Source organism: Castanea sativa, chromosome 4, assembly GCF_040712315.1.
Source record: "Castanea sativa cultivar Marrone di Chiusa Pesio chromosome 4, ASM4071231v1".
In the NCBI taxonomy this organism is placed as follows: Eukaryota; Viridiplantae; Streptophyta; class Magnoliopsida; order Fagales; family Fagaceae; genus Castanea; species Castanea sativa.
The window spans coordinates 22137-94225 of NC_134016.1; the positions used below are offsets into that span (position 1 = coordinate 22137).

A 72089-nucleotide genomic window follows, 5' to 3' on the forward strand; every position below is an offset into this window, starting at 1 on the left:
TGAGCCACAGGCCTGAGGCCTGAGGCCTAGGCCCTGAGCCTGAGCCTAGGCCTAGGCCTGAGCCTAGGCCTGAGCCCTAGGCCTAGGCCTAGGCCACAGGCCTAGGCCTAGGCCTGAGCCACTGAGCCTGAGCCTGAGCCTAGGCCTGAGCCTGAGCCCTGAGCCTGAGCCACTAGGCCTAGGCCTGAGCCCTGAGCCTAGGCCTGAGCCCTGAGCCTAGGCCTAGGCCTGAGCCTAGGCCTGAGCCTGAGCCTAGGCCACAGGCCTAGGCCTAGGCCCTGAGCCTAGGCCTGAGCCCTAGGCCTAGGCCACAGGCCTGAGCCCTGAGCCACAGGCCTAGGCCACAGGCCTAGGCCTGAGCCTGAGCCTAGGCCTGAGCCTGAGCCTAGGCCTAGGCCTGAGCCCTGAGCCTAGGCCTAGGCCTAGGCCTAGGCCTGAGCCCTGAGCCTAGGCCTAGGCCTGAGGCCTGAGCCCTGAGCCTAGGCCTAGGCCCTAGGCCTGAGCCCTGAGCCTAGGCCTAGGCCACTGAGCCTAGGCCTAGGCCTAGGCCTGAGCCTAGGCCCTGAGCCCTGAGCCTAGGCCTAGGCCTGAGCCCTGAGCCTAGGCCACAGGCCCTGAGCCTAGGCCTAGGCCTGAGCCCTGAGCCTGAGCCTAGGCCTAGGCCACTGAGGCCTAGGCCTAGGCCTGAGGCCTAGGCCTGAGGCCTAGGCCTAGGCCTAGGCCTGAGCCCTGAGCCTAGGCCACTGAGCCCTGAGGCCTGAGGCCTAGGCCTGAGCCTAGGCCACAGGCCTAGGCCTGAGCCCTGAGCCTAGGCCTGAGCCTAGGCCTAGGCCTGAGCCTGAGCCTAGGCCTGAGCCTGAGCCCTGGGCCTAGGCCTAGGCCTGAGCCACAGGCCTAGGCCTGAGGCCTGAGCCCTGAGCCTAGGCCTGAGCCTAGGCCTGAGCCTGAGCCTAGGCCTAGGCCTGGGCCTAGGCCTGAGCCTAGGCCTGAGCCTAGGCCTGAGCCCTGAGCCTGAGCCTAGGCCTAGGCCTGAGCCTAGGCCTAGGCCACTGAGCCTGAGGCCTGAGCCTAGGCCTGAGCCCTGAGCCTAGGCCTGAGCCCTGAGCCTAGGCCTGAGCCTAGGCCACAGGCCTAGGCCTGAGCCTGAGCCCTGAGCCCTAGGCCTAGGCCTGAGCCTGAGCCTGAGCCTAGGCCTAGGCCACAGGCCTAGGCCTAGGCCTGAGCCACTGAGCCTGAGCCCTGAGCCTAGGCCTGAGGCCTGAGCCTGAGCCCTGAGCCTAGGCCTAGGCCTAGGCCTGAGCCTAGGCCTGAGCCCTGAGCCACAGGCCTAGGCCTAGGCCTGAGCCTAGGCCACTGAGCCTGAGCCTAGGCCTAGGCCTGAGCCACTGAGCCTGAGCCACAGGCCTGAGCCTGAGCCTAGGCCTAGGCCTGAGCCTAGGCCTGAGCCCTGAGGCCTAGGCCTAGGCCTAGGCCTGAGCCACTGAGCCTAGGCCTAGGCCTGAGGCCTAGGCCTAGGCCTGAGCCACTGAGCCCTGAGCCTAGGCCTAGGCCTAGGCCCTGAGCCTAGGCCTAGGCCACAGGCCTAGGCCTAGGCCTAGGCCTAGGCCTGAGCCCTAGGCCTAGGCCACAGGCCTGAGCCTGAGCCTGAGCCACTGAGCCTAGGCCACTGAGCCCTGAGCCTAGGCCTAGGCCTGAGCCCTGAGGCCTAGGCCTGAGCCTAGGCCTAGGCCTGAGCCTGAGCCCTGAGCCTAGGCCTGAGGCCTAGGCCCTGAGCCACAGGCCTGAGCCCTGGGCCTAGGCCTGAGCCCTGAGCCTAGGCCACTGAGCCCTGGGCCTGAGCCTGGGCCTGAGCCTAGGCCACAGGCCTAGGCCCTGAGCCTGAGGCCTGGGCCTGAGCCTGAGCCCTGGGCCTAGGCCTAGGCCTGAGCCCTAGGCCTGAGGCCTAGGCCACAGGCCTAGGCCTAGGCCCTGAGCCCTGAGCCCTGAGCCTAGGCCACAGGCCTGAGCCTGAGCCCTGAGCCTAGGCCACTGAGCCTAGGCCTGGGCCTGAGCCTAGGCCTGAGGCCTGAGCCCTGAGCCTAGGCCTGAGCCTAGGCCACAGGCCTGAGCCTGAGGCCTAGGCCTGAGCCTGAGCCCTGAGCCCTGAGCCTGAGCCTAGGCCTGAGCCTGAGGCCTAGGCCTAGGCCTAGGCCTAGGCCTGAGCCCTGAGGCCTGAGCCTAGGCCTGAGCCTGAGGCCTAGGCCTAGGCCTGAGCCTGAGGCCTGAGCCCTGAGCCTAGGCCTAGGCCTGAGCCTGAGCCACAGGCCTAGGCCTAGGCCACTGAGCCCTGAGCCCTGAGCCTAGGCCTAGGCCTGAGCCCTGAGCCTAGGCCTGAGCCTAGGCCTGAGCCCTGAGCCCTGAGCCTGAGCCTAGGCCACTGAGCCTGAGCCCTGAGCCTGAGCCTAGGCCTGAGCCTAGGCCTGAGCCTAGGCCACAGGCCTGAGGCCTAGGCCTGAGCCACTGAGCCCTGAGCCTGAGCCTAGGCCTAGGCCTAGGCCTGAGCCTAGGCCTGAGCCTGAGCCCTGAGCCTAGGCCTGAGCCTGAGCCTAGGCCTAGGCCTGAGCCTGAGGCCTAGGCCTGAGCCTAGGCCTAGGCCTAGGCCTGAGCCCTGAGCCTAGGCCTAGGCCACAGGCCTGAGCCTAGGCCTAGGCCACTGAGCCTGAGCCTAGGCCTGAGGCCTAGGCCTGAGCCTAGGCCTGAGCCCTGAGCCTAGGCCACAGGCCTGAGCCTGAGCCACTGAGCCTAGGCCTAGGCCTGAGCCTGAGCCTGAGCCCTGAGCCTAGGCCTAGGCCTGAGGCCTGGGCCTAGGCCTGAGCCTGGGCCTGGGCCTAGGCCACAGGCCTAGGCCTGAGCCCTGGGCCTAGGCCTAGGCCTGAGCCCTGAGCCTGGGCCTGAGCCTAGGCCTGAGCCTAGGCCTGAGCCTGAGCCTAGGCCACAGGCCTGAGCCCTGAGGCCTGAGGCCTAGGCCTGAGCCTAGGCCACTGAGCCTGAGCCTGAGCCCTGAGCCTAGGCCACTGAGCCCTGGGCCTGAGCCTGAGCCTGAGCCTAGGCCTGAGCCTAGGCCTAGGCCACTGAGCCTAGGCCTGAGGCCTGAGCCCTGAGCCCTGAGCCTAGGCCTGAGCCACAGGCCTAGGCCTAGGCCTGAGCCTGAGCCCTAGGCCTGAGCCTGAGGCCTAGGCCTAGGCCTGAGGCCACAGGCCTGAGCCCTGAGCCTAGGCCTGAGCCCTGAGCCTGAGCCCTGAGCCTAGGCCACAGGCCTAGGCCTAGGCCACAGGCCTGAGCCTGAGCCTAGGCCTAGGCCTAGGCCTGAGCCCTAGGCCTAGGCCTGAGCCCTGAGCCCTGAGCCTAGGCCACAGGCCTAGGCCTAGGCCTGAGCCTGAGGCCTAGGCCTAGGCCTGAGCCTAGGCCTAGGCCTGAGCCCTGAGCCTGAGCCCTAGGCCTAGGCCTAGGCCTAGGCCTAGGCCTGAGCCTAGGCCTGAGCCTGAGCCTAGGCCACTGAGCCCTGAGCCTAGGCCTAGGCCTGAGCCTAGGCCTGAGCCTAGGCCTGAGCCCTAGGCCTAGGCCTGAGCCCTGAGCCTAGGCCTAGGCCTAGGCCACTGAGCCTGAGCCCTGAGCCTAGGCCTAGGCCTGAGCCTGAGCCACAGGCCTGAGCCCTGAGCCTAGGCCTGGGCCTAGGCCTAGGCCTAGGCCTGAGCCTGAGCCTAGGCCTGGGCCTAGGCCTGAGCCTGGGCCTAGGCCACACAGGCCTGAGCCCTGAGCCTAGGCCTAGGCCTAGGCCACTGAGCCCTAGGCCTGAGGCCTGAGGCCTGAGCCTAGGCCTAGGCCTGAGCCTGAGCCTGAGCCTAGGCCTGAGCCTGAGCCTGAGCCTGAGCCTAGGCCTGAGCCACAGGCCTGAGCCCTGAGCCTAGGCCTAGGCCTGAGGCCTGAGCCTGAGCCACAGGCCTAGGCCACAGGCCTGAGCCCTGAGCCCTGAGCCTGAGCCACAGGCCTGAGCCTAGGCCTAGGCCTGAGCCCTAGGCCTGAGCCCTGAGCCTAGGCCTAGGCCTAGGCCTGAGCCCTGAGCCCTGAGCCCTGAGCCTAGGCCTGAGGCCTGAGCCCTAGGCCTAGGCCTGAGCCTAGGCCTGAGGCCTAGGCCACTGAGCCTGAGCCTGAGCCACAGGCCTAGGCCTGAGCCACTAGGCCTGAGCCTGAGCCTGAGCCTGAGCCTGAGCCACAGGCCTAGGCCTAGGCCACAGGCCTAGGCCTGAGCCCTAGGCCTAGGCCCTGAGCCCTGAGCCTAGGCCTAGGCCTGAGCCTAGGCCTGAGCCTAGGCCTAGGCCTGAGGCCTGAGCCCTGAGCCTAGGCCACAGGCCTAGGCCTAGGCCTGAGGCCTGAGCCTAGGCCTAGGCCTAGGCCTAGGCCTGAGCCTAGGCCTAGGCCCTGAGCCTGAGCCTAGGCCTAGGCCTAGGCCTAGGCCTAGGCCTGAGCCTAGGCCTAGGCCTAGGCCTAGGCCTAGGCCACAGGCCTAGGCCTAGGCCTGAGCCTAGGCCTAGGCCTGAGGCCTAGGCCACAGGCCTAGGCCTAGGCCTAGGCCTGAGCCCTGAGCCTAGGCCTGAGCCTGAGCCCTGAGCCTAGGCCACAGGCCTAGGCCTGAGGCCTGAGCCTAGGCCTGAGCCTGAGCCTAGGCCTAGGCCTGAGCCTAGGCCTGAGCCTGAGCCTAGGCCTGAGCCCTGAGCCTAGGCCTAGGCCACACAGGCCTGAGCCCTGAGCCTAGGCCTGAGCCTGAGCCTGAGGCCTGAGCCACAGGCCTGAGCCCTAGGCCTGAGCCTGAGCCTAGGCCACTGAGCCTAGGCCTAGGCCTAGGCCTGAGCCTGAGGCCTGAGCCTAGGCCTAGGCCTGAGCCCTGAGCCTGAGCCACAGGCCTGAGCCACAGGCCTGAGCCTGAGCCCTGAGCCTGAGGCCTGAGCCTAGGCCACAGGCCTGAGCCCTGAGCCTGAGCCTAGGCCTGAGCCCTGAGCCTAGGCCACTGAGCCTGAGCCTAGGCCTGAGCCTAGGCCTAGGCCTGAGCCCTGAGGCCTGAGCCCTGAGCCTAGGCCTAGGCCTAGGCCTGAGCCACAGGCCACAGGCCTAGGCCTGAGCCCTGAGCCTAGGCCTAGGCCTAGGCCACTGAGCCCTGAGCCTGAGCCTAGGCCTAGGCCTGAGCCTGAGCCCTGAGCCTAGGCCACTGAGGCCTGAGCCTGAGGCCTAGGCCTAGGCCTGAGCCCTGAGCCACAGGCCTAGGCCACAGGCCTGAGCCTAGGCCTGAGGCCTGAGGCCTGAGCCTAGGCCTAGGCCCTGAGCCTAGGCCTAGGCCTAGGCCACTGAGCCCTGAGCCTAGGCCTAGGCCTGAGCCTAGGCCTGAGCCACAGGCCTAGGCCTGAGGCCTGAGCCCTGAGCCTAGGCCCTAGGCCTGAGCCTGAGCCTAGGCCTGAGGCCTGAGCCCTGAGGCCTGAGCCTAGGCCCTAGGCCTGAGCCTAGGCCCTGAGCCTGAGCCTAGGCCTAGGCCACAGGCCCTGAGCCTAGGCCTGAGGCCTAGGCCTAGGCCACTGAGCCTAGGCCTGAGCCCTGAGCCTAGGCCTAGGCCTGAGGCCTGAGCCTAGGCCTGAGCCTGAGCCCTGAGCCTAGGCCACTGAGCCCTAGGCCTAGGCCTGAGGCCTGAGCCTGAGCCCTGAGCCTAGGCCACAGGCCTAGGCCTGAGCCTAGGCCTAGGCCTAGGCCACAGGCCTGAGCCCTGAGCCTAGGCCTGAGGCCACTGAGCCTAGGCCTAGGCCCTGAGCCCTGAGGCCTGAGGCCTAGGCCTGAGCCTAGGCCACAGGCCTGAGCCCTGAGCCTAGGCCTGAGCCTAGGCCACTGAGCCTAGGCCTGAGGCCTGAGCCTGAGCCTAGGCCTGAGCCTAGGCCTAGGCCTGAGCCCTGAGCCCTAGGCCTAGGCCACAGGCCTGAGCCTGAGCCCTGAGCCTAGGCCTGAGCCTGAGCCTAGGCCTGAGCCTAGGCCTAGGCCACTGAGCCCTGAGCCCTGAGCCACAGGCCTGAGCCTAGGCCACTGAGCCCTGAGCCCTGAGGCCTGAGCCTAGGCCACTGAGCCCTGAGCCTAGGCCACTGAGCCTAGGCCTAGGCCTGAGCCTGAGCCTAGGCCTAGGCCTGAGCCCTGAGCCCTGAGCCTAGGCCTGAGGCCTGAGGCCTGAGCCCTGAGCCTAGGCCTGAGCCCTGAGCCACAGGCCTAGGCCTGAGCCACAGGCCTGAGCCTGAGCCTAGGCCACTGAGCCCTGAGCCTAGGCCACTGAGCCCTGAGCCCTGAGGCCTGAGCCCTGAGCCCTGAGCCTGAGCCCTAGGCCTAGGCCTGAGGCCTGAGCCACTGAGCCTGAGGCCTAGGCCTGGGCCTGAGCCTAGGCCTGAGCCTAGGCCTAGGCCTGAGGCCTGAGCCTGAGCCTGAGCCCTGAGCCTAGGCCACAGGCCTGAGCCTGAGCCCTGGGCCTAGGCCACAGGCCTGGGCCTGAGGCCTGAGGCCTGGGCCTAGGCCTGAGCCACCAGGCCACTGAGCCCTGAGCCCTGGGCCTGAGGCCTGAGGCCTAGGCCTGAGCCTAGGCCTAGGCCTGAGCCTAGGCCACAGGCCTGAGCCCTGAGGCCTAGGCCTGAGCCCTGAGCCCTGAGCCTAGGCCCTGAGCCTGAGCCTGAGCCTGAGCCACAGGCCCTGAGCCTGAGCCTGAGCCTGAGGCCTGAGCCACTGAGCCCTGAGCCACAGGCCTGAGCCCTGAGCCTGAGCCTAGGCCACAGGCCTGAGCCCTGAGCCCTGAGCCTAGGCCTGAGCCACAGGCCTGAGCCCTGAGCCTAGGCCACAGGCCTAGGCCTGAGGCCTGAGCCTAGGCCTGAGCCACTGAGCCTAGGCCTGAGCCTAGGCCTAGGCCCTGAGCCCTGAGCCTAGGCCCTGAGCCTAGGCCTAGGCCTGAGCCCTGGGCCTAGGCCTGAGCCTGAGCCTAGGCCTGAGCCCTGAGCCTGAGCCTAGGCCTAGGCCTGAGCCTGAGCCCTGAGCCTAGGCCTAGGCCTAGGCCTAGGCCTGAGCCTGAGGCCTGAGCCCTGAGCCTGAGCCACAGGCCCTGAGCCCTGAGCCTAGGCCCTGAGCCACAGGCCACTGAGCCCTGAGCCTAGGCCTGAGCCACTGAGCCTAGGCCTGAGGCCTGAGCCACTGAGCCTAGGCCTAGGCCTAGGCCTGAGCCCTGAGGCCTGAGCCCTGAGGCCTGAGCCCTAGGCCTGAGCCTAGGCCTAGGCCTGAGCCTGAGGCCTGAGGCCTGGGCCTAGGCCTGAGCCTGAGCCCTGAGCCCTGAGCCTAGGCCACTGAGCCCTGAGCCCTGAGCCTAGGCCTGAGCCTGAGCCTGAGCCTAGGCCTAGGCCTGAGCCTAGGCCTGAGCCCTGAGCCTGAGCCCTGAGCCTAGGCCTGAGCCTGAGCCCTGAGCCTAGGCCTGAGGCCTAGGCCTAGGCCCTGAGCCCTGAGCCTAGGCCTGAGCCACTGAGCCCTGAGGCCTGAGGCCTGAGCCCTGAGGCCTGAGCCCTGGGCCTGAGCCTAGGCCTAGGCCTGAGCCTGAGCCACTGAGGCCTGAGCCCTGAGCCCTGAGCCTAGGCCTGGGCCACAGGCCTGGGCCTGAGCCCTGGGCCTGAGCCTGAGCCACAGGCCTGAGCCTGAGGCCTAGGCCTGAGCCACAGGCCTGAGCCCTGAGCCTAGGCCTGAGGCCTGAGCCCTGAGCCCTGGGCCTGAGCCACTGAGCCTAGGCCTGAGCCTAGGCCTGAGCCCTGAGCCCTGAGCCCTAGGCCCACAGGCCTAGGCCTGAGCCCTGAGCCTAGGCCTAGGCCTGAGCCCTAGGCCTGAGGCCTGAGGCCTGAGCCCTAGGCCTAGGCCTGAGCCCTGAGCCCTGAGGCCTAGGCCTGAGCCTGAGCCCTGAGCCCTGAGCCTAGGCCTAGGCCTGAGCCCTGAGCCTAGGCCTAGGCCTGAGCCCTGAGCCTAGGCCACTGAGCCTGAGGCCTGAGCCCTGGGCCTGGGCCTGAGCCCTGGGCCTAGGCCTGAGCCACAGGCCTGGGCCTGAGCCTAGGCCTAGGCCTAGGCCTAGGCCTAGGCCACAGGCCTGAGCCTAGGCCCTGAGCCTAGGCCTGAGCCACTGGGCCTGAGCCTAGGCCTGGGCCTGAGCCCTGAGCCTGAGCCTGGGCCTAGGCCTAGGCCTAGGCCCTGGGCCTAGGCCTAGGCCACAGGCCTGAGCCTGAGCCCTGAGCCTAGGCCTAGGCCTGAGCCTGAGCCCTGAGCCTGAGCCACAGGCCTGAGCCCTGAGCCCTGAGCCTAGGCCTGAGGCCTAGGCCTAGGCCTAGGCCTAGGCCTAGGCCTAGGCCTGAGCCTAGGCCTAGGCCTAGGCCTAGGCCTGAGCCACTGAGCCTGAGCCTAGGCCTGAGCCTAGGCCTGAGCCACAGGCCTGAGCCCTGAGCCTGAGCCTAGGCCTGAGCCTGAGCCTAGGCCTAGGCCACACAGGCCTAGGCCTAGGCCTAGGCCTGAGCCTAGGCCTAGGCCTAGGCCTAGGCCTAGGCCTAGGCCTAGGCCCTGAGCCACAGGCCTGAGCCTAGGCCTGAGCCTAGGCCTAGGCCTAGGCCCTGAGCCTAGGCCTAGGCCTAGGCCTGAGCCTAGGCCTAGGCCTAGGCCACTGAGCCCTGAGGCCTAGGCCTAGGCCTAGGCCCTGAGCCACAGGCCTAGGCCTAGGCCTGGGCCCTGAGCCTAGGCCTGAGCCTAGGCCTGAGCCCTGGGCCACAGGCCTGAGGCCTGGGCCTGAGCCCTGAGCCTAGGCCACTGAGCCTGAGCCTAGGCCCTGAGCCCTGAGCCTGAGGCCTGAGCCTAGGCCTAGGCCTGAGGCCTGAGGCCTGGGCCTGAGCCCTGAGCCCTGAGCCACAGGCCACAGGCCTAGGCCCTAGGCCCTGAGCCCTGAGCCTGAGCCTAGGCCCTAGGCCTGAGCCTGAGCCTGAGCCTGAGCCCTGAGCCTAGGCCTGAGCCACAGGCCTGAGCCCTGAGCCTGAGCCTGAGCCACAGGCCTGAGCCCTGGGCCTAGGCCACTGAGCCTAGGCCTGGGCCTGAGCCTAGGCCTAGGCCCTGAGCCCTGAGCCTAGGCCCTGAGCCTAGGCCACAGGCCTGAGCCCTGAGCCTGAGCCTAGGCCTGAGCCTAGGCCACTGAGCCCTGAGCCTGAGCCTGAGCCTAGGCCTGAGCCCTGAGCCTAGGCCTAGGCCTGAGCCTGAGCCCTGAGCCACAGGCCTGAGCCTAGGCCACTGAGCCCTGAGCCTAGGCCTAGGCCACTGAGCCCTGAGCCTAGGCCTAGGCCTGAGCCCTGAGCCTGAGCCTGAGCCTGAGCCTAGGCCACTGAGCCCTGAGCCTAGGCCTAGGCCACTAGGCCACAGGCCTGAGCCCTGAGCCCTGAGCCCTGAGCCACAGGCCTGAGCCTGAGCCCTAGGCCTAGGCCTGAGCCTAGGCCTGAGCCTGAGCCCTGAGCCTAGGCCTAGGCCTGGGCCACAGGCCCTGAGCCTAGGCCTGGGCCTAGGCCACTGAGCCCTGAGCCTGAGCCTAGGCCTGAGCCTAGGCCTGAGCCTAGGCCTGGGCCTGAGCCTGAGCCACTGAGCCTAGGCCTGGGCCTAGGCCTAGGCCACTGAGCCTAGGCCTAGGCCACAGGCCTGAGCCTGAGCCTAGGCCACAGGCCTGAGCCCTGAGCCTGAGCCTAGGCCTGAGGCCTGAGCCCTGAGCCTGAGCCTGAGCCTAGGCCTGAGCCCTAGGCCTAGGCCTGAGCCCTGAGCCTAGGCCTGAGCCCTGAGCCACAGGCCTAGGCCTGAGCCCTGAGCCTGAGCCCTGAGCCTGAGCCCTAGGCCACAGGCCTGAGCCTGGGCCTGAGCCACAGGCCACAGGCCTAGGCCTGAGCCTGAGCCCTGAGCCTAGGCCTGAGCCCTGAGCCTGAGCCCTGAGCCTAGGCCTGAGGCCTGAGCCTAGGCCTGAGCCTGAGCCTGAGCCCTGAGCCTAGGCCTGAGCCCTGAGCCTAGGCCTAGGCCTAGGCCTGAGCCTGAGCCACAGGCCTGAGCCCTGAGCCCTGAGCCTAGGCCACAGGCCTGAGCCTAGGCCTAGGCCTAGGCCTGAGCCACAGGCCACAGGCCTAGGCCTGAGCCCTGAGCCTGAGCCTAGGCCTGAGGCCTAGGCCTGAGCCCTGAGCCCTGAGCCTAGGCCTAGGCCTGAGCCTAGGCCACAGGCCTGAGCCTAGGCCTAGGCCACTGAGCCTAGGCCTAGGCCCTAGGCCTAGGCCACTGAGCCTAGGCCTGAGGCCTGAGCCTAGGCCACTGAGCCTAGGCCTAGGCCACTGAGCCCTGGGCCTGAGCCCTGAGCCCTGAGCCTAGGCCCTGGGCCTAGGCCCTAGGCCTAGGCCACTGAGCCTGAGGCCTGAGCCCTGAGCCCTGGGCCCTGGGCCTGGGCCTAGGCCACTGAGCCCTGGGCCTAGGCCCTGGGCCTGAGCCCTGGGCCACAGGCCTGAGCCACTGAGCCTGGGCCTGAGCCCTGAGCCTAGGCCTAGGCCCTGGGCCTGGGCCTAGGCCCTGGGCCTGGGCCTAGGCCACTGAGCCTGAGCCACTGAGCCCTGGGCCACAGGCCACAGGCCCTGGGCCTGAGCCCTGGGCCTAGGCCCTGAGCCCTGGGCCTGAGGCCTGAGCCCTGGGCCCTGAGCCCTGAGCCTAGGCCTAGGCCTAGGCCCTGGGCCTAGGCCCTGGGCCTGGGCCACTGAGCCCTGGGCCTAGGCCCTGGGCCCTGAGCCCTGAGCCTAGGCCACTGAGCCACTGAGCCACTGAGCCCTGAGCCACTGAGCCTGAGCCCTGAGCCACTGAGCCCTGGGCCTAGGCCACAGGCCCTGAGCCCTGAGGCCTGAGCCCACAGGCCCTGAGCCCTGAGCCCTGGGCCCTGAGCCCTGGGCCCTGAGCCACTGAGCCTAGGCCACAGGCCTGAGCCCTGAGCCACTGAGGCCTGAGCCCTGGGCCACAGGCCTAGGCCCTGAGCCCTGAGCCTGAGCCACAGGCCACTGAGCCTAGGCCCTGGGCCCTGAGCCCTGAGCCCTGAGCCTGGGCCTGGGCCACTGGGCCTAGGCCCTGGGCCACAGGCCTGAGCCACTGAGCCCTGGGCCCTGAGCCACAGGCCACTGAGCCTAGGCCCTGAGCCCTGAGCCTGAGCCACAGGCCCTGAGCCCTGAGGCCCTGGGCCTGAGCCACAGGCCTGGGCCACAGGCCCTGGGCCTGAGCCACTGAGCCCTGGGCCTGAGCCTGGGCCTGGGCCTAGGCCACTGAGCCTAGGCCCTGAGCCACAGGCCACTGAGCCCTGAGCCACAGGCCTAGGCCTGAGCCCTGAGCCCTGGGCCTAGGCCTGAGCCTGAGCCTGAGCCCTGAGCCTAGGCCACAGGCCTAGGCCACAGGCCTAGGCCTAGGCCTAGGCCTGAGCCCTGAGCCACTGGGCCACAGGCCTGAGCCTGAGCCACTGAGCCTGAGCCTAGGCCACAGGCCTAGGCCTGGGCCTAGGCCACAGGCCTGAGGCCTGGGCCTAGGCCACTGAGCCCTGGGCCTAGGCCCTGGGCCACAGGCCTGAGCCCTGGGCCTAGGCCCTGAGCCCTGAGGCCCTAGGCCTAGGCCCTAGGCCTGGGCCTGAGCCCTGGGCCTAGGCCTGAGCCCTGGGCCACTGAGCCCTGAGGCCACCTAGGCCACTGAGCCCTGGGCCTAGGCCTAGGCCACTGGGCCTGAGCCCTGAGCCCTGGGCCTAGGCCTGGGCCACAGGCCCTGAGCCTGAGGCCTAGGCCTGGGCCTGGGCCTGGGCCTGAGGCCTGAGCCCTGAGCCACTGGGCCTGAGCCTGAGCCCTGAGCCCTGAGCCTAGGCCACTGAGCCCTGGGCCTGAGCCCTGAGCCTGAGCCTGGGCCACTGAGCCCTGAGCCCTGAGCCACTGAGCCTGAGCCTAGGCCTGAGCCCTGGGCCACTGAGCCCTGAGCCCTGAGCCTGAGCCCTGGGCCTAGGCCACTGAGCCCTGAGCCTAGGCCCTGGGCCTGGGCCTGAGCCCTGGGCCTGGGCCTGAGCCCTGAGCCACAGGCCACAGGCCTGGGCCCTAGGCCTGAGCCCTGGGCCACAGGCCTGGGCCTGAGCCACAGGCCTGAGCCACAGGCCCTGAGCCCTGAGCCACAGGCCTGAGCCTGAGCCTAGGCCTAGGCCCTGAGCCACAGGCCACAGGCCTGGGCCTGAGCCTAGGCCTAGGCCTAGGCCCTGGGCCACTGAGCCTGGGCCTGAGGCCTGAGCCTGAGCCCTGAGCCCTGGGCCTGAGCCACCAGGCCACTGAGCCCTGGGCCTGGGCCTAGGCCTGGGCCTGAGCCTAGGCCCTGAGCCCTGAGCCTAGGCCTGGGCCTGAGGCCTAGGCCTAGGCCCTGGGCCTGAGCCCTGAGCCCTGGGCCACAGGCCTGGGCCTGAGCCTGGGCCACTGAGCCCTGAGCCCTGGGCCACTGAGCCTGAGCCACAGGCCACTGAGCCACTGAGGCCTAGGCCTAGGCCACTGAGCCTGGGCCACAGGCCTGAGCCCTGGGCCCTGGGCCTGGGCCTGAGCCCTGAGCCCTGGGCCCTAGGCCACTGAGCCTGAGCCACAGGCCTGAGCCCTGGGCCTGGGCCCTGGGCCACAGGCCCTGGGCCCTGGGCCTGGGCCCTGAGCCCTGGGCCTGAGCCCTGAGCCCTGGGCCCTGAGCCTGGGCCACTGAGCCTGGGCCCTGAGCCTGAGCCCTGAGCCCTGGGCCCTGGGCCACAGGCCTGGGCCCTGAGCCCTGGGCCTGGGCCTAGGCCTGAGCCACTGAGCCCTGGGCCACTGAGCCCTGGGCCTAGGCCACTGAGCCCTGAGCCTAGGCCTGGGCCCTGAGCCACAGGCCTGAGCCCTGAGCCTGGGCCACCAGGCCTGAGCCACTGAGCCACAGGCCACAGGCCTGGGCCCTGAGCCACCAGGCCCTGAGCCCTGAGGCCTGAGCCCTGGGCCTGAGCCACTGAGCCCTGAGCCACTGAGCCTGAGCCCTGGGCCACAGGCCACTGGGCCTGAGCCCTGGGCCTAGGCCACTGAGCCCTGGGCCTGAGCCTGAGCCACTGAGCCCTGAGCCCTGGGCCACAGGCCCTGGGCCACAGGCCTGAGCCCTGGGCCACAGGCCTGAGCCCTGGGCCACAGGCCTAGGCCTGAGCCCTGAGCCACAGGCCTGAGCCCTGGGCCACTGAGCCCTGAGCCACTGAGCCTGGGCCTGAGCCCTGAGCCTAGGCCACTGGGCCTGAGCCACTGAGCCCTGGGCCTGAGGCCCTGAGCCACTGAGCCCTGAGCCCTGGGCCTAGGCCACTGAGCCCTGGGCCACAGGCCACTGAGGCCTGAGCCCTGAGCCACAGGCCCTGAGCCCTGAGCCACCAGGCCTGAGCCCTAGGCCTAGGCCACAGGCCACTGAGCCCTAGGCCTAGGCCTGAGCCACTGAGCCTAGGCCTAGGCCTGAGGCCCTGAGCCCTGGGCCACAGGCCTGGGCCTGAGGCCTGGGCCTGAGCCTGGGCCACTGAGCCCTGGGCCACCAGGCCTGGGCCACAGGCCTGGGCCTGGGCCTGAGCCCTGAGCCACAGGCCTGGGCCTGGGCCACTGAGCCCTGGGCCACAGGCCTAGGCCACTGAGCCCTGAGCCACAGGCCACTGAGGCCTGGGCCACAGGCCACAGGCCTGAGCCCTGAGCCCTGGGCCCTGGGCCTGAGCCCTGAGGCCTGGGCCCTGAGCCACTGAGCCTGAGCCCTGGGCCACAGGCCTAGGCCTAGGCCACCCTAGGCCCTGGGCCTAGGCCACAGGCCACTGAGCCCTGGGCCCTAGGCCTAGGCCACTGAGCCCTGAGCCACACAGGCCTAGGCCCTGAGGCCTGAGCCTGGGCCCTGAGCCCTGGGCCACTGAGCCCTGAGCCACAGGCCCTGGGCCTGAGCCTGGGCCCTGAGCCTGGGCCACTGAGGCCTGGGCCACAGGCCACTGAGCCTGGGCCTGGGCCCTGAGCCTGGGCCCTGAGCCCTGGGCCTGAGCCACTGAGCCCTGGGCCACAGGCCCTGGGCCACTGAGCCCTGAGCCACCAGGCCCTGAGGCCCTGGGCCTGAGCCCTGGGCCTGAGCCCTGGGCCACTGAGCCACTGAGCCCTGGGCCTGAGCCCTGAGCCACCAGGCCCTGAGCCCTGAGCCACAGGCCACTGAGCCCTGGGCCTGAGCCCTGGGCCCACAGGCCCTGGGCCTAGGCCACAGGCCTGAGCCCTGGGCCCTGAGCCCTGAGCCTGAGCCTAGGCCACAGGCCTGAGCCCTGAGCCACACAGGCCTGAGCCACAGGCCCTGGGCCTGAGCCCTGAGCCCTGGGCCCTGAGCCACTGAGCCTGGGCCTGAGCCTAGGCCACTGAGCCTAGGCCACAGGCCCTGAGCCCTGGGCCACAGGCCTGAGCCTGAGCCCTGAGCCCTGGGCCACTGAGCCCTGGGCCTGAGCCCTGAGCCTGAGCCCTGAGCCCTAGGCCCTGAGGCCTGGGCCCTGGGCCTGGGCCACACAGGCCTGGGCCACAGGCCACTGAGCCTGGGCCTGGGCCTAGGCCACTGAGGCCTGAGCCTAGGCCACTGAGCCACAGGCCTGAGCCCTGGGCCTGAGCCTGGGCCTGGGCCACTGAGGCCTGAGCCCTGGGCCTGAGCCCTGGGCCCTGGGCCACTGGGCCACTGAGCCTGGGCCTGGGCCTGAGGCCCTGGGCCTGGGCCTAGGCCCTGGGCCTGAGCCACTGAGCCTGAGGCCACTGAGCCCTGGGCCACAGGCCACAGGCCTAGGCCTGAGCCCTGGGCCACTGAGCCTGAGGCCCTGGGCCTAGGCCCTGGGCCTGAGCCCTGGGCCACTGGGCCTGAGGCCTAGGCCACCAGGCCACTGAGCCACTGAGCCCTGGGCCTGGGCCACAGGCCTAGGCCACTGAGCCACTGAGCCCTGAGCCTAGGCCACCTAGGCCTGAGCCTGAGCCCTGAGCCCTGAGCCTAGGCCCTGAGCCTGAGCCACTGAGCCCTGGGCCTAGGCCTGAGCCTGGGCCCTGGGCCTGAGCCACAGGCCTGAGCCCTGGGCCTGGGCCTGGGCCTGGGCCTGAGCCCTGGGCCTGGGCCACAGGCCTGAGCCTGAGCCACAGGCCTGAGCCCTGGGCCACTGAGCCCTGAGCCCTGAGCCCTGAGCCCTGAGCCCTAGGCCTGAGGCCTAGGCCACAGGCCTGAGCCCTGAGCCCTGAGGCCTGAGCCCTGGGCCCTGAGCCACTGAGCCCTGAGCCCTGAGCCCTGAGCCTAGGCCACTGAGCCACTGAGGCCCTGGGCCTGAGCCACAGGCCTGAGCCTGAGCCCTGAGCCTGAGCCCTGAGCCTAGGCCCTGAGCCTAGGCCTGAGCCACTGAGCCTAGGCCACTGAGCCCTGAGCCTGAGCCCTGGGCCTGAGCCTGAGCCTGAGCCACAGGCCCTGAGCCCTGAGCCCTGAGCCTAGGCCACTGAGCCCTGAGCCTGAGCCCTGGGCCACAGGCCACAGGCCTGAGCCTAGGCCTGAGCCCTGAGCCACAGGCCTGAGGCCTAGGCCCTGAGCCCTAGGCCTAGGCCCTGAGCCACTGAGCCCTGAGGCCTGGGCCACAGGCCTAGGCCTGGGCCTGAGCCCTGGGCCTGAGCCCTGGGCCACAGGCCACTGAGCCCTGGGCCCTGGGCCACTGAGCCTGGGCCTAGGCCACCTGAGCCTGAGCCCTGGGCCACTGAGCCCTGGGCCTGGGCCCTGAGCCCTGGGCCCTGAGCCCTGGGCCACTGGGCCTGAGCCCTGAGCCCTGAGCCTAGGCCTGAGCCACAGGCCTGAGCCTGAGCCCTGGGCCACAGGCCTAGGCCACAGGCCACTGAGCCTAGGCCTGGGCCCTGAGCCACAGGCCTAGGCCTGGGCCTAGGCCTGGGCCACTGAGCCCTGAGCCCTGAGCCCTGAGCCTGAGCCCTGGGCCTAGGCCTGGGCCTGGGCCTGGGCCTAGGCCTGAGGCCTGGGCCTAGGCCCTGGGCCACAGGCCTGGGCCTAGGCCTGAGCCCTGGGCCTGAGCCTGGGCCTGGGCCACAGGCCTGAGCCCTGAGCCCTGAGCCCTGGGCCTGGGCCCTGAGCCACAGGCCTAGGCCTGAGCCTGGGCCTGAGCCCTGAGCCCTGAGCCTGAGGCCTAGGCCACAGGCCTGAGCCCTGGGCCTGAGCCTAGGCCCTGGGCCTGAGCCCTGAGCCTAGGCCCTGAGCCCTGGGCCTAGGCCTGAGCCTGAGCCTGGGCCACAGGCCTGAGGCCTGAGCCTGGGCCTAGGCCTGAGCCCTGAGCCACTGAGCCTGGGCCTAGGCCTGAGCCTAGGCCACAGGCCTGAGCCCTGAGCCCTGGGCCTAGGCCTGAGCCCTGGGCCTAGGCCTGAGCCCTGGGCCTGGGCCAGGCCTGAGCCCTGGGCCCTGAGCCCTGGCCCTGAGCCCTGAGCCTGGGCCACAGGCCTACCTGGGCCTGAGCCCTGAGCCTGAGGCCTGGGCCTGGGCCACTGAGCCCTGAGCCTGAGCCCTGAGGCCTGGGCCTGGGCCACAGGCCACAAGGCCCTGGGCCTGAGCCACTGAGCCTGGGCCACAGGCCAGGCCTGAGCCCTGGGCCTGGGCCCTGAGCCCTGGGCCCTAGGCCTAGGCCACAGGCCTGGGCCTGGGCCTGGGCCCTGGGCCCTGGGCCTGGGCCACTGAGCCTGGGCCCTGGGCCTGGGCCTGGGCCTGGGCCCTGAGCCCTGAGCCTGAGCCTGGGCCTGAGCCCTGAGCCTGGGCCACAGGCCCTGAGCCTGAGCCCTGAGCCCTGAGCCTAGGCCACAGGCCTGGGCCTGAGCCTGGGCCTGGGCCTGAGCCACTGGGAGCCTGAGCCTGGGCCACCAGGCCTGAGCCCTGAGCCCTGGGCCCTGGGCCTGGGCCACAAGGCCTGGGCCTGGGCCTGGGCCTGGGCCCTGGGCCTAGGCCTGGGCCACAGGCCTGAGCCTGAGGCCACAGGCCTGAGCCCTGGGCCTGAGCCTAGGCCCTGGGCCTAGGCCCTAGGCCTGAGCCTGGGCCTGGGCCTAGGCCCTGAGCCCTGGGCCTGGGCACTGAGCCCTGGGCCCTGGGCCTGAGCCTAGGCCACAGGCCTGGGCCCTGAGCCCTGAGCCCTGGGCCTAGGCCCTGGGCCTAGGCCTAGGCCCTGGGCCTGGGCCCTGAGCCCTGGGCCTGGGCCTGAGCCTGGGCCTGGGCCTGGGCCACTGAGCCTGAGCCCTGAGCCCTGGGCCCTGAGGCCCTGAGCCTGAGCCTGAGCCCTGAGCCTGAGGCCTGAGCCACTGGGCCTGAGCCTGAGCCCTAGGCCTAGGCCTGAGCCAGGCCACTGAGCCACCACTGAGCCCTGAGCCCTAGGCCACAAGGCCTGGGCCACAGGCCTGAGGCCACTGAGCCACTGAGCCCTGGGCCCTGAGCCCTGAGCCTACTGAGCCACTGAGCCCTGACCAGCCACAAGGCCTAGGACCTAAACCCTTAACCCTTAACCCACTAACCCTTGAGCCACGGCCACGGACCACGGACACGAACCACGAACCACGGACCACTTAAACACTAAACACAGACCACCTGACGAACCACTGAGCCACTGGCCTGAAGCCCGGCCCTCGACCCTGGGCCTCGGGCCCTCGAGCCCTCGAAGGCCTAAACCTAAAACCCTAAACCCTAAAACCCTAAAACCCTAAACCCTAAACCCTAAACCCTAAAACCCTAAACCCTAAAACCCTAAACCTTAAAAAAATTATGTGTTTACGAGAGAATTTAGAGTGGAAAGGAGAGAGAATCTGCCCCAAAAATGCCCAGAATCGTTTTTCTTTTTTTAATCTAATGGGGATCTAGGGGTATAAATAGATAAAAAGTGACTAATGCTGACATCAGCAATCTTGGCTTCTTCCCCAATTCAACTTTGGGTGCATATTTGAAGGTCTTACCAAACTTTGATTAAGCTGATCTTGGAGTACTTGGAAAGCTTTAGATGTCTAGTTTCCAGAACACTAAAGGATCAAGGTCGGATCAAAAGTTGTGGCCTTAGGAAGCAAGCTGACACGCTTTGTAGGGTTTTCAGGATATCTAAACCCTAAACCCTAAACCCTAAACCCTAAACCCTAAACCCTAAACCCTAAACCCTAAACCCTAAACCCTAAAACCCTAAAACCCTAAAACCCTAAACCCTAAACCCTAAACCCTAAACCCTAAACCCTAAAACCCTCTAACCCCTAACCCCTAACCCCTAAAACCCTAAAACCCTAAACCCTAAACCCTAAAACCCTAAAACCCTAAAACCCTAAAACCCTAAAACCCTAAACCCTAAACCCTAAACCCTAGACCCTAAACCCTAAACCCTTAACCCTTAACCCTTAAACCCTTAACCCTTAAACCCTTAACCCTTAACCCTGAACCCTGAAACCCTGAAACCCTGAACCCTGAACCCTGAACCCTTAAACCCTGAACCCTGAACCCTGAACCCTAAAACCCTAAAACCCTAAACCCTAAACCCTCAACCCTCAACCCTCAAACCCTCAAACCCTCAAACCCTCAACCCTTAACCCTCAACCCTAAACCCTAAAACCCTAAAACCCTAAACCCTAAACCCTAAACCCTAAAACCCTAAACCCTAAAACCCTAAAACCCTAAACCTTAAAAAAATTATGTGTTTAGGAGAGAATTTAGAGTGGAAAGGAGAGAGAATCTGCCCTAAAAATGCTCCAAAAATGTCGAGAATCGTTTTTTTTTTTTTAATCTAATGGGGGTCTGGGGGTATAAATAGATAAAAAGTGACTGACGCTAACATCAACAATCTTGGGTTCTTCCCCACTTCAACTTTGTATGCATATTTGAAGGCCTTACCAAACTTTGATTAAGCTGATCTTGGTGTACTTGGAAAGCTCTAGATGTCTAGTTTACAGAACACCAAAGAATCAAGGTCGGATCAAAAGTTGTGGCCTTGGGAAGCAAGCTGACACTCTTTGTAGGGTTTTCAGGATATCTAAACCTTTTTAACTCCAATTTTTTATTCGTTGGAAAATGAATTCAATCGTCTTTGTAATGGCACTAGTCTCAACCTGTTCTGAATGCCGGATTAAGATTAGGGTTTTCGGGTCCCTTAGGAGTCAACCTTAGGACAAACTTGGTCAAACTTGACAAAAATTAGCGAATAGCTCGGGTTTAATGTAGAAATATGAAAAATATTGTTTTGGGATGATTTTAACCAACTTTGACTTTCAGTTAACCCAGAGTTGATCAGGGGTACTTTGGTCAATATAACCAGAAATGGCACTTCAAGTGGTCCAATGCTCGAACAAGTTGCACCATGTCAATATAAGTGTTTTTGTGGCTCTTAGAAGAAAGTTAGTATTTTTGAAATTGTCGGGGTCCAACAGGCAAATCAAGAGGGGATAAAATACGGTATCTACAACGAAATTGTGGCAAAGTAGTGGCAAAAAAGTTGTGGTCGTAGAACCACTCATAACTAATTTTTTAGACTAAAATATTATTGAGTTTACACATTTTACTTTTGAGTTAAGGCAGTATGCTAATACATAGTACCATTCTATCCTTACTTACAGTTAGTAATTAGGCCGAATTTGACCTAACCCATAATCTATGGTCCATGTTTCTCTTCCCTAGTGAAAGTTGGTTCTCCATCTTCTCCTAGGTTGTAAAATAGCCGTCCCTTCTTTGAAGGCGCTTTTGTACCTTGAGGTAACAAGTTTACCTCTAGGCTTTGTGGGTTTTTTTTTCGGGGCTATTGGGATATAGTTACTCTCTTTTCTTTTCTTCTTCCTTGCGAGTATGATCAAGGACCTCACGAAATCATGGAGTTGTCTTACTTTATCTGAAACTGAAGGTGCAGACCTTCAACTGACAGAGGACCAGGCATAGGTAGAACTAATAGTTGCAACAAAGTTCATGACTAAGCGTGCTCTAAACATCGACGGTATTACCTTCACACCCTTATGGCGAACAAGAAACGGATTTAAGGAAAAGAGAGAGGGCAACCATATAGTTCTCTTCACCTTTGATGATAAAAGAGAGATGAAAAAAATTTGTCAATGGAGCCATGGAACTTCGACAAGCATTTAGTGGTATTGCAGCGATACGACAGGGAGACAGACTTGAAAAACATGGAGTTCAATAAGGTTACCTTTTGGGTTCAAGTACAGGACATACCAATCCAGTTTCGAAAAAAAAAAAAAAAAAGTGGTTGTACGGATCTGTAGTGCTATTGGGACAGTGAATGAAACAGGAGATGATTCAAAAATTGAGTGGAATGGATTTATAAGGACTAGGGTCACCTTTGATACTTCAAAACCGCTAAGTCGTGGTCGGGTCGCGACTGTGAACAATGGATTGAGAGCAAAGGAAATCTACCAGTAGAATCCCAACAATATGGTCCTTGGCTACATGCAGCACCCTTTCCACCTTCGCGAAGGAATACGATCAAGGTGCCAGGATTTTACAACAAGAAGGCCAAAGAATCCCCACCAACAACGACAGTGTAGTCAAAGAAGCCGCTGATGGTGTTAATAAGTTGCAGCAATTAACTACTAGATTTGAAAGCATTAGGATGTCTGATGATGAATCTTTTGATGAATTCTATGCTAAACTTAATGATATTTTTAATTCTTCATATAATCTGGGTGAAATCTGTGATCAACCTAAAATTGTTAGAAAGATTCTTAGATCTTTGACTGAGGACTTTAGACCCAAAGTGACTGCCATCACTGAGAGCAAGGATGTGGACTCTATCCCTATTGATGAACTTGTAAGATCTCTTCAGTCCTATGAGTTGGACCTACCTAAGACTAGCAAATCCAAATCAATGGCTCTTAAGTCTGTTGATGATGTGAGTGGATTTAATGATGAGCTCTTTGCTATAGAGATTGCATATCTGGCCAAGAACTTTAGAAACTTTCTTAGAAACAATAACAGAAGGGCTAGAGGTAAGAACACTGCTGAACCTAGAAATTTTAGGAGGAATGATCCCACTAAGGTTAGTAACACTGATAAACCTAAAGAAAAAGTAAGTCAATCTTCTAATAATTTTATGGGACAACAATGTTTTGGGTGTCAAGGGTATGGTCATGTGAAATTTGAATGTCCTACATACTTGAGGTCTAAGAGTAAGGCTATGGCTGTAACCCTTAGTGATGATAAAGTTTCTGACAATGAGTCTGGTAGTGATGAGGATGGAAACTTCATTGCTTTCACTGCTACTGCTGTAGTTAATGAAAGTGTTTCTATTGAGGAGAATCCTTCTAATGGGGAACTCTCCGAGGATGCAGATCTTCAAGAAGCCTATAATAAATTTTGCAAAGTTGCTACAAAGGATGCTATGAATGTTGATCTGGGCTTAAAGAAAATTGCATCTCTTGAGCTTGAAAAGAAAAATTTGCTAGTGAAATTGTTTGATGCTAATGAACTGTTGAATAATGTGAAGACTGAGAACATGTTTTTGCTTGATAAAGTTAAGAATTTGGAACATGATTTACCTGTTGTTAGAGACCAAACTAATAGGTCTGCTAGTTCCAAACTTAATCAGATGCTAAGTGTTCAAAAATCTCCGTTAGACAAAACTGGGTTAGGTTTTGTAGAAAGCATCTCTGTTTCTGAAACACATTCCACAAACTTTGTTCCTTCTTCTGAGCCCCCCGTGTGTGAGGTTGTCAAACCTGTAGAAGTCATACCTCCAAGAAAGATTAGGGTTGATCTTCAAGAGTCTAAACCTAAGACTTCTAATCCTTCTAAGGGCAAATTGCATGATAGACCTGCATGGGTTTGTCATTTTTGTGGTAAGTCTGGACACATTCGTCCAAACTGCTTCAAGCTGCAAGCTGCAAAGCGAGCAAATAAACCAAAAGTACCTGTGCCTCAAGCACAAAACCCTATGGTACTTATTGGTGAGTTGGTAAAGGCTCTAAACCTTTATTCCAATTCTGGCGTTGGAAATCATTCTAATAGGAATGAGAACTCCAATGCTCAAGGTGCATCTAAAAAGTTTTGGATGAAAAAGGCTCAATCTAAATGAGTCTTTCTGACTTGGTCCTTGTGCTTCATTGCTCTACTCTTTGTGACAAATTTTTTTGGTATTTTCTTGTTTTTGTTCTCTTTGTTTTTCTAGGATTTGCATTGCATAACATTCATGCATTTCATTCTAGGATGTTTTTGTTATTTTCATCACAAATAAAAATGGAAGCAAAATGTGTTTTGCATTATTTTTCTTAGATTTGATATCAAGGTTGGCCAATTTATCTTTACATAACATGTTTATGTACCTTGTTTAGCTTGGATGAGCTTATTTTATTGCACTTTACTAGTTTGAGCTTTGTAATGCATGTTATGTGGGAAGATGTTTATAGTTTTTGATCACTTGATCTTGATTTTGAAATCACATGCTTTTGATTGTCGGACTTGAACTTAATGAGAAAGGCATAACTAACCATCTCACCACTGTTTACTAGCCAATCATGAACACCTTAGTGCATATCATAAGATTTTGTGCTCGAGAAAGTGTAGCACATGCACAAAAAGAACATAAGATGTAGCCTCGGTTTAAATGATAAAATTGGTGTGTATTATTGGACTATAATTAAATCAATCAAATAAAATTGGTGTGTACATTATCCCAGATAATTCTTAATAAGTTTTTGATACAATAAAATCTGTGTACACATTATGAGGCCAATCAAGAAACTTACATGATTACAAGCTTTTATTCTATGAGATGTGAGAGTTATATGATGTAACTCTTTGAGGAATAGTCTCTTTTAATTGTTTGTGATGGATTTTGTAGAAATTGTGCTTAATTACTATTCACATATCACCTCACATGTCTCTCAAGCTTTTGCTAGTTGCACACACAACACAAGTTACTCTTTGCTAAACTTTGTACATGTTATTGTGTGTGATTACGGTTGGCCATCCAAGATTGAAACTTCCTTGAGTTTGTATGCAAAATGTGTTTTGAAGTTTGAGATTTTAAGGTGAACTGAGTGAAAATCTTAATTTTTGGAAAATCTGGGCTTAAATCTTGTGTTTTTGAAAAGCATTTCATCTCATACTCATGCATTTTATTCATAAAATTCTTTACTTTGAGAAGTTTCTGCATAAAAATGCCGTGTCTTTCAAAAAACTGTTTTTTCCGGAATTTCGATCGATCGAAGCTATTTCTCGACCGATCGAAATTGCGATTAAAATTTTGGTTAACTTCTGTCTGTTTCGATCGGTACTAGATCGCTGTTGGATCAATGGAAGGCATTTTCGATCGATCGAACCTAATTTTTGACCGATCGAAAATCGCACAAGAAGTTTTTTAAAAAGGTTTGAGTTTCATGTGCTCTTCACTTTTTCAAAACTTTTCAAACTTTTTCTCTCTCTTTTCAACCGGTCTAAGAGTCAAAGTTTATTTTTGTCTTTTTCCTCCGAATCTTTTGCAATGATTTTGTCTTCTAAGGCCGGTATGTCCATTCTACCCTTCCTTTTTCATTTATTTTCACGTTTCATGCATTAAATCATGCATTTAGAAAGGAATTTCGAACCTAAGAATTTTGGGAGTTTTTGCTGTTTTAGGCTATTTCTTTCAAAATTGATCTATTGGTTTTTGTTGTGGGTTGATATACAACAGTTCTTGGTGATTTAATTTGATCAATTTGATGTTTTGTGAAAAATTTGAAATTCTAGGGCTTGAAATTACCTAAATTGGGGATTTTGTTTAATTAAATTTAAATTGATGAAATTGGCTTGTTGGATTGATTAATTTGATCATTGTCAAGTGTTATGTATCATGTGTGATGATCAATTGGTCAATTTCTTGAAAATTGTACAAGTGTTTTTTTCAAAATTTTGGGGTTTTTGTTCTAAACTCTATGCTCAAGCAAATTTTGTGATTTTAAAGTTAATTTGAACTGATTCTCACTGCATTTAGAGCATGCATCATGTGTTGATTTTGTTCATGCATCATATAAATTTTTATTTTCTATATTGTTTTGTGCTAACTTGCAGTTTGCCCTTGGTTTTTCTTGTTTTCTCTTTTGGTTCTTTTCTGCTTGTCTGTTCCTTCGTTAACATAATACCTAGGAAAACTAAAGCCAACAGGTCATCCTCCTCTTCTTCTGCTCCATCCTTTGAGAGTGAGAGATTCTTGAGTGCGAAACACCAAGCGACCTTTGAGACACTTAATCTTAAGAGAAACATTTGGGCTGAGAGACGGGTTCTTTTAGAGGAGCTAGATCCCGAGATTAGGAGGAACTTTGAGCGTAGGGGTTGGTTGCCTTTGTTAGATTTTTCTCACCCCCCTCCTACTACCTTGATCAGAGAGTTCTACTCGAACCTCTCTATTCACTCCTATGATTCTAGCACTCTTGTGAGGAGTTGGATTCGTGGTGGTGAATACACCATTACCCCTTCAGTAGTAGCTGATGCTCTTGGGGTGCCATTTGTTGAGCATCCTGTCTATCCTTATGATGTGTCTCCTCCCCTAGACGACATCATGTCTTACATCACTGGGTCTTCTATCCAATGGGGTTCTGATCCTCGGATCACTACTGCTGAGCTCTCTGAGGTCCACTATCTCTTCTTTCGGATTGCTTGTCATTCCTTGTGGCTTATCTCTCATCTGCACACAATTCCTATTGAGCGATGTGTGTTTCTGTATGCTCTTGTTACTGATGCTCCTATTAGTTTTCCTCATCTGTTTATTCGTTCTTTGAACGAGGTTCATCGGAGTAGTTCTACTACTCATGCTCTTTTCTTCCCTGTTCATGTTATTACTCCTATAGGTGCCACCTTTCTTAGGCAGTGGGCTGCTCAGTTGAAAGCAAGCTCTAAACTTCCTAAGGTTGAGTCTTCTGGTGTCGTACCTCCTCCTCCCTCCTCTACAGGTGATACTTCTGCTGAGGTGTCTGACGATCCTGCTGCTGCTGATGTTCCTCCGCCATCTACTACAGATGATTCAAACATTCAACGTATGTTGGAAACTGTCATGACCGTTCAGGCAGCTCATGGTCAGCTTTTGGTGGACATGTTTGATGAGCTTCGTGCCTTGCGAGCAGATTTGGAGAGTATTAGACAGCCACCTCCATTTGATGATGAGTGAGTGTCCTTTGGCAATTCGTCACAAAAATGGGGAGTGCATATATGGTGTAGAGAGGAGTTTTTGTAGTTAGGGGGAGATTTTTTTTGAGTTGTTGGAGCTGTGGAGTTTTTAGATTGTATCTAGGTGCTTCACTTTGTATGTATCTTTTTGGCTCATGTTGTTCATGTTAGGTTGTCCATGATAAGTGGAGATATTTTGTTTTGTTTATCTGTTTCTTATTTCACATTGTGCAACATTGTTTATTGATCTTTATAGATAAGGTTATTCATGATATATGTCTTGTAGTTTATATTTATGTGAAATCAAGAAGTTATATTTTTATGTTACTTGTATTTTCCACACATGCGTTTATATGTTTGTTAAGTGTTACAAGAATATACAGGTTGATTCAATCGTGCTGCTGTCTACACTTGCAACTGATGGATAATAGTTAGGTTGAATTTGTTATGTTGGGCTATGTTTTTGTAATGGGTTGTTTCTATGTAAACTTTGAGCATTTTGTTATGTTTGTGATTTGTCACGGATTGCCAAAGGATGAGTTTGTTAGGTTCTAAGACCTTTAGGTTTAAATGTATTAGAACACTAATTTGTAATGTTCGCAAACCATGATCAAAACGTTTTAGTCTTGTTTAGACTGCTCAAAGTATGTGTCTTTAATGTAAAATTAGAATCGAGTTACTATAGAATTTACTGTACAATTATACCTGGCTCGATCGATCGAGAATTAGACTCGACAGATCGAAAGTCGTGCAGATTGTTTTTCTGCAGAAAATTCTAACTCAGCCCTAGCCCTTTTTGTGTGTAGGGTTTTATATTTTGCCCTAGGTATAAAAGGCAAAACTCTAGCCACGTTTTTTAGAGGTTGTTGATGCTGTGTGTGTGAATCTTCAATGAGATCTAGATGTGTTTGCTTTCACACATATTTAGGGTTATCAAGGATCAAGACTATGTCAAGAACTTGATGATCATTCAATTGCTGCATTAAGAGCTTAAAGATATACAAGCGGGAGTGCTTGTGCTTGCTGGGAATCCAAGAAGGAAGTAGTCCATGGACTCGAAGCTGTCACGTGGTCGTGGTAGTAAATTTTCTACTCGAGATAGCAATAGGATGTTAGTGGTCTAAGTTGCTATTGTGTAAATTTCAATTTCTTCATAGTGGATTCAGTTTTACCTTGAGGATAGTTAGGTTAAATCCTCCCCAGGTTTTTTACCGGTTTGGTTTTCTTGGGTCATCATATCATTGTGTTATTTATTTTTCCGCTGCTTTGCATGATATGATTGTTTCGTGTTAACCTAGATCTGCATAATTTACCTAAGTTAATAAATTGGCTAAATAACTAGGTTAATATGGTTGTTTTAAGGGGTCTGAAAATGTACATTATCAAATTATCAAAAAATAAGAAATTAAAAAAAAGAATACCACCAAGACATTTCGGTTGGAATGCATGTTCCTTTGGCCATGAGCTAAAATTTTATCTATTCTACAACATGTGTATAATGTCATACACAAAACGAACCAATCTACATATTCAAATATAATGTCATACATAAGTTCAATTGCACCTCCAATTCTATCATTTAATCTAAAATGATTGTAGCTAAATAATAGATATATCAATAATTTAGTCTCAATTGATGCAAGTATACTATGGTGGACTAACCAATTATCTCCCGCCATCCAATGGTTTCAATACTTGGTTTATCATGCTATCATACCCTGTAGTTGTATTGCTAGAACAATTTGTGCCAACATCAATGTTGAATGATTGCGTAGGTGCATTGAGCAAGTTCTCAATCTCTTCTATATTGGCATTAGCATTTCCCCAAGGATGTTTTTCCATGATAACCAAGCCCTCCAGTTCCATTGCCACTTCTTTCATAGAAGGTCTATCCTCGCCTCTCACACTTAAGCAGCTTTTTGCAATATTAGCAACTTCCTTCAGTAGCTTAATATTACCTTCATTAACAATGTGATCCTCAAGAATTTGAAATAGGCAATCGTCTTTTACTGCAGAAACAAAGTACTTTGCTAGATTTCTTTCACTTTCAGGCATATTGAAAGAAAGTGCCTTCCTACCAGTTAGAAGTTCTGCCAAAACAACACCAAAGCTATAAACATCACTTTTTTCCGTTAGTTGACTAGTATGGAAGTATTCTGGGTCCATGTACCCAAAAGTTCCTTGCACCAATGTGTTTAATTCTGTTTGATCAAGAGGAATTAACTTGGAAGCTCCAAAGTCAGACACTTTTGCTGTGAAGTTATCATCTAACAATATATTTGCAGTTTTAACATCTCTATGTATGATCGGCACAGAAGTTGCAGAATGCAAGTACGCAAGTGCTCCTGCAGTTTCTGCTGCAATTTTCAAACGCTTTTCCCATGAAAGGAAGAATGACCGACCTTTATCATGAATGTGGTCAGAAAGAGTCCCGTTTGTGATGAATTCATAAACTAGTAAGGGTACTTCTGTTTCCAGACAACAACCTAATAGCTTAACCACATTCCGGATGGATAATTTGAGTAAGCACAGTTATCTCATTTATGAATTGTTCAACCTGACGCTGACTACCAATTTTGGACTTCTTAATAGCAATCACTTTGTTATTTGGTAATACTCCTCTATAAACTGTACCAAAACCTCCTTGTCCTAGGACTCTGCTCTCATTATAGTTGTTGGTGGCCTTTTCAAGCTCTTCTGCACTATAAATTTTGGTTGTCTCCATAGAACCTTGGTGATTAGATAGTTTCTGTTGTAATAGTAAGCCACCATTTTGTTGGAAGAATTTTTCTTTTAGCTGGATAAGCTTTCTTTTTTTCAGTCCCCAATATATCCAAGAACCTCCCACAAGCAAGACTAAAAGGCCAACACCGATACCTACACACATTCAAACATGCATTTTCACCTTGTAGAACTTTTAACATATATATCATATATAAAAATGAGCCAGTCAATATTTGAATTACAATGTAGCTCATGACTACTGCATCAGAAATTCAGAATATATTTGTCATCGATTCTGAATGTGGTTCATGCCAACTTACATGAGTATTAAAATAACAACAATTAAAATAGAATTGGTGAACCAAAATTTTTAATTGGGGTCCTTTGTTAAAACCTTAACATTCTTTCGTAGTTAAGAAGAAGCCAATTAAAAATGAATTTTGATGTTATCCTTGCCATTAATCTTTCATTCACAAAGGTAGTAATAGCATCACTAATTTTTATAAATTTTGCTTATGAATAGGAGTGTAACTTTTTGTCCGAATTTATTTTTGAGATTGTGACTAGTAGAGAGAAAAGAGAGAAATAGAGATTGGAAGCAATGGTTTTAGTTCATTCGGCCTATTTAATGGCATTCCTCCACTGTGGAAAGATTTGAGTAACTACATATATACTAGAATAATGCTAGAGATACAAATTTTTTTTTACAAATTTTTTTATAAATTGCTGATGTAGTGAGTAATTATTAGTAAATGAAAAATTAATGTTAATGGTAGGTCTAGATAAAAACCTATAAAAACCTGCTGTCACATAATCAGCACTACATATAAATTAAGGTAATTTTATTGACAAGTCCTTTAAAAGAATAAAAATTCGATGGGATTTGGTTTGTTTTTTGTTTTTTGTTAATTTTTTTTAACCAATTGAGAGTCTAAAATAAAGTCTAAACAACAGACCGGGGATAGACAACAAATGCACCGTCATTTTTTTGGGCCAATTATAAACAATAGGTGTAGATTTACAAATAAATAAATAAATAATAATAGCTATAGTTCCGGTAAAAAATGATTTTTCATTTGGTTCGTTTATAGCATAGTACCTCTAAAAATGAGTTTTTATAGCATTTTTTCATTAAAAAAGGCAAAATCGAGACACAATTTCTTAATTATAATACATTATTCTCCAATTAAATTCAAAACATAATATTATCTTTCTAAGAAAAATTAAATTCACTCTAGTATAAATAAGCTTTTTTTATTAAATTTTATAAATAAATTTGGAAGTTCAAATATATTTTAAAGTATAATTTAGGTGACCAAATTATAATATATGGGTTAATATGCTATTGAGACTTCCAAGTATGGTTTGGAGCTTTAGGATTTTTTTATTGATATTATTTATGTAGGGAGTAAAAAGATCCAAGTGGGCATATGGGCCTTTGGACTATAGCAAGAAGGGCCGACCTGCTCTTGGGCTAAGAATTTGTTAGTACTGCGAATCGGCCCATACGCCGAGGGTCCGAGGACACATCCGAGGGTAAGTTTCTCCTCGGATAGACCCAGGAGAACTCGGAGCTTCACTATGAAGGTCAAGGCAATATTCCGGAAAGACTGTTGGTTAAAAGGGGGAAACCCTGAACCTTCGAGGTACACCGGTGTTAGAAAAATACCAAAAGCAAAGGCTGCCACCTCCACATTAAAGACTCTGCACCTACCTCCCTGGCCGCATTAATGGGGAAGTGGCCCCTGAACAGTAGAACTGAAACTTCTGGTCACTATTCAAAGGCACTAAGAAAAGAAATATCTAGGAGGGAGGGGGTTGGAGCAACACGTGGTTAAAGCATCAGGGAAAGAAGTATTTAAGGGGGATGAACGCCAAAGAAAATGAGCGATCTGTAACTAAGAAAGAAATTAAGAATTATAATTTTTAAGAAAGAAAGAGAAATAATACAGAAGTAGTCCTCGACTTATGTCCGAGGAGGCCTATTTGCAATTAATATTTTTTATTTACAAGTGTTTGTAACTCTTAGCCTGTTATCAAGTTCTCAGTACCTCTAACCTAGATTTCAAGTCCACACTCTACAAATTTGATTGTTTAAGGCTTATTGGACCTGAGCCCGTAGTTGTCTTTGGGGTCCAGGTGCAATTGTGCACTTACAATTTATGTAATTGGATACAGTTTTTCAATTTTTTTTCTAGATACAATTATAATCTATATAACTTGTTTATTAATGAAAATAAGTTCATTCAAGCATACCCTACCAAAATTTTCAAAGTATACGGGGCCCGTGTTTCGTGAAGCGAGTGGCGGATATATTGTTCAAGAAGGGGTGGTATATAGGTGGGCTTTAGTTTGGGTCCTAAGTCCTAACTCAACATGAGCGTTTTCTATTGTTAAAGCAGGTTGAGTTTGTGACCTTTGTTTACAAATTTGGGATTTCGCTATATCGGACAGTTTGGGCTTCTTTAAAATATGGGCCCATAATTGTTAAAACATAAGATACTTCCTTGTGTATTGCGGTCCGGACGACCCCACCTGGTTCTATGGTTAAAATTTTTGAAAATGAGATTAGTTTATTTATTTATTTTTGTTTACAATACAAAATTTCACTACTTAATCAGTTATGTTTTATGATGGGTTTTTAATTTATGTTCTATTATGATTTTTTATTGATTTGGGTTTTGTGAAGGCTTGTGGTGGTGGTTGGGTTGCAAATTTGGCAGTAGTGGTGGATTTTCGGTAGTGCTTGGTTGTGATTTTGGGTTTTATGGTGGTAGTATGGCGGTGGATAGTTGTAGGGGTGTGGCTGCTGAGAGAGAGAGAGAAAAGAATAACAAAATGAGTAGATATGAAAAATAAGAGTTTTTTTTTTATAGGAAAAATAAGAGATTTGATATAGTTTGGGTCCTAAGTCCTAACTCAACATGGGCGTTTCCTGCGGTGTACCTTTATTTATATTGGACTTAAAGCAGGTTCAGTTTGTGACCTTCGGTTACAAATTTGTGATTGCGCTGTATTGGACAGTTTCGGCTTCTTTAAAATATGGGCCAAGATCGTTCAAACATTTTGCCATGCCTACCAATTACAAACAAAAGCACTAATTTTATCTTTATCCCAATATGTGGGCATTATTATAAAGTATATTTTATTCTTATTTTTAGTATCTAGTCATGTTTTCAAGCAGGTAACGTTGACAAATGAGGCTAATGATATTCCACAAGTATTTAAAGCGTTTGTGAGCCTTATGAGCCAAATGCAATGCATTCCAAAAAGTTTGAAATTTTCCGCTTTGATTGATTCCACAGTTACCTCTATGAGTATTGTGTTTTGTCGTTTGGTTGAAAGGAGTGATGGTATATTCTACTTAAGTCTATTTTGACTCATTGAGTTCACATCTCTAAATAAGACTTCAGTAATTAATTTAACAATGGTCATTAATAAATCTTTTTCAATGGTGACCGTGTAAGTTTCAAAGAATTAGCTTTTTGTTAATGAATTAATATAATTTTTAGAATTATGTTATTTTTTTGTTTAACAAAAATAGACTAATTATTATGCAGTTTTGTTTTATTGTTGAATAATAAACTAATAAAAAATAAGCTCTATTCAAAATCCAAACATACTCTTAACAGTGCAAAAAGCAAATTAGTACTAATTAGTATTTTAGTCAATTCTAATGATACATTTTTTTTTTATGATAAGAATTTTGCAAATGCTTATGTGACATGCTCGGATTAGATGCCGTGAAATATAGGTATTACATCACATCCTTATTAAATTTAAACTCTTTTTGTATACACTAAATTTAGTCGATGAACCCTTTTTTTTTTTTTTAATGTTGAATCAATAAAGTTTCAATTACCCATGAACTTAGAGAATGGAGACTATAGTTTGTTACACACTTATTACCGCACACTCTGTACATACTTCTTTGAAAACTTTTTTTTTTGTTGAGAATCATACTTCTTTGAAAACATGATTTCATAAAAAATAATATTTCAACTAAAATAAAAAATAATATAATCCACATGGCAGTGTGTACACGATGAATATGCAATGACAAGTATGTTATAATCATTACCTTACAATAAATATACTTACCAATTGTGAGTATAATTGCTAGTGACGATATATTAGGAGCAAATTGATCGAGAACACATGCCTCCCCATCCAAATGGTACCCTTCAATGCACGGACAATGATAACTTCCGAGTTTATTCACGCAATGCTGATGGCTTGTGCAGTTATGGAGTTCTTTAGCATCACACTCGTTAATGTCTGTAATTGTAAAATAATAATTAAACAAAAAAAGTACAATTTTTAAGTATCGTAAAAGAAGTACGACTGCAATCAAAAGCATTAAAATGAAACGTGAAACGTATTGCTACATGATATAGATTGTATGTTAGAAAATCGTTATGGTGTTTCTTTCCTTAAATTTTGTTGTAGAGATTTGTAAGTAAATTGAATATATACCTTGGCAACCCTGTTTGAGGTATGGGTTTCCTTCGTAACCGTCGTTGCACTTGCAACGGTACCCAGACCCGTTGTTGAGATCAGAACATTTGGTATTCGCTCCACATATGCAATTCCCTTTGTTCTGAGCAACTTTACATGTCTCGTCACCAATTGTCCAATCGAGAACCATCGGAAGGGTTCTATTGTATTGTAGACTGATAAGATAATCTGAGGAGAAACTGAACTTGCCTTCTTGGACAATAAAGGCAAAACTGCATGGATTGAAATCCCAGACTTGTGTGTGGTTTTTGTAAAAGCTATATGCTGTGTAATTAACATTTTTCAATCCTTCAGGAATCTTCATCTCGCAACACCCAATTCCAGAGCACGTCCCATTCACTACATTGCTTATGTTTTGACATTCAGATAGGCAGCCGATGGAGAAGGGCTGATCGTTCAGATCACCGTTAAGGTATGCGTAAGTGTCGCAGCCTACGGCCACGAACTTGTTTTTGGTGGCAGAAACTGTGAAAGTGTGAAGGGTGAGTGTTGGTGAATTATTTTCCAGAGGCGCGCCTGACTTGTAGTAACAGTCAAGAGAGTTATAAGTCTGGACCTCAATCTCACCTTCTTCAAAGGAAATGCTTGAAACGTCAAAGTCTCCAATCATTGGTTGAGTTTGGCCGTCCGCGCTGGTATTACAATTGATGAAATAATACCCAGAAATAGCATCATCATTGAGGTAACAACCTTCAGTTTTGCCAAAGGGATATGGAATTTTTACGTCTCCACAGCTATCGGAGCAATTAGGCAGGGATAATGGAAATGCTGTTGCTGTTGCTGCCATTATTGCTGATAACATCATACCAACCGTGATGGGTTGCATAAGCATCCTAAGGAAACCCATAGCCCTACTATGTTCCCAGAAGAGTCTAAGATTGATGTTTTTGTGTATGGAAACTTCGTAGAGATGCTGGACTATTTAAGAGCAGACGAAAAGATAAGGCCCGTCTATTACGCCAAACTTGAAGTGGATGTTTGTGGTGGATTTGTGTTTACACTTTACATCTTGATCAAGCGCATGGGGCATGGGTAGAACTTGACTTTCACAACGACTAGATTGTAGTATAGGCTGATTAAAACATGAAGGGAAAAGTAAACTAAATTCATCTATAGTTTCACTTTCACCTATTTTAGTAGTTCCGGAAGTTTGAACTTTATCACTTTATCGAGCTCCTGAGACCTATGTAATTCCCGATTAAAAAAATGAAAGTAAATATATATTCTTTGTTTTTTTGTTTTCATTTTTCTCTCTTCCATTTACTTTTTTATTTTTAAATTAAAACAAAAAACTAGAGGAAACAAGATAAGAAAGTGCTATTGGTAAAAAATTTATGCAATGTGTTAGAATTTCAATATTTACAAATGGGAAAATTACAATAAATCTACTGGAGGTTTGACCCGTTTGCACTTTACCTACTTGTGATTTAAAACTTAACATTTTGTCCACCCGATGTTACCTCTGTTAGGACTCCGTTACCCACATTTGTTAAAAACAAGGGTAAATAAGTAATTTTGCTGTCCTTTTATGTCTCTTTCCTCCTAAAACAAAAAATTATACTAAAAAACAAGAAAAATAAGATTTAAAAGTTAGGGTTTAGTTGTAAAAATTATGAACAAACATTAAATTTTTTTTCATATCATTAGCCTATTCTAGTTTCTCATCCATCTTCTCCCCACAACCCATTTCATATTTTTACATCCCAACCTTTCAATTAAATCTCTTTCTCAGACCAAAACTTAATTCACAATCAACACAAGAAAACCTCTGGAAAATTCACCCAAATCCACTATTAACAAACCCTAAAAGCCAGACCCAACATAAAACCCAACCTCCTTCTTGGATTGAAAGTAGCAGGAAGAATCAAAGGGTTTCAAATGAGTTCTAGCAAAGGCCAGAGAAAGAATCATGGTCTTCAATGGTGGCGGTGAATGGAGCAACGACAAACGATAATTGTAGAGGTGCAAGTTCTAGCTTTGGCCATGGGTTCCTTGGATGAGATCAAAGAGAGAGAAAGGTGGATTAGCCATGGATTTCTTTGTCCCAACCCCAGACCCATATATCTCGAGCACTCTCTGTTTGAGCTATTGCTTGCTGCTGCCATCACATGGTGATCCAACTGGCCGCTGGTGTTGTGGGGATGTGAACATAAAGAAGACAACCCAGTGAGGTTTCAGCCATGGTTCCTTGGATGAGATTGAAAAGAGAGAAAGGTGGCTTCAAACTAAGATTGGCGATGGGTCGGCCATCTATTTAAGCCGCTACTCACTGCCTCATGCCACCATCGTCACCCAATCTTGGATCTTCTTCTCTCTTCTCTGTGTGTGCCGCTACTACGGTGTATGTGTCTGAAAGTGTGGGATTTGAAATTTAAGGTGTAGCCATGTAGGATTTCTGTGAAATTAGACTAAAGCACTTTCCAAGGTGTCAAGTGTAGGATTTTTGTAATTTTTTTTTTGGATTTGTGTGAATGTGAAATTTTTATTGGGATTGTTAGGGTCATATTTTATACGTAACTAGCTTATCCTTTGACAAAACGTACTTTACTTATAATTGGGTAGATCTAAATTGGGTCTAATACATCAAGAAATATGTTGTTCAAACATATCAAGTGTTAGTATTAAAGACATGAAGATTGAACCAAGATACAAGTGAAGAAAATCTGTTTTATTAAAGCTCGACAGATAGTTGCTATCGAGACTAAATGGGAAGCTCGACACAAGCTCGATTTATCAAGAATTACGATTTCAGAATTTCGAGATCTGAAATTCAACCCATGATGTATTATTTGTTTAAGGTTTCTTTTCTCATAACCCTAAATATATATAAGGCTTATTTTTAAGAGCCGTCATACACAGATATAGAGATCAAGAGTTTATTTTTTTCCTGTGAGAAGCTACTGCATTTATACACCATAGAGTTTTATAACCAAGTACTTCTTGATCTTCATCGTTTACGAAGTGAAGAACTTTATAGCCAATAACAATCATTCAAGTTGCTGGAATTAGTCACGTACTGGGATCCTTGCAAAGGAGTTAGTCACAAATTAGAGATTTGTGCATCAAAGGAAAGAAGGCTACTACAAGATCAAGTCCAATTGGGTATTGGAGCAAAGGTTCAACCGTAAGTTGGTATTTTGGGATAGGCCAAGGTAGTGGTAAGATTCTTTATACTTATAATCGCTTGATTATTGATTAGTGGATTCTTGGGAGTGGTGACCTTAAATTCACCTAGTGGGTTTTTGCCTTGCGAAATGTTTTCCCTATTTGTCAACAAATCAATGTGTCAATTTAATTTCCACTGCATTTAGTTTATTTGGTGATTTGTTGGTACCTCCACGATTTGCATGTAATTTGACCTAAATCAAGTTGGTAATTAAATTAATTAACCAGGATCAAGCTATCTTAACCTAACAAGTGGTATCAATGTAGGCACACTTTGATTAGGTTTTAATATTTGCTGTGTGATCCATTGTCCCTATTGTCATGGATACAAATTACATGAACAAGACCTTTTATAATAGCTCTTATAATGCCAACAATGATGTGTTTCAGTCTCTCAAGACATGTAAGTCTGAAGTTTACTTGAGATTGATATCTGTGTTAGTTAAAAAAGGCTTGCATATGGATATTTTGATGAAATCGGCTCAAGCAAAAGAACAGTTAATTCTCGAAAAATGCAAAAGAAGACTAGACTATCTCAAAAGGTGCATACATTGGGCTGCAAGCAAAAGAAAGATGAAGGCACGATTAAGGTTATCCAGCTAAGGTTACAAAGAAAGAACTCTTCCATATAACTTGACTGATAAGTATGAAGTGTGTTTTATGATGCATACTGCACTTAAGGTGATGAAAACATATCTGTGGTATCTAAATAGTGGATGTTCAAGACATATGACTGGGGACCATTCTCTATTCAAAACATTTGAGCCAAAAGGGGTGGCAATGTTACATTTGGGGATGGAAGCAAATCCCAGATAAAAGGGAAAGGAATTATTTTTAACTTAGATTACCTAACATTGTAAATGTGCTATTTATTGAAGGACTGAGAGTAAATCTGTTGAGCATAAGCCAAATTAATGATCAATACTTCACGGTGTTGTTCTCCAAAGGAAGATGTCTAGTACTCAATGAACTAGGTGAACAGCTTATTGGTGGGGTCCGTACTTTGGATAATTGCTACGATTTGGTTCCAGATGCTGAGATAATTTGCAATAGTATTCGGATGCCTAATGAGGAATTATGGCATCAAAGCATAGGACATGCAAACTATAAACAACTATCTATCATATCTAAGAAGGAATTAGTGATCGGCATTCCCAAGATAGCTAAATTTGACAATGCTGTGTGTGGACCATGTTAACTCATAAAATAAACAAGAACTCATCATCAGGCAACAATAACCACTGCCACATCAAGACCACTTGAGCTCCTTCACATTGATCTCATAGGTCCTACTAGAATGGAATCTATAGAGGGCAAGAGATATATCATGGTTGTGGTAGATGACTTTACCAGATTTACATGGACAATTTTGCTAAGGTCTAAGTTTGAAACACCTCAACAAATAAAAATCTTGTGCAAAAGATTGTAGAATGAAAAAGGGAATATGTATAAATCGCCTTTGAAATGATCATGGAAAAGAGTTTGAGAACTCTCAGTTGGAACAATTTTGTACTAAAGTTGGGATAGCTCAAGAATTTTAATCTCCAATTGCTCCTCAACAAAATATAGTAGTAGAACGGAAGAATCGAGTCATTCAAGAGATGGCCAAAGCTATGATGCACAATGAGGATGTTGCAAAATATTTGTGGGGTGAAGCAGTGAACACTGCCTGTCACACTATAAACAGGGTGTACTTCGGACTAGGAACAAAGAAAACTCCTTATGAACTGTGGAAAGGGAAGAACCCAAATGTAAAATATTTCAAAATATTTCATAGCACCTGTTTCATCTTGAAAGATAGGGAAAATGTGAGAAAGTTTAACACTCGAAGTGATGAAGGTGTCTTTCTTGGTTACTCATCCTTTAGCAAGGCCTATAGGGTATTAAACAAAAGGACAGGTAAAGTCATGGAAAATATGAATGTTGTGGTTGATGAAACCTCAATTACTCCTACACAAAAGAAGGTCGATCAACTACCAAAGTTCATTCTCCCTTAAGGGGTGCTCCTATGAGAGATTTACCCTTGTCTATGTTCTCACTAACTAAAACAGTTTTCACATCATTATTCTTAGATTCAACATTATTAGTAGGTGAAACAAAAACAATAGTACTAGAAGAAGCAATACTAGGAAAAGAGAAATCATACCCCCCCCCCCCGATACGAAACAGATTTCTGGAAGCTAAGCATCTCGTCAAGTTTTGCACTTGAAGTCCTCTCCAACTGAGCTCTGACTTGGAATAGCTCTGCCTCAAGCTTATTGGTCTTCTCAGCCAAGCAATTGTTCTCAAACCGCAGTGCTCCAATAGTCTGATTAGCTCCATCAAACTTTGTGGAGATTTCTTCTCATTCAAGCTCCACATCATTGAGTTTTTTGGTGGCCAACCTATACAATTTCTCATGCTTTTCTAAGACCTTATACAATTTTGCATAGGCTATATGGATGTCATCTTGTTCATCCACCTTCTCAAACTTAGACTCCACCAAGTCCTCTTCTTCATCCACTTCTTCATCAATACCCTCAGTAGGATTTACAGTGGCAGTGAAGGCATTTAGGATTCCATCATCCTTATTATCATCTAAATTATCCTCAGGTTCAGTGTCGCTCAAGGTAGTAGGAAGGGCCTTGCTTTTCCCAATGGTCTTGAGATACGTTGGACACTCGTGTTTCATGTGTCCATAGCCTTGACATCATACTGACCGCCATCCCTAGCACCATTCTTCCCTTTATCTTGGCTCTTGAATTGAGACAAACTGGACTACTTACAGTCTTTGTCAAATCCTTTAGCATTGGCATTCTTCATAAACTTTTTTAACTTCCTTGTGATATAGGATTTTATCTTAGAATCTTCATCGTCAGAAGAATCATCCATGTCACTGCTCATGACCTTCAATGCCATGCTCTTACTCTTACTAGATTTCCCAATCCTTGTCAAACCCAACTCATAGGTCTGCAGGTTGCCAACCAGCTCTGTCAAAGGTATTTTGTCAATGTCTTTTGATTCCTCAATTGCGGTGACCTTGGCATGAAATCTCTCAGGTAGAGATATGAGCACATTTCTAACAATCTTGGGTTTAGGAATGGTTTCCCCAAGATTAAAGGCTGAGTTCACTATGTCCTTGAGCTTGGCATAGAACAAATCAAACGACTCATCTTCCTCCATCTTGATCTCTTCAAAGCTTGTAGTATACCTTTGAAGCTTCGAATCCTTGACAGTCTTAGTTCCTTCATAAGTTGTCTAGAGGATGGTCCATGCTTCCTTTGCAGTTTCAGTAGAGGATATCTTCTTAAACTCCTCATTCGTGACCACACTAAATAAAGCATTCAATGTCGTGTTGTTGAAGTTAGTCGCTTTGATCTTTGCATCATCCCAATCTGTTGGCGCTTCCTTAGGCTTGGTCTAGTCTATCCCCACAGCTTGCCACACTTTTTCATCTAATGACTGCAAGAAACCTCTCTCATGCGTACTTTCTAGTATGCATAGTTAGTGACATCAAATAAAGGAGGTATAATTAAAGATTGTCCTCTATCCATGACAACAGGGGTCAATGGATCACACAACACAGATTAACTCTAATCAGAGTGTGACTGCTCTGATACCACTTGATAGGCTAAGAATGTATTGACCCCTTGTGATAAATTAGCCAAGTGAATTAATTAAGTTAATTAACATGCAATACGCGGGGTAACACAAACAAAACACCAACTAAGTTAAATGCAGTGGAAAATAAAGTTAATACGATGATTTGTTTACGAATGGGAAAAACCTACAAGGAAAAACCCCATCAGGTGATTTTAAGGTTACCACTCCCGAGAATTCACTATTATCATAACAAGCGGTCACAAGTAAAGGAATCCCAGTATCTTATACCAACCTACAGTTGAACCCTTACCGCAATACACAATGTGACTTATTCTATAGTGACAATCTTTCATTTTCAATGCACGGCTCCCAGTACGTGACTAACCAATCAATGCACGGATTCAGGTGCGTGACTAACCACCAACTTGAGAAGGATGTTGGCTACAAAGTTATTTAGTTCACCAACACGATGAAAATCATGAAGCTCATTGGTTACAAAATCCTATAGCGTACAAACGCAGTAACTTCTTCAAGAGAAAGATGAACTAGGGCTTATGTCTCCGGTCACAATATGCTTGAATAAAACCTTTGCATTCACTTGCATCATCTGAGACGACCCTTAAAATAATCCTTATATATATTTAGGGTTATGAGAAAAGAAAGCCTAAACACATACACATGGATATGAGTGAAATCAGATCTAAAAAACTGATTTTCATAAATCTCGATAGATAGGTTATCTAACGAGCAGCTGTCGAGCATCCGGCTAAAACTGTATTTTAAACCTCGATAGATACCATCTGTCAAGCTAGTTATCGAGCTTTAAAATACACCAATTCTTCACTTGTTTCTTGGACAGATTTGCATGGCTTTAACTCTTGACTTGAACAACATGTTTCTTGAAGACTTAAACCATCCTAGATCTACCAAATTACAAGTAAAGTGCATTTTATCAAAGGATATGCCAATTCTAAATGACATATGTTCTTAACATGATTCACATATGTCCTAACAAAACTTCTTAAAGATGATGGACTATTTAAAATCATACACAAAGATAAGGAAAGTCAAATGCACAAGTCTTGAAGTGCATGTTTGTGGTGTAATTGTGTTTACACTTTACATCCTTGACTTTGACAATTACAGGTACGCAAAGATAAGGCAAGTCAAATGCACGAGTCTTGAAGTGCATGTTTGTGGTGGAATTGTGTTTACACTTTACATCCTTGACTTTGACAATTACTGGATGGAAAATGTCAAATTTAGAGTATAGATAAGAAATGGAAAGAATTTTCTATATAAACAGTTTGTAAAATGATTTATGATGGTAGCATTACTCTTACTAGAATGTGATTAATAATACATGAAATTTAATGGTGAATTTTTTTAATGATTTAAGAATAATCATTTCTTCAAGACTACCAAATTTGCTATAATTTTTGTCATAACTTGATAATATATGTAATTGTGGTTGGTGAATTCTTATTTTTACATGGATGAGCCACTTTAACTCCACAACTCACAATAGCACATGTTATGGTTGAAATAAAAATTGTGATACAAAAACTGTCTCCAAACCCTTTGAAAACAATATAATCAATTGCCCAATGAGGGATAATTGCGCAAGGGAATTTTTATTAAAACTTATAATCACGGCTCTAATCATAACAAAGCTTACAAATTGCACACTGTGGTTGAATATTTTATTAAAACTAATAGTCACGTACTCTTTGTAATATCTACAAGAGTACAAGTAACTCAAATGAAAGCCTAACAACCTGCTTAGTGACCGTGTATTTCGTTACATTCAGTGTTGGTTGATGATTCAAACTCTCCAGCTGGTGTCCAGAATCAGTGGATACAAATCATAATGGGAGGGAGACAAATAAGGATGAGGCTTTAATTCCTCTGTCAACTACTACAGAGAATTTATTTGATATTCAAATAAATGAAATTGATGCAGATTTGGCTATATATGATGAGGATCCGAATATTCTGGGAAACACGGTGAGGGCTTTCAATGCTAAGAGTAATTGAGTTCCAACACGGACTCCTCCAATTGATTGCAGGGGCACACGCAAGTCATCAGATGGTTTTTAAAAAAATATTTCTGACGAGGACTCAACTTCTATTATCCCCTGAAATTCAAGTAACCCTAATCCTAAGTGCACTAAAAGAACGTTGAAAACACAAGCAAGCACAAAAGCAACGGGGAACAAAACAGAGAGCAAACCAATATGTGGGAAGAGAGGTAGGGTTGATCATCTGGAGTTACCTTCAAAGCATAAGTTGGTTTCAAAAGATGATGGAAGTTCTTCAAATTCAATGGTGGAGGCTGCACTTCAGCCCCACCAATTGCAATGAGTTGCCTAGTTTGGAACTATCGTGGGCTTGGGAAACCATGTACAGAGAACAAGCTTGTAGAGATGGTGCAGGCAAAAGATCCCTCTGTTGTGTTTTTAGCTGGAACATTGGCAGATAAAGCAATGCTAAAAAATGTGTTGAGGAAGATAAAGTTTGAGAATATGTTCATTGTCCCATGAACAAATAGAGGAGGTGGATTGGTGCTGTTTTGGAGATTGTCAATCAATGTTAGAGTGGAGGGTCCAAGCAAAAATTATATTGATGCAATCATCAACAAGAATAAGGAGAATGAATGATGATTTACCGGATTTTATGGCAAACCAAAGACTCAATGAAGAATTGAATCGTGGGACTTGCTCAAAAGTTTGGATCGGAAATTCCAAATCCTGTAGTTATGTGTTGGAGGTTTTAATGAATTAACAAGAGGCGATGAAAAATTAGGAGGAAATAGAAGAAGTCATAATCAAATGCAGCTCTTCTAGAATGCAAAAGATGAGTGTGGTTTCATTGATTTGGGCTACTCAGGTTCAAAGTTCACATGGAGGAAACATTTTGCCAATGGTCAGTCAATTTGGGAGAGGTTGGACAGAGCTTTGTGCTCAAATAATTGGTTATAGTAGTTTGGAGTGTCTAAGGTTTTTCATCTAACTAGCTGTACTTCTGATCATATTCCTGTCTAGATCGTTCCAAATGGTCTACAACCTCCTCCCATGTCTAGGCCATTTAGATTCTAGGAGATGTGGCTATTAGGTAAGGGTTGTGGCCAAACAGTGGAAGCTGTGCGGAGAGATTAATTTAACTATGATGCTGAGGCACAAGTGATGAGAAAGGTAGAGAAATGTGGAATTGAATTAACACAGTGGAGTCGGTGACACTTTGGGAATATTAGGCATGAGTTAATAGAGAAGGAAAAATAGCTTGTGAGGCCCAAACAGTTGGCTGTACATTCAGGTAGCAATTTTTGGGTTACAGAATTAAATAAAGAGGTGAATGAATTGATGATCAAGGAAAACACAATGTGGAGGCAGTGGGCAAAAAATTTTGGGTTGATTGGAGGAGACAAAAATACAAAATATTGTCATAGCAGGTCAACTCAGAGGCACAGGTGAAACAAAATTACAAGCATATACAACTTTGTTGGTGTGTGGATTACTCAACAGGATTCAATTGTAGATACTTTCAACAAATTTTATCAAGGATTGTTTACATTCTCAAATCCGGTTTTGGAATAAGGTAGCTTTGAACCTGGTTCCTAAGCTACTCATAGATGATATGAATGCACTGCTGTCCCAAGAATTCATGGAATGGGAAGTACAAACAGCCTTGAAACAGATGGCTCCACTGACAGCACTAGGTACTGATGGTATGCCCCCTCTCTTCTATCAAAATTATTGGAACTTGGTAGGTTGTAATATCACCAAAGCCATTCTATCATACCTATATACAGCCACCCTTCCCCACCCTAGTAACAATACTTTCATCACCCTAATCCCCAATATAAAAAACCCACTATCTGTTAATGATTTTCAACCCATCAGTTTATGCAATGTCCTTTATAAAATTTTTTCTAAAGTACTAGCAAATAGATTGAAAACAATTTTGCCCAATATCATTATAGAACATCAAAGTGCCTTCACAAAAAATCGCCCGATCTCTGATAATATACTTGTAGCTTTTGAAACTCTCCATAGCATGAAAAATCACAAAACTGGCTATATGGCTTTCAAATTGGACATGAGTAAAGCATATGATAGGGTGGAGTAATTTTTCTTGGAAGAAATTATGAAAAAAATGGGGTTTGAAGAGAGGTGGATAATATTAGGATTAGTGCCCTTAAATCCTATCGTATGATGCTATGTATGACATTATGTTTGACTTAATGTTGTGATTAATAAAGTTGTTGTATTATTATCTAAAATAATGGTAACATGAATATTTAGACATTATCATATAGTCCATGAGATGCACAGTATGTGATTTATTTCATTTAGTCACGGAAGATATAAATCACAAGTTCTTTATAAACTCTGAATTTTAGTTCGTAGTCGGTGATGAAATTGGGCATTTCATCTGCGAAGACTATAACATATCAACTAAAATGATTTGTCTTGATCATGGAAGTGGAGACTTCTAGTTGATATGTTGATATGTCTTAAGAGTTAAAACATATTAAACTGGACCGCTGGGAGATTTATTATTCTCCTAACAACTGTCAAATGAATAATAAATCTCACAACTTCTATTTACATCAACTCTTAATCCTGAGATAATAATGGACTTGATCATAAAGTGTAGGTTGCTTTGATATATCAGAAGTGAGATTTAAAATAACTGTCAAAACCTCAGTATGTTGGGCAATCACATTTAGCGTTGATGTAACATATATTCTCAAGATGGAATTTATAATCTCTTAATGGAGATATAAAATATTCCCTTGAGATAAGTTTAATAGGTATGTTTTTTCAGAGTGTTAGGCCTAACCACTTTAGTAAGAAGTTACTAAAGTATATATTTATGAAATTGGATTTCATAAATATATGATGAATAACTTAAAGGATTAAACCGGATTCTCAAGAATTAAGAATTCCAAAGCGACCGTGCGATGGTGATTGAAAAACTAATATCCCTAATTATTTTGAGAACAAACATTCTTTATTCGACCTGGAAGACATTATAACAGGACACGCCCCATCAAAGTTGATGGGAAGTTACAACATTTTCTATGCATAATAATCAAAATTTTATTTATTTATTTATTTATGAAGGTGATCAAAGATATAGATATATCTAAATCGTTCAAATAAATCTATAAAACATGAGGATATATAAATTTTAAATTTTTGCATGGATTATTAGTGAATTAAAGAAGGCTTTAAAAAAAAGTGATTGATACTTACTTATATATGTACAATAAATATATTACAAAAGCAACAAAATAAACTCTATTTAATAATATAATAATAATAATAATAATAATAATAATAATAATAATAAACTCTATTTTATTATAAAGTGTTGAATTTAGAATTGTCACTTTGGTCTAAATTACAACAAAACTCATCATAATGTATTGAACAAATCTGGTCTAGACCTTTTTTTTTTTTCAAAAGGTATTGATATTTTCCTTAATGCTACTCTAAAATGTTATATATATATATATATATATATATATATGGAGCGGCCTAAGAACCCCTAATCCAAAGAACGCATCATTTTCTGCTTAATTTTGACAAGAAGAGGCTTTCTTAAGACGAGAGGCATAGAGCAAATATGATACTGCTTCAGTTATTTCTGTAGTTATTTTGAGACAAATTTCCCACGATATAGTAGATGCCTGCTTTCATTATGTTTGTACTCAAAGAGGCCCATTAGGTACAAAGTCATAGACCAGTAAAAGAACTGATATCTCCAAATAACCCAATAATTTAAACACATTCTTATGACTAATTTGGGAAATGACAACTACCTCAATGATGAATTGCTCATATTTACTTTAATTCACCATTTTGGATTTCACGATCCTTTTTTTTTTTGAGAAAATTGGATTTCATGATCCTATTATTCAATAAACATCCTTTATAAACAATACCAAAACCTTCCCGAACAATGATTAAAGTTTTATAATAATTTTTTATTATTATTAGTTAAACAATTATTATAATAACAATTTTCATAAAAATTTTTTTAATAATTTCGTAATAATAATAATAATAACAATATATTCAGCGAAAAAAAGTTTTATAATAATTTATTGGTAGCCTTCTTGATCTCTTTTGTGGTGAAGATTTTGGTGGTTTAACTTCATTTGAATTTTCTTGTCTAGAGAATTGTGCTGTTATAACATTAAACTATCATTTTGCTTAAAAGAACATTTCTTTAAGTTTGATTAGCTTTCTTTGCTTGATTATCAAGTACATCCAAGAACTACAGACAAGCATGATTATCAAACCTGCTCTAACACCTACAATAATAGAATTGTAATGTATCTCTGTGTTAGAACTCTTTTCTCTCTCTTATGTGTGTTTGTTTTCTCGAAAAATAAAAAATAAAAAAGAATTGTAATAACTAACTATTTGTTTTCATACTATTTTTATAGCGAATATGTGAATTCAGAACTCTCGCCCACAAGGACAATCAAGTTGTAGAATTATTTTATTTCACTAGAATCTTTCAATGGAATTTTTATGACGCTAAATTGATAAAGTCTAAATTTTCCAAAACTTGGAAAATGGAGACTAAAGATAAAGTTTTTACAAGTTCAAAGGAATTGATTAAGTCTAAATTTTCCAGAACTTAGTTCCAAAACTTGGAAAATGGAGGCTAAAGAAAAAGATTTTACAAGTTCAAAGGAATTGATTAAGTCTAAATTTTCCAGAACTTGGAAAATGGAGACTAAAGAGAAAGTCTTAACAAGTTCAAAAATTTCCTGTCTTTTCTTCCATACCAACCATGACCTTTTTTTTTTTTTTCCTGAAGCCAAAAAAATAAAAATAAAGAAAAGAAAAATCTCCTATTCTCTTGTGATCAAGAGTAGAAAATTATTTGTGGGTTCCAATTAGCTTAACTGGTAAAATCTCTGATGGTTGAATAAGAGATTTGTGGTTCAATCCGCACCTACACCAAAAACTAATTAGTGTCTTAGTTTGATAATAAAGAGCTATCATCGGAATCGGATGCCATAAGTTTGATAATATATATATATATATATATATATATATATATATATATATATATATATATATATATATATAATCATTCAATAAATGATCCTACATTAATTAAAACTCAATTTTAGATTTTTTTTTTAAAAAAAAAAAGAGTTTTTATGAATGATGGTAGGGGCACAATTTTTTCAAACATTAATTATGTTTGATATTACCACCACATAGGAGTGATGGTCATTCTACAAACATAAATGCTTGAGAGATATGGAGAGAGGGGGGCAAGGGAAGAGTTTAAGCTTTCAGGATGGAGTTACACACATATACTTAGATTAGGCTAAAGTAGAATTATATTTCAAAAAAAAAAAAAAAAATTTGATATTTGACTCAGCTTGATGATACGACAGAGGATCCGAGGGTAAAAACAATGAATATATACTTACCAACTAAGATGTTAACTACTAGTGATGTTAACTACAGAAATAATGATAATGTACTAGTTCATTAGCACAATTGATTGCCTATGCAGTTACATTGAGTTCTATAACATCGTATTTGTTAATGTGTGTAATTGTAAAAATTATAATAAAATTACAATTTTAGGTGACTTTCAAAAAGTGCTATAATTAAAAGCAACAAGAAGCTAAGGAAATGAAGAATCCATTAATTTGTTTCACTTTAAAATGTTTTGGCTGAAAATATTTTCAAGTTTTTGGTATGGACATAAAAATTTTCAAATATAAGCCATTAAAATTGGAGCCTTCCAACCACCCAAGAGTATTGTTTTAGTGCTTAGATTGTTAGACACGTTGTTGGGATTGAGGTCAATTGATCATGTGCTATTTCCTCCACATATGTAATTCGCTTTGTTTTGGGCAACTTTCATAGTCTCGTTACCAATTACCCAATCGAGAACCATGTGAAGGGTTTCATTGTTTCGTAGACTGATAAGATTATCTGAGGAGAAATTGAACTTGTCTTCTCTGATTATAAAGGCAAAACTGTAAGGATTGAAATCCCATACTTTTTTGTGGTTATCGTTAAAGCTATATGCTTTAAAATCAATATCTGTCAAATCTTGTGGAATATCCATTTGGCAACACCCAATCCCAGAGCAAGTCCCATTGACTACATTTTGTATGTTATTACATCTGGACAGGAAGCTGATGGAGAAGGGTTCATAGTTCAGATTACCATTTAGGTATACAAAAGTTGTTGGGTGAAAGGTTTTACTTTTCAACATAGGTGTCACAGACTCACAGCCAAACCACGAGCTTGTTTTACGCCCTTCTATCGGCACATAGTTGGAATCCAAATTTCGGGTAACTCGGTGGGGGCATAATTCAAACGACCATAACTCTCTTGAATTTAGTTGAAAAAATTCAATATTTGTGTTGAAATTCAAGCTCAGAATGTCTACTTTCTAAAACATTCTGCACGCGTTAAAGAATTCCTAACCGTTCAAAAGTTATTGTCAAAACGGTGACCAAACATCCCTTTTCAACACATTTTCTAAGTGATTTAGTCTTGTGAATAACTTGCCACTAACATATTTTTTTTTTCCAAAAGTTTGATTTTGGGTGGATTGTTCTCGGGGTACAGGTATAATGTTTTAAAACCAAATCCGAGAAAAAAACGTTAGACTTCCAATTTTTCGCCCATCTATCGGCACGTAGTTGGAATCCAAATTTCTGGTAACTCGGTGGGGGCCTTATTCAAACGACAGTCACTCACTTGAATTTTGCCGAACAAATTCAAAATTTGTGTTGAAATTCAAGCCTGGAATGTCTACTTTCTAAAACATTCATCACGCGTTAAATAATTCCTTACCTTTCAAAAGTTATAGACACAACGGTGACCAAACGTCACTTTTCAACACATTTTCTAACCAATTTAGTCTTGTGAATAACTAGCCACTAACGTATTTTCATCCAAAAGTTTGATTTTGGATGGATTTTTCTCAGGGTATAGATATGATATTTTCAAACCAAATCCGAGAAAAAAACGTTAGACTTCCATTTTTACGCCCTTCTATTGACACAAAGTTGGAATCCAAATTTTGGGTAACTCGGTGGGGGCATTATTCAAACGGCAATAACTCTCTTGAATTTTGTCAAAAAAATTCAGAATTTGTGTTGAAATTCAAGATCAGAATATCTAATTTCTATAACATTCAGCATGTGTATAAGAATTCCTTACCATTCAAAAGTTATTGACAAAATGATGACCAAACGTCACTATTCAACACATTTTCTACGCAATTTAGTCTTGTGAATAACTAGCCACTAACGTATTTTTTTCCAAAAGTTTGATTTTGGGTGGATTATTCTTGGGGTATACGAATGATATTTTGAAACCAAATCCAAGTAAAAAAATGTTAGACTTCCCTTTTTACGCACTTCAATCGGCACATAGTTGGAATCCAAATTTTGGGTAACTCGGTGGGTGCATTATTCAAACGAATCACTCTCTTGAATTTTGTTGAAAAAATTCAATATTTGTGTTGAAATTCAAGCTCAGTATGTCTACTTTCTAAAACATTCAACATGCGTAAAAGAATTCCTTACCGTTCAAAAGTTATTGACAAAACGGTGACTGAACGTCACTTTTCAACCCATATTCTCAGCGATTTAGTCTTGTGAATAACTAGCTACAAACGTATTTTTTTCCAAAAGTTTGATTTTGGGTGGATTTTTCTCGAGGTATAGGTATGATATTTTTGTAAGTGCACAATTGCACCTGGACCCAAAGACAATTACGGGCTCAGGCCCAATGAGCCTTAAACCATGAAATTTGTAGAGTGTGGGCTTGAAACCTAGGTTAGAAGTACTGAGAACTTGATAACAGGCTAAAAGTTACAAACACTTGTAAATAGTAAACGATAATTGCAAATAGACCTCCTCAGACGTGAGCCGAGGACTACTTCTGTATTATTTCTCTTTCTTTCTATAAAGGTTACAATTCTTAATTTCTTTCTTAGTCACCAACCCCCCCATCTCTTTGGCCTTCACCCCCCTTAAATACTTCCTTCCCTGATGCTTTTTGGACAGTGACTAGAAGTTTCAGCCCTACTGTTCAGTGGTCACTTCCCCATTAATGTGGCCAGGGAGGTAGGTGCAGAGTCTTTAATGCGGAGGTGGCAGCCTTTGCTCTTGATATTTTCTTTAACACTGGTGCATCTAGAAGGTTCAAGGTCTCCCCCTTTTAACCAACAGTCTTTCCAGAATTCTGCCTTGACCTTTGTAGTGAATCTCTGAGTTCTCTTGGAACGGTCCGAGGAGAAGCTCGCCCTCGGCTGTATCCTCGGACCCTCGGCGTATGGGCCAATTCGCAGAGTTAACAAATTTTTAACTCTGGAGCAGGTCGGCCCTCCATGCTACAGCCCAAAGGCCCATATGCCCACTTGGGTCCTTTTACTCCCCACAATTTTAAAACCAAATCTGTGAAAAAAACGTTAAACTCCTATTTTTAAGCCCTTCTATAGGTACATAGTTGTAATCCAAATTTTGGGTAACTCGGTGGGGGTATTATTCAAACGACAATAACTCTCTTGAATTTTGTGGAAGAAATTCAAAATTTGTGTTGGAATTCAAGCTCAGAATGTCTACTTTCTATAACATATAGCACACGTTTAAAAATTCCTTACCGTTCAAAATTTATTGACAAAACGGTGACCAAACGTCACTTTTCAACCCATTTTCTCAGAGATTTAGTCTTGTGAATAACTAGCCACTAACGTTTTTTTTTTCTAAAAGTTTGATTTTGGGTGGATTATTCTCAGGGTATACGTACGATATTTTGAAACCAAATCCAAGTAAAAAAAGCATTAGACTTCCCTTTTCACGCACTTCAATCGGCACATAGTTGGAATCCAAATTTCGGGTAACACAGTGGGTGCATTATTCAAACAACAATAACTCTCTTGAATTTTGTTGGAAAAATTCAATATTTGTGTTGAAATTCAAGCTCAGTATGTCTACTTTCTAAAACATTAAGCTTGCATTAAAGAATTCCTTATCGTTCAAAAGTTATTGACAAAACGGTGACTGAACGTCACTTTTCAACCCATTTTCTCAGCGATTTAGTCTTGTGAATAACTAGCCACAGACGTATTTTTTTTCCAAAATTTTGATTTTGGGTGGATTTTTCTCGGGATATAGGTATGATATTTTAAAACCAAATCCGAGAAAAAAAAGTTAGACTTCCATTTTACGCCCTTCTATCGGCACGTAGTTGGAATCCTAATTTCGGGTAACTCGGTGGGGGCATTATACAAACGACAATAACTCTCTTGAATTTTGTCCAAAAAATTCAAAATTTTTCTTAAAATTCAAGCTCAGAATGTTTACTTTCAATAAAATTCAGCACACATTTAAGAATTTCTTACCGTTCAAAAGTTATTGACAAAACGGTGACAGAACGTCACTTTTCAAACCATTTTCCCAGCGATTTAGTCTTGTGAATAACTAGCCGCTAACGTATTTTTTTTCCAAAAGTTTGATTTTGGGTGGATTTTTCTCGGGGTATAGATATAATATTTTAAAACCAAATCCAAGTAAACAAACATTAGACTTCCATTTTTACGCCCTTCAATCGGCACATAGTTCGAATACAAATTTCTGGTAACTCGGTGGGGGCATTATTCAAACGACAATAACTCTCTTGAATTTTGTTGAAAAAATTCAATATTCATGTTGAAATTCAAGCATGGAATGTCTACTTTCTAAAACATTTAGCACGCATTAAAGAATTCCTTACCGTTCAAAGGTTATTGACAAAACGGTGACCAAACGTAACTTTTCAACATTTTCTAAACGATTTAGTCTTGTGAAGAACTAGCCACTAACGTATTTTTTTTTCCAAAAGTTTGATTTTAGGTGGATTTTTCATGGGGTATAGGTATGATATTTTAAAATCAAATCCGAGAAGAAAACGTTAGACTTCCATTTTTTCGCCCTTCTATCGATACATAGTTGGAATTCAAATTTCGGGTATCTCGATGGGGGCATTATTCAAACGACCATAACTCTCTTCAATTTTGTCGGAAAAATTCAAAATTTTTGTTGAAATTCAAGCTCAGATTGTCTACTTTCTATAACATACAGAACGCGTTAAAGAATTCCTTACCGTTCAAAAGTTATTGACCAAACGCTGACTAAACGTCACTTTTCAACACATTTTCTAAGCGATTTAGTCTTGTGAATAATTAGCCACTAACTTATTTTTTTTCCAAAAGTTTTATTTTGGGTGGATTTTTCTCGGGGTATAGGTATGAGATTTTAAAACCAAATCCGAGAAAAAAACGTTAGACTTCCATTTTTTCGCCCATCTATCGGCACGTAGTTGGAATCCAAATTTCTGGCAACTTGGTGGGGGCATTATTCAAACAACCTTAACACTCTTGAATTTGGTCCAGAAAATTAAATATTTGTGTTGAAATTCAAGCTCAGAATGTCTACTTTCTAAAACATTCTGCACGCGTTAAAGACTTCCTTACCGTTCAAAAGTTATTTACAAAACGGTGACCGAACGTCACTTTTCAACACATTTTCTAAGCGATTTTGTCTTGTGAATAACTGGCCACTAAGGTTTTTTTTTTTCCAACAATTTGATTCTGGGTGAATTTTTCTCAGGGTATAGGTATGACATTTTAAAACCAAATCCAAGAAAAAACCGTTAGACTTCCATTTTTTCTCCCATCTATCGGCACGTAGTCGGAATCCAGATTTCTGGTAACTTGGTGGGGGCCATATTCAAACGACAGTAACTCCCTCAAATTTATCCGAACAAATTCAAAATTTGTGTTGAAATTCAAGTTTGGAATGTCTACTTTCTAAAACATTCTGCACGCATTAGATAATTCCTTACCTTTCAAAAGTTATTGACAAAACGGTGACCAAACGTCACTTTTCAACACATTTTCTAAGCGATTTAGTCTTGTTAATAACTAGCCACTATCGTATTTTCTTCCAAAAGCTTGATTTTTAGTGGATTTTTCTCAGGGTATAGGTATGATATTTCAAAACCAAATCTGAGAAAAAAACGTTAGACGTCCATTTTTACGTGGGGGCATTATTCAAACGGAAGTAACTCTTGAATTTTGTCGAAAAAATTCAAAATTTGTGTTGAAATTCAAGCTAAGAATGTCTAGTTTCTATAACATTATGCACCCGTTTAAGAATTCCTTACCGCTCAAAATTTTTTGACAAAACGATAACCAAACATCACTATTCAACACATTTTCTACGCGATTTAGTCTTGTGAATAACTGGCTACTAACGTATTTTTTTCCAAAAGTTTGATTTTGGGTGGATTATTCTCGGGGTATACGTATGATATTCTGAAACCAAATCCAAGTAAAAAAACGTTAGACTTCCCTTTTTACGCACTTCCATCGGCACATAGTAGGAATCCAAATTTCGGGTAACTCCGTGGGTGCATTTTCAAACGACAATAACTCTCTTGAATTTTGTTGAGAAAATTCAATATTTGTGTTGAAATTCAAGCTCAGTATGTATACTTTCTAAAACATTCAGCAAGCGTAAAAGAATTCCTTACCGTTCAAAAGTTATTGACAAAATGGTGATTGAACATCACTTTTCAACCCATTTTCTTAGCGATTTAGTCTTGTGAATAACTAGCCACAAACGTATTTTTTTCCAAAAGCTTGATTTTGGGTGGATTTTACTTGGAGTACAGGTCTGATATTTTAAAACCAAATCCTAAAAAAAAACATTAGACTTCCATTTTTACGCCCTTCAATCAGCACGTAGTTGGAATCCAAATTTCGGGTAACTCAGTGGGGGCATTATTCAAACGACCTTAACACTCTTGAATTTTGTCCAAAAAATTCAATATTTGTGTTGAAATTCAATCTTAGAATGTCTACTTTCTAAAACATTCAGCACGCGTTAAGGAATTCCTTACCGTTCAAAAGTTATTTACAAAACGGTGACCGAACGTCACTTTTCAACACATTTTCTAAGCGATTTAGTCTTGTGAATAACTGGCTAGTAACGTATTTTTTTTCCAAAGTTTGATTATGGGTGGATTGTTCTCAGGGTATAGGTATGATATTTTAAAACCAAATCTGAGAAAAAAACGTTAGACTTCCATTTTTACGCCCTTATTTCGGTACATAGTTGGAATCCAAATTTCGGTTATCTCGGTGGGGGCATTATTCAAACGACAATAACTCTCTTGAGTTTTGTCGAAAAAATTCAAAATTTTTGTTCAAATTTAATCTTAGATTGTATACTTTCTATAACATTCAGCACGCATTAAAGAATTCCATACCGTGCAAAAGTTATTGATCAAACGGTGACCAAACGTCACTTTTCAACACATTTTCTAAGCGATTTCGTCTTGTGAATAACTGGCCACTAAGGTATTTTTTTTCCAAAAGTTTGATTTTCGGTGAATTTTTCTCGGGGTATAGGTATGATATTTTAAAACCAAATCCGAGAAAAAAATGTTAGACTTCCATTTTTTCGCCCATCTATTGGCACGTCGTCAGAATCCAAATTTCTGGTAACTCGGTGGGGCCATTATTCAAACGGCAGTAACTCTCTTAAATTTTTTTGAAAAAATTCAAAATTTGTGTTTAAATTCAAGCTCAGAATGTCTAGTTCCTATAACATTCAGCATGCATTTAAGAATTCCTTACCACTCAAAAGTTATTGATAAAACGATGACTAAACGTCACTATTCAACACATTTTCTACACGATTTAGTCTTGTGAATAACTAGCTACTAACGTATTTTTTTCCAAAAGTTTGATTTCGGGTGGATTATTCTCAGGGTATACGTATGATATTTTGAAACCAAATCCAAGTAAAAAAACGTTAGGCTTCCCTTTTTATGCACTTCAATCGGCACATAGTTGTAATCCAAATTTCGGGTAACTCTGTGGGTGCATTATTCAAATGACAATAACTCTCTTGAATTTTGTGGAAAAAATTCAAAATTTGTGTTAAAATTCAAGCTCAGAATGTCTACTTTCTATAACATACAGCACGCATTTAAGAATTCCTTACCGTTCAAAAGTTATTGACAAAACGGTGACCGAACGTCACTTTTCAACCCATTTTCTCAGAGATTTAGGGTCCGTTTGGATAGAGCTTATTACTGAAAACTGAAAACTGAAAACTGAAAACACTGTACCAAAATAATTTTTAAATGTGTGAATAGTATCGTGGGACCCATTTTTAATAAAAAAAAATATGTAAAGTGATGTTTGTGGGTCCTGTGAACAGTACACGGGACCCACAAATGTGCTGAAAAGTCAGCAAAAGCGGGCTACTGTTCATGCACAGTGCATGAACAGTAGCCGCTGTCCCCCCTGACCCGTGCATCAGCAGAAAAAAAAAAAAAAAAAAAAAAAAAAAAAAAAAAAAAAAACGCAGAATCGTGGACGCTGGACGCTGGCCACTGTATCCAAACGCCACCTTAGTCCTGTGAATAACTAGCCACTAACGTATTTTTTTTCTAGAAGTTTGATTTTGGGTGGATTATTCTTGGGGTATACGTATGATATTTTGAAACCAAATCCAAGTAAAAAGAACATTAGACTTCCCTTTTCATGCACTTCAATCAGCACAAAGTTGGAATCTAAATTTCAGGTAACTCGGTTGGTGCATTATTCAAACGACAATAACTCTCTTGAATTTTGTTGGAAAATTTTGATATTTGTGTTTAAATTCAAGCTCAGTATGTCTACATTCTAAAACATTCAGCATACGTTAAAGAATTCCTTACCGTTCAAAAGTTATTTACAAAACGGTGATCGAACGTCACTTTTCAACACATTTTCTAAGCAATTTAGTCTTGTCAATTACTGGCCATTAAGGTATTTTTTTTCCAAAAGTTTGATTTTGGGTGAATTTTTCTCGGGGTATAGGTATGATATTTTAAAACCAAATCCGAGAAAAAATGTTAGACTTCCATTTTTTCGCCCATCTATCGGCACGTGGTCAGAATCCAAATTTCTGGTAACTCGATGGGGGCATTATTCAAACAGCAGTAACTCTCTTGAATTTTGTCGAAAAAATTCAAAATTTGTGTTGAGGTTCAAGCTGAGAATGTCTAGTTTCTATAACATTGAGCATGCATTTAAGAACTCCTTACCGCTCAAAAGTTATTGATAAAACGATGACCACACGTCACTATTCAACACATTTTCTACGCGATTTAGTCTTGTGAATAACTAGCTACTAACGTATTTTTTTCCAAAAGTTTGATTTTGGGTGGATTATTTCTCGGGGTATACATATGATATTTTGAAACCAAATCCAAGTAAAAAAACGTTAGACTTCCCTTTTTACGCACTTCAATCGGCACATAGTTGGAATCCAAATTTCGGGTAACTCTGTGGGTGCATTATTCAAACGACAATAACTCTCTTGAATTTTGTTGAAAAAATTCAATATTTGTGTTGAAATTCAAGCTCAGTATGTATACTTTCTAAAACATTCAGCAAGCGTAATAGAATTCCTTACCGTTCAAAAGTTATTGACAAAACGGTGACTGAACGTCACTTTTCAACCCATTTTCTCAGCGATTTAGTCTTGTGAATAACTAGCCACAAACGTATTTTTTTCCAAAAGTTTGATTTTGGATGGATTTTTCTCGGGGTATGTATGATATTTTAAAACCAAATCCGAGAAAAAAAAAGTTAGACTTCCATTTTTACGTCCTTCTATCGGCACGTAGTTGGAATCCTAATTTCGGGTAACTCGGTGGGGGCATTATTCAAATAACAAGAACTCTCTTGATTTATGTAGAAAAAATTCAAAATTTGTGTTGAAATTCAAGCATAGAATGTCTACTTTCTGAAACATTCAGCACGCGTGAAAGAATTCCTTACCTTTCAAAAGTTATTCACAAAACAGTGACCAAACATCACTTTTTAATACATTTTTTGAGCGATTTAGTCTTGTGAATAACTTGCCACTAACATTTTTTTTTTCCAAAAGTTTGATTCTAGGAGGATTTTCCTCAGGTTATAGGTATGATATTTTAAATCCAAATCCAAGAAAAAAACATTAGACTTCCATTTTTATGCCCTTCTATCGGTATATAGTTGGAATCCAAATTTCGGGTAACTCGGTGGGGGCAATATTCAAACGACAATAACTCTTTTGAATTTTGTGGAAAAAATTCAAAATTTGTGTTAAAATTCAAGCTCAGAATGTCTACTTTCTATCATAGTGACCGGACGTCACTTTTCAACCCATTTTCTCCAAGATTTTGTCTTGTGAATAACTAGCCACTAACGTATTTTTTTCTAGAAGTTTGATTTTGGGTGGATTTTTCTCGGGGTATAGGTATGATATTTTGAAACCAAATCCTAGAAAAGAAAACATTAGACTTCCATTTTTACACCCTTCAATCAGAACGTAGTTGGAATCCAAATTTCGGGTAACTCGGTGGGGGCATTATTCAAACGACCTTAACACTCTTGAATTTTGTCCAAAAATTTCAATATTTGTGTTGAAATTCAATCTCAAAATGTCTACTTTCAACCACATTCAGCACGCATTAAAGAATTCCTTACCATTCAAAATTTATTAAAAAAACAGTGGCTGGACATCACATTTCAACACATTTTCTAAGCGATTTAGTCTTGTGAATAACTAGCCACTAACGTATTTCTTTCCCGAAAGTTTGATTTTGGGTGGATTATTCTCGGGGTACAGATATGATATTTTTAAACTAAATCCGAGAAAACAACGTTAGACTTCCATTTTTATGCCCTTATTTCGGTACATAGTTAGAATCCTAATTTCGGGTATCTCGGTTGGGGCATTATTCAAACAACAATAACTCTCTTGAGTTTTGTCGAATAAATTCAAAATTTTTGTTCAAATTTAAGCTCAGACTGTCTACTTTCTATAACATTCAGCACGCATTAAAGAATTTCATACCGTGCAAAAGTTATTGATCAAACGGTGACCAAACGTCAGTTTTCAACACATTTTCTAAGCGATTTAGTCTTGTGAATAGCTAGCCACTAACGTATTTTTTTTTTTTCAAAAGTTTGATTTTGGGTGGATTTTTCTCGGGGTATAGGTATGATATTTTAAAACCAAATCTGTGAAAAAAAGTTAGACTTCCATTTTTACGCCCTTCTATCAGTACATAGTTGGAATCCAAATTTCGGGTAACTCGGTGGGGGCATTATTCAAACGACAATAACTCTCTTGAATTTTGTGGAAAAAATTCAAAATTTGGGTTGAAATTCAAGCTCAGAATGTCTACTTTCTATAACATACAGCACGCGTTTAAGAATTCTTTACGGTTGAAAAGTTATTGACAAAACGGTGACCGAACATCACTTTTCAAACCATTTTCTCAGAGATTTAGTCTTGTGAATAACTAGCCATTAACATATTTTTTTCTAGAAGTTTGATTTTGGGTGGATTATTCTCGGGGTATACGTATGATATTTTGACACCAAATCCAAGTAAAAAAAACGTTAGACTTCCCTTTTCACGCACTTCAATCGGCACATAGTTGGAATCCAAATTTCAGGTAACTCGATGGGTGCATTATTCAAACGACAATAACTCTCTTGAATTTTGTTGAAAAAACTCAATGTTTGTGTTGAAATTCAAGCTCAGTATGTCTACTTTCTAAAACATTCAGTACGGATTAAAGAATTCCTTACCATTCAAAAGTTATTGAAAAAACGGTGGCTGGACATCACTTTTCAACCAATTTTCTCAGCAATTTAGTCTTGTGAACTGGCCACTAACGTTTTTTTTTTTCCAAAAGTTTGATTTTGGGTGGATTGTTCTCGAGGTATAGGTATGATATTTTGAAACCAAATCCAGGAAAAAAATGTTAGACTTCCATTTTTACACCCTTATTTCGGTACATAGTTAGAATCCAAATTTCGGGTATCTTGGTGGGGGCATTATTCAAACGACAATAACTCTCCTGAGTTTTGTCAAAACAATTCAAAATTTTCATTGAAATTTAAGCTCAGATTGTCTACTTTCTATAACATTCAGTACGCATTAAAGAATTCCATACCGTGCAAAAGTTATTGACCAAACGTCACTTTTCAACACATTTTCTAAGCGATTTAGTCTTGTGAATAACTAGCCACTAACGTATTTTTTTTTCAAAAGTTTGATTTTGGGTGGATTTTTCTCGGGGTATAGGTATGATATTTTAAAACCAAATCTGTGAAAAAAACATTAGACTTCCATTTTTACGCCCTTCAATCTGCACGTAGTTGGAATCCAAATTTCAGGTAATTCTGTGGGGGCATTATTCAAACGACCTTACCTCTCTTGAATTTTGTCAAAAAACTCAATATTTGTGTTGAAATTCAAGCTCAAGATGTCTACTTTCTAAAACATTCAGCACGCGTTAAAGAATTCCTTACCGTTCAAAAGTTATTGTTAAAACGGTGACCGAATGTCACTTTTCAACACATTTTCTATGCGATTTAGTCTTGTGAAGAACTATCCACTAACTTATTTTTTTTCCAAAAGTTTGAATTTGGGTGGATTGTTCTCAGGGTGTAGGTATGATATTTTAAAACCAAATCCGAGAAAAAAAACGTTAGACTTCCATTTTTTCACCCTTCTATTACCACATAGTTGGAATCCAAATTTCGGGTAACTCGGCGGGGGCCTTTTTCAAATGACAATAACTCCCTTGAATTATTCAAAATTTGTGTTGAAATTCAAGCTTGGAATATCTACCTTCTAAAACATTAATCATGCATTAAGGAATTCTTATCTTTCAAAAGTTATTGACAAAATAGTGACCAAACGTCACTTTTCAACACATTTTCTAAGCGATTAAGTCTTGTGAATAACTAGCCACTAACGTATTTTTTTCCAAATTTTTTTTTATTTTGGGTTGATTGTGCTCGGGGTATAGGTATTATATTTTGAAACCAAATCCAAGTAAAAAAACATTAGACTTTGATTTTTACTTCCTTCTATCGGCACATAGTTGGAATCCAAATTTCGGGTAACTCAGTGGGGGCATTATTCTAACGACAACAACTCTCTTGAATCTTGTTGTAAAAATTTTATATCTGTGTTGACATTCAAGCTCCATAATGTCTACTTTCTACAACATTCAGCACGCGTTAAAGAATTCCTTACCGTTCAAAAGTCTTTGACAAAACGGTGACCAAATGTCACTTTACAACACATTTTCTACGCAATTTAGTCTTGTCAATAACTAGCCACTACCATATTTTTTTTCCGAAAGTTTGATTTTGAGTGGATTGTTCTTCGGGTATAGGTATGATATTTTAAAACCAAATTCTAGAAAAAAACATTAGACTTCCATTTTTACTTCCTTTTGTTGGCACATAGTTGGAATCCAAATTTCGGGTAACTAGGAGGGGGCATTATTCAAACGACAATGACTTCTTTGAATTTTGACGAAAAAAATCAAAATTTCTATTAAAATTCAAGCTCGAAATGTCTACTTTGTAAAACATTGAGCACGCGTTAAAGAATTCCTTACCGTTCAAAAGTTATTGACAAAACGCTAACCAAACGTAACTTTTCAACATTTTCTAAGCGATTTAGTCTTGTGAAGAACTAGCCACTAACGTATTTTTTTCCAAAAGTTTGATTTTAGGTGGATTTTTCTCGGGGTATAGGTATGATATTTTAAATCCAAATCCGAGAAAAAAACGTTAGACATCCATTTTTTCACCCTTCTATCGATACATAGTTGGACTTCAAAATTCAGGTATCTCGTGGGGGCATTATTCAAACGACAATAACTCTCTTCAGTTTTGTCAGAAAAATTCAAAATTTTTGTTGAAATTCAAGCTCAGATTGTCTACTTTCTATTACATTCAGCACACATTAAAGAATTCTTTACCGTTCAAATGTTATTGACCAAACGGTGACTAAACATCACTTTTCAACACATTTTCTAAGCGATTTAGTCTTGTGAATAACTAGCCACTAACGTATTTTTTTTCCAAAAGTTTTGTTTTGGGTGGATTTTTCTCGGGGTATAGGTATGATATTTTAAAACCAAATCCAAGAAAAAAAACATTAGACTTCCATTTTTACGCCCTTCAATTAAAACGTAGTTGGAATCCAAATTTCGGGTAACTCAGTGAGGGCATTATTCAAACAACCTTAACACTCTTGAATTTTGTCCAAAAAATTCAAAATTTGTGTTGAAATTCAAGCGTGGAATGTCTACTTTCTAAAACATTCAACATGCGTTAAAGAATTCCTTACCTTTCAAAAGTTATTAACAAAACGGTGGCCAAACGTCACTTTTCAACACATTTTCTATGCGATTTAGTCTTCTGAATAACTCGCCACTAACATTTTTTTTTTTTACAAAAGTTTGATTTTAGGAGAATTTTCCTCAGGGTATTGGTATGATATTTTAAAACCCAATCTGAGAATAAAACGTTAGACTTCCATTTTTACGTCCTTCTATCGGTACATAGTTGGAATCCAAATTTCAGATAACTCGGTGGGGGTATTCTTCAAACGACAATAACTCTCTTGAATTTTGTCGAAAAAAATCAAATTTTTTGTTGAAATTCAAGCTCAGAATGTCTACTTTTCTATAACATTCAGCACGCCTTTAATAATTCCTTACCGTTCAAAAGTTATTGACAAAACGGTGACTGAACATCACTTTTCAAACCATTTTCTCAGCGATTTAGTCTTGTGAATAACTAGCCGCTAATGTATTTTTTTTCCAAAAGGTTGATTTTGGGTGGATTTTTCTCGGGGTATAGGTATAATATTTTAAAACCAAATCCTAGTAAACAAACGTTTGACTTCCATCTTATCATAATCTCAACACCTCTCGATAGCCTCTGGATCGATCAAGAAACTTCCTGACTTCTCGATAGCTTCTGGATCAATCGAGAAACCGCCTGACCTCTCGATAGCTTCTTGACAGCTGTTGGATCGATCAAGCTTCTTTTGTGTGTCTGATGTTTGGTTCCTTGACACTTCCTCAACAGCTGTATTTGTCGACGCATATATTCTCGACACCTATCTCAAAACCTGTCTCGATACCTCTCGACACCTTTATCTGTCGAGATTTACTGAGGTTCTGTTAATCTTTTCAGTGCTATCTGGACTTCATTTCTCTCGATCTCTCTCTCGATAGCTTTGTCTCCTCACCTCCCTTTTTCACTTTCTCTCACTCAAATTCTCTCCTCAAGGTTTCTTCAAGCTTTTTCAAGATTTTCTTCTCTTGGTAAGTCTCTTATCTTTCATTCTACATGCATTTCATGTTTTGAAACCTAGGTTTTTGAGTTTTCGAAAAATTTTGGGGTTTTTCAAAATTGTTGAGTTGTTGTGAAAATTTGGGATGGGTTTTTGCCTAGATGAGTTTCAAATCTCATACATTGCATCTCATAAGCATAATAACTGTATTATCATGCATTTAGATGTGTGCAATTTGATTGTGTGTTGGTAGGATTGGATTGGGCGGAGCCCAAGATGTTTTTTTTGGCATGTCACGTGTTCATGCATCATGCATACGTTCTTTCCTTTCAATATACTTGCTATATTTGAACTGTGTTGGAACTTTTCTGAGTGTTTCTTTCTTCCCCCTCTCTCTCTAATTTATGTTAGTGCGTCGATGGCACCAAAACGTAAGTCTGCTCCGGTCCAGAACCCTCTGCGTTCTAGGGCCTCTTCGTCTTTTGATCCTACTCCCTCCTCTATTCAGTTCTGTGATGAGAAAGCCCAAAAGGACTTTTCGGTGAACTTCTCTAAACGAGGTGTTCATTCGGAACTCCAAGTTGTTTTGTCAGACTTCACCGACACTGACCTTCCCGATGTCATTCACAAACGGGAATGGGAGTCACTGTGTGTCGTCCCGGTCACATGTCCTTCCATGCTCATTCAGGAGTTCTACTCCAACATGCATGGAACTGATACTTTAGTACCTCTCTTTCATACTCGCGTTCGAGGTACATGCATAGTAGTCACACCAGAGTTGGTATCTAATGTGCTTCATGTTCCACGGGTTGCGCATCCTGACTATCCCGATTGTGAGCGTCTACAGACTGTGTCCAAAGATGAGATGATCTCTACCCTCTGTGAGCGCCCAGCTGATTGGGGTGAGCATCAGTCTACATCATGTCGTCCTTTTGCTAAAGGTCCTAGATTCTTGAACATGGTGATGACGTTTGTGTTGTATCCTCTCGCTCACTACAACTCTATCATAGAGCCTTGGGCTCGACTTTTGTTGTCCCTTCTTGAGGATCTTTTCGTAGATTTTCCTTCACATTTTATCATTTCTATCATAGATGTTTACAAGGAAACAGCTACCTGAGATAAGCTCATCTTTCCTTCTGCTATCTCATGGATCTTACACCATTTCTCTGTTCCTTTTCCCTCTTTTGACCACTTCTCCTTTATGTGTGCCATTGACTACGCTACCATTAAATGAAGCAAGGCACAGTTTCATTCGAGGCGGTCCGGTTCGACAACTCCTCCTAGTCCTTCGGCTCCTTCTACGTCCGCTCTCTCTTCTTCGGCAAGAGGTGTGACTTTGGATGCGATTATGGCGCAGTTTCAGCGCATGGATGCTCGCCTTGATACACTTTCTACGGAGTTGTATCAGGTGAACACCCATGTTGGCTGCATTGCTAGACGGCAGGCTCGCCTTGGTGGTTTTGTGGAGTCTCCCTCTCCTCCTCTCAAGGCATCCAAGACACCTGATGATGGTTCCGGCGATGATGATGATAAGGATGGAGATACTAACTCTTCCAATTCTGACAAGATGTCTACTTGACACTCTTACCCTTTGTCACTCGTGACAAATAGGGGGAGTAGTTTTGGATATGAGAGTAGTCATTCTCAAGGGGAGAGTTAGGAGATTTTTGTTATGGGGGAGAGTTTGTTTTTGAGGGATGTAGTAAGGATTACATGTATCTTTTCTTTTCTTTCTTGTTAGAGATACACTGTTCTTGTACCTAGGCCTTGTGACCATTTTTACATACATGATGTTTATCAAGTGGCATATATATGATGATGTATGTTTTATTCACCTATCTCTACATGTGTTATTTCTTTTCTCTCTTTATACACATGATTCTTATATTTGTATGCAATCTTTTATTTCTGTTTCACACTAAGATGTCTTGATGAGTTTTGTTTAAGTGTTTCACAAATACAAGTTGTCAAAGTCTACTTGTCATGAACTCTCTTCTTGCAAAGTTTTCCAGGAGTTTATGTTAGGATAGATTTTATTGTATTCAACAAGTGAGTATGAGTTAAGTGATTTATGACTTCTCTCATATGTTCATTTGTTTGTTGTGGTTTTGTCACGGATTGTCGAAGGGGGAGATTGTTAGGACATATGTCGTTCACTTGATAAGAACATATGTCATTCTTTTATGTAATTGGCTAATCCTTTGACAAAACGCACTTTACTTGTAATTGGGTAGATCTAGGATGTTTCTAATACTTCAAGAAATAAGGTTTTAAGATCAAGTGTTAAAGCCATGCAAGTCTGTCCAAGAAACAAGCTGAGAAGTGCTCTTCATTAAAGCTCAACAGCTGGCTCGACAGCTGCATTTATCAAGCTTTAAGAAGCTATTCCAGCCCCGTGGTTCGACAGCTGCTCGACAGCACCTCGACACCTCTAGCTGTTGAGATTTAAGAAAAACAGTTTTTTAGTACTGTTTTGATTCTAATCCGTGGATATGGCTTTGGGCCTTCTTTTCTCATAACCCTAGACATATAAAAGGATTATTTTAAGAGCTGTCAAAGTAAGCACAAGTTGCACAAGCATTAAGCAAAGTCTGTTCAAACAATTTGTGACCGGAGACAAAGTTTGCCCTAGTTCATCTCTTTATGAAGAAGCTGCTGTGTCTTTGCACCATAGGGTTTTGTAACCAAGCATCTTCTTGCTCTTCATCGTGAGGATGAACTGAAGAACTTTGCATCCAACATCTTTCTCAAGTTGGTGATTGAAGTCACGTACTAGGATCCGCGTAATTGGTTAGTCACATACTGGGAGCCGTGCATTGAAAAGGAGAGATTGTCACTACAGAACAAGTCCAATTGGGTATTTGGGTAAGGGTTCAACTGTAAGTTGGTATAAGGTACTGGATTCCTTTACTTATAACCGCTTGTTGTGATAATAGTGAATTCTCGGGAGTGGTGATCTTAAAATCACCTGGTGAGGTTTTTGCCTTGGAGGTTTTCCCCATTCATAAACAAATCACCATGTGAAATTTATTTTCCGCTGCACTTTAGTTTATTAGTGATTTGTTTGTGCTACCACACGTTTGCATGTTAACTTAATTAATTAATAAATTTTGGCTAATTAATCAACTTAATCCATCACAATGGGTCAATACGTTTTTGGCCTATCAAGTGGTATTAAAGCAGGCACACTCTGATTAGGGTTTAATCCTTGTGTGTGATCGATTGACCCCTGTTTGTCATGGATAGAGGACAATCTCTTATTATCCCTCCTTTATTTGATGGGACTAACTATGCATACTGGAAAGTACGCATGAAAGCTTTTTTGCAGTCTCTAGATGAGAAGGTGTGGCAAGCTGTAGAGATTGGCTAGACCAAGCCAAAGGAAGCACTGGCCGATTGGGATGAGGCAAAGATCAAGGTGGCAAACTTCAACTACAGGGCATTGAATGCGCAGTTCAGTGCAGTCACAAATGAGGAATTCAAGAAGATATCCTCCACTAAAACTGCAAAGGAAGCATGGACCATTCTCCAGACAACCTATGAGGGAACAAAGGCTATCAAGGATTCGAAGCTTCAAAGGCTCACTATAAGCTTTGAAGAGATAAAGATGGAGGAGGATGAGTCGTTTGATGAGTTCTATGCAAAACTCAAAGACATAGTGAACTCTACCTTTAATCTTGGGGAAACTATCCTAGAATCCAAGATTGTGAGAAAAGTGTTCAGATCTCTACCCGAAAGATTCCATGCCAAGATCACCGCGATTGAGGAATCAAAGGATATTGATAAAATTCCTTTGACAGAGCTGGTTGGAAATCTACAGACCTATGAGTTGGGTTTGTCTAAAATCGGAAAGACGAGCAAGAACAAGAATATGGCACTGAATGCCAAGAGCAGTGAAACGGAAGAGTCTTCAGACGATGAAGATTCTAAGATGAAGTCCTACATCACTAGGCAATTCAAGAAGTTTATGAAGAATGCCAATGGAAAAGGCTTCAACAAGGACCGTAGGCAATCCAGTTCTTCTCAGTTCAAGGGCCAAGACAAAGGGAAGAAGGATGCAAGGGATGGCGGTTAGTACACTGTTCCTACAGGACCTAAGTGCTTTGGGTGCCAAGGCTTCAGACACATGAAACAGGAATGCCCAACATATCTCAAGACGATTGGAAAAAGCAAGGCACTTGTTATTACGCTAAGCAACACCGAGCCTGAAGATGATTCCGACAATGAGAATGACGGAATTTTGAATGCCTTCACTGCCACAATTAATCCTACTAAAGGGATTTTTTAAGACGTGGATGAAGAAAAGTAATAGGTGGAAGCCAAGTTTGAGAAGATGGATGATCAAGATGACATTCACACAGGAATGCCAAACACTTTTCCAAAAGTTTGATTTTGGGTGGATTGTTCTCGAGGTATAGGTATGATATTTTAAAACCAAATCCGAGAAAAAAAAACGTTAGACTTCCAATTTTATGCCCTTTTATCGGCACATAGTTAGAATCCGAATTTCGGGTAACTCGTTAGGGGCATTATTTAAATGACAATAACTCTCTTGATTTAGGTCGAAAAAATTCAAAATTTGTTCTAGTTGTCAAGCTTGGAATGTCTACTTTCTAAAGCATTCAGCACGCGATAAAGAATACCTTTCTGGTCAAAAGTTATTTACAAAACGGTGACGAAACGTCACTTTTCAACACATTTTGTCAGCGATTTAGTCTTGTGAATAACTAGCCATTAACGAATTTATTTCCAAAAGTTTGATTTTGGGTGGATTGTTTGCGGGGTGTAGGTATGATATTTTAAATCCAAATACGAGAAAAAAACGTTAGACTTCCACTTTTTCACCCTTCTATCGGCACATCGTTGGAATCCAAATTTCAGGTAACTCGGTGGGGGCCTTATTCAAACAATAGTAACTCCCTTGAATTTTGTCGAACAAATTCAAAATTTGTGTTGAAATTCAAGCTTGGAATGTCTACTTTCAAAAACATTTAGCACACGTTAAAGAATTCCTTACCGTTCAAAAGTTATTGACAAAACGGTGACCAAACGTCACTTTTCAACACATTTTCTAAGCGATTTAGTCTTGTGAATAACTAGCCACTAACGTATTTTTTTCCAAAAGTTTGATTTTGGGTGGATTTTTCTTGGGGTATATGTATGATATTTTAAAACCAAATCCATGAAAAAAAATTTAGACTTCCATTTTTACGCCCTTCTATTGGAACGTAGTTGGAATCCTAATTTCGTGTAACTCGATGGGGGCATTATTCAAATGACAATAACTCTCTTGATTTAAGTCGAAAAAATTCAAAATTTGTGTTGAAATTCAAGCGTGGAATGTCTAGTAAGGCTAGTGGCAAAAGGGTATACACAAAAAGCCTAAAAGCCTAAACCCTAAACCGTAGATGGAAAGGTGGAAACCTTTAAAGTAAGGCTAGTGGCGAAAGGTTATACACAAAAAGAAGGTGTTGACTATGAGGAAACTTTTTCACCAATAGTCATACTTAAATCTATCAGAATTCTCTTATCCATTATTGCTCATTATGATTATGAGATTTGGCAAATAGATGTTAAGACTGCATTTGTTAATGGCAATCTTGAAGAAGAAATCTATACGATGCAACCGAAAGGTTTCATAGCTAAGAACCCAGAGTATATGGAATGCAAGTTGAAAGGTTCATTTATGGACTTAAGCAAGCATCTAGATAATGGAACATCAGATTTGATCAAGCAATCAAATCATTTGGTTTTGAACAAAATTTTGTTAAATCATGTGTGTACAAAAGATATCGAGATAAAGTAGTAATATTCCTAGTGCTTTATGTTGATGATATTCTACTCATTGGAAATGATGTAGGGGTTATGTCATCAGTAAAGGTTTAGTTGTCAAGCCAATTTGATATGAAGGATTTGGGCGAAGCTAACTTTATTCTAGGGATCAAGCTTTGGAGAGATCGAAAGAATAGAATGTTAGGCTTGTCACAAGCTGGATATATAGATAAGGTTCTAGAATGGTTTAGCATGCAAAACTCCAAGAAAGGATTACTTCCTTTCGGACATGGAGTTCATTTGTTTGATGACCAAAGGCCTAAGACTCTTGAGGAATAAAATGTGATAAGACAAGTTCCCTATGCTTCTGCAGTGGAAAGTCTTATGTATGACATGCTATGTACTAGCCAGATATCTGTTATTCAGTTGGTATGGTCAGCCAATATCAATCAAATCTAGGACTTAAACATTGGCAAGTTGTAAAGCATATTCTCAAGTATCTAAGGAGAACGAGAGATTATATGCTTGTTTACCAGTGTGAGGATTTGATACCTATTGGTTATACAGATTCAGATTTTCAATCAGATCTTGATTTCAGAAAGTCCACTTCAGGTTGTATATTCAGCTTGGGAGGTAGAGCCATAAGTTGAAGGAGTGTTAAGCAATCTTGCATTGCAGACTCCACCATGGAAGCTAAATATGCTGCTACTTGTGAAGCAGCAAATGAAGTTGTTTGGCTCAAGAAATTCCTTTCTGATCTTAGTGTTGTAAGAATGGAGCAAGTTCCTATCACATTATTCTGTGACAATAGTGGAGCGGTTGCACAATCTAAGGATTCAAGGAATCACAAGAAAGGAAAGCACATTTTAGAAAGTACCACATCATTCGAGACATTGTTGCTCGAGGACATGTACTAGTAGCAAAGATTGATAGTGCAAGTAATCTAGCAGATCCCTTTACCAAAACCTTGCCCCAAAGGACTTTTGAGTCACATTTGGTGGGAATGGGAGTTAGATTAGGGCAAGTGGGAGATTGTTAGGTTAGTGCCCTTTAAATCCTATTGTATGATGTTGTGTATGACATTATGTATGACATTATGGATGACATTATGTATGACTTAAAGTTGTGATTAATAAAATTGTTTTATTATTACCTAAAATAATGGTAACATGAATATTTGGACATTATCATATAGTCCATGAGATGCATAGTATGTGATTTATGTGATTTAGCCACAGAAGATATAAATTACAAGTTCTTTGTAAACTCAAAATTTTAGTTCATTGTCGGTAATGAAATTGGGCATTTCATCTGCGAAGACTATAACATATCAACTAAGATGATTTGTCTTAATCATGGAAATGGAAACTTCCAGTTGATATGTTGATATGTTTTAAGAGTAAAGATATATTGAATTGGACCACTGTGAGATTTATTATTCTACTAACGACTGTCAAATGAATAATAAATCTCACGACTTCTATTTACATGAATTCTTAATCCTGAGAGAATAATGAACCTAATCGTGAAGTATAGGTTACTTTGATTTATCAAGTGTGAGATCTAAAGTCACAATCAAAACCTCAGTATGTTGGGCAACCGCATTTAATATTGATGGAACATATATTCTCAAGATGGAATTCATAATCTGTTAACGGAGATATAAAATATTCTCTTGAGATAAGTTTAATGTGTTTGGTTATTTAGAGTGTTAGGCCTAACCACTTTAGTAAGGAGTTACTAAAATATATATTTATGAAATTGGATTTTATAAGTATATGATGAATAACTTAAGGGATTAAACCGGGTACTCAAAGATTAAGATGTAGTAATCTTCAAAGTGGCAGTCAACATTCATGACTTTGTATTACTATGAATATTTTAATGAAAGGGTTGCATATATAATAAAGTCTTGGGATATAATTTATTAATAAGACCTAGAGTGCAATTATATTTATAAAGTGATATTAAATACAATTAATGGTAACTTTAGACTTTTCAAGAGTTGACAGAAAAGTTCAAGGCCCATTGGAGTTGGAGTCTTATTTGTTCCCTTTTAGTCTCACTCCAAGCCACATACTAATGCCCAATTGGAATGGCCCAAAAAGCTAGTCCAATTAGATAATCAGTTAGATATAAGAAGAGAAACAAACAGAATTTCATAAATGTTGAATAAAGAATGAAATGGTGTGTATGTGAGTGTAATCCATACTCTTATTCTCCCTTGAATATATTCGTGGCTCTGATACCAATTGTAGGAAAAAAACTAGTTTTGTATCTCATACAAAACACATTGCGGAAGCAACAAATAAGGATCTATTTCATTCATGATTGATAACATGCACTATGTAAATTTTAGAATTTAAGAACAAGATAGCGTACCTTGGTGTGGTGAAATTCAAAATTAAATATTGAAGTACTCAAGAATACTTTTAATCTTCACTCCAATTCCACTTTATGCCCAAGATGTGTGGTCTCTCAATCAGTTTTCAAAGGGAGAATGAAAGTGTGTCTCACTCTCACATACACATCATTTCTTATATCACTAATAAAAATTCTGTTTGTTTCTCTCTTTATAACTAACTAATTATCTAATTGGGCTGGCCTATTGGGCCTTTCCAATTGGGCTTTAGTGTGTGGCTTGGAATTGGACCAAAAGGGACCAATAAGACACTAGTTCTAATGGGCCTTGGATTTTTCCGTCAACTCTTGACAAGTCCAAAGTTACCATTAATTATATTTAATATCACTATATAAATATAATTGCACTCTAGGCCTTATTAATAAATTATATCACAAGACTTTCTTTTATACATACAGCCCCTTCATTAAAATATTCGTAGTAATACAAAATCATGACTATAGACTATCACTTTGAAGATTACTACATCTTAATCCTTGAGTACCCAGTTTAATCCTTTAAAGTTATTCATTATATATTTATGAAATCTAATTTCATAAATATATACTTTAGTAACTTCTTACTAAAGTGGTTGGGCCCAACACTCTGAATAACCAAACTCATTAAACTTATCTCAAGTAAATATTTTATATCTCCGTTAAGAGATTATGAATTCTATCTTGAGAATATATGTTCCATCAACACTAAATGCGGCTGCCCAACATACTGAGGTTTTGACCGTGACTAATAGATCTCACTCCTGATATATCAAAGCAACCTACATATCATGATCAAGTCCATTATTCTCTCAGGATTTAGAGTTGATGTTAATAGAAATCGTGAGATTTATTATTAAATTGACAGTCGTTAGGAGAATAATAAATCTCACAGCGGTCCAGTTCAATATGTCTTAACTCTTAAAACATATCAACATACCAACTAGAAGTCTCCACTTCCATGATCAAGACAAATCATCTTAGTTGATATGTTATAGTCTTCACAGATGAAACGCCCAATTTCATCACCGACTACGAACTACATTTTGAGTTTACAAGGAACTTGTGATTTACATTTTCTGTGACTAAATCACATACAATGCATCTCATAGACTAAGACAATGTCCCATTAGTTCATTTATAGATAGTCTCATATAATTAAACAATTTAATTATTTATGACATGCCAATAAATTGAATTTTAGGGCATAAACCCCAAATATATATATATATATATATATATATATATAATGTAATATAAAATCATATATTACATATATAAATCCATATATTATATTATATATAATGTAATATGGATTTTTAAATATAATAAGGGTTTTTATTACGTTATATATATTTAAATATATTAATGCTAGTTTAATGAAATTTATTCCTAATGAGATTAGGATTATGTTTTCAATGGTTTTCTAGCATTATTAGGTTTCTTGATAATGATCTTGAAAACCTTAAAGTTTGATCTGTAAATTCTTGTTGATAAAATCAAAAGTGTTTTTGATGGAAGAACAATGAAGATGCCAAAAACGGTTACCTGAAAATTCTGAAAAAATTCTGTTTTGCGAGTTTCTATTGATCGAGAATTCTTTTCAACCGATCAAAGGCACTGAATTTTGAATTTTCACTTGTTTTTTACTAAATGTTAAAACTTTGATAAAAAAACAAGGCTATGTGATTAATTTTACAATCCTTAAAAGTTAAGGACATACATTACACATGTATCTAACTAAAAGACCTAATGAGATCAATGGTATTAGTTAAATAGAACTCTTAGTCCTAAATAGTTTAGGACTTGTCTTTTTGTAAACATTCTAATGAGATTGGAATTGTTTTATGATTGAAAGTCCTTAATTTATTTTAATTAGAAGTTTTAATGAGATTAAAGCTTAATTAAAAGTTATACAATTTCTAATGAGATTAGAATACTTTATTTAGTAAATTAAGGATAGAGTTCTATATAACTAATTTTTGATTCATTAGTGTTTAAGAAATCCTAAATAGTTTAGGACTTCCATTTTAGTTAGTGATTCTAATGAGATTAGAATCTTCAACAAGTGCAAGGTTATTAGTTGTGAGAAGTCACAATTATTTAAGAAAAACCCAAATAACGAGTGGGAGTGTTGAAATGACCATTTTGTTAAGTTTATTGTAATGTGAATAGATACCTTGTCTTGACTTCTAGTCTTGCACTCTATGCAGAGGGTATTTGATTCACAGGTTACAAGGTTAAACTTCTTTGTAATTGCGCAAATGTTCATTACCCTAAAGTGACGTGACTTAGTAACATAACATCGAATTTCAAAAATTAAACACATTTGTTGTGTAGGGTTAAAATTGTGATTAGATCACAATGATTTCAAGACAATCCACTTGTTTTAAAATTTCTAGTGGGAGAGAGATACAAGGGTTGGATCTCACGGCCTCCATTATCGATTCGTAGTAGTGTG

General features: G+C 43.8%; 1 pseudogene; it reads right to left on the bottom strand.

Moving 5' to 3' along the window:
• Positions 1–26799: 26799 nt before the first annotated feature.
• LOC142631062 (wall-associated receptor kinase 2-like) lies at positions 26800–33389 on the bottom strand (annotated as a pseudogene).
• Positions 33390–72089: the final 38700 nt, after the last annotated feature.